The 72,089-nt window shown below is 37.2% G+C and overlaps 1 pseudogene; it reads right to left on the reverse strand.

Annotated features, from left to right (window-relative positions):
* Positions 1-22,080: 22,080 nt before the first annotated feature.
* LOC104657520 lies at positions 22,081-34,497 on the reverse strand (annotated as a pseudogene).
* Between the last annotated feature and the right edge of the window lie 37,592 nt (positions 34,498-72,089).

Below are 72,089 nucleotides of genomic sequence, written 5' to 3' on the forward strand. Positions count from 1 at the left end.
AGCACCTCACCACCAGTTTACCATTGCCATGGCTGCATCTGAAAATTACCACCCCTTTCCATGGCAATGACCCAGAAATACCACACTTTTTCTAAAAAAAAAAAACAAAAAAACAAAAATTAAATAACCTGTCTCTTAATTTGCATATTGAACATATTCTTTAAAAAAAAAAAAAAGGAAAATGGGAAAAGGTCCCTTATGTACAGGCCTTTATGAACCTTTACTGACTCACATTACTTCCAGGCACTGGGAAGCCACACCTAAGGGATCTGCTCCTAGCTGTTCCCCCTTCAAGTCCTATCCCTCTCTAGAGTCTCCTCAGTCCCCCAATTCTGAGGGGGATCCCGCCAGTTATCTAAAAAAGGATTCCACCCCAAGGTCATCAAGCACCTCTTTCTGTTTTCCAAGAAGCCCCCGCCTATATCTCCCACTGCCCAAGAAAGTAAGCCCAACCAATACCACCAAGAGTGGGGCCACATATTAGTTCCTGAAGTCAAATCTATGTCCATTGCAGGAGGTAGATGATGGAAATACAGAAACACTTAGAACGCATGTACCATTTTCTATGTGTGATTTGGCTTTAGATAGGGAAAAATTTGACTAGTTTCTAGAGGATCCAGAAAAATTTACAGAAGAGTTTGTTAAGTTGACCATGTTCTTTAACTTGCCATGACTTGCAAGTATTGTCATCTGCTTGCTGTGCTGTGGAAGAAAAGTGGGGGAAAAATTATATGGTTAAGCCAGTCACTTATGACAAGGTTAGAGAAAAACAAAAATCCCACTCTATTTTAGGGCTGCTTAGTTGCAGGAAATATACTAATGCAGACCCAGACTCCCCAGAAGGGCAAGCACTCCTGAGTGGTGTGTGTGTGTGTGTGTGTGTGTGTGTATACATATATACATATATTTGAGAGTTACCTGAGTGGTATATATTTTATTACTCAGTCTGCCCCTGACATTAGAAGGAGACTACAAAAAGCAGTGATGGGACTTCAAACCTCTATGAGCCAACATTTAAACTTGGCCTTTAAAGTTTATAACAATGGGAACTGGGCAAAAGAGATAAATTTAAAACAAAATAAATAACCCTAAAATGTAATTTTTAACAGTTTCTTTAAGCCTCCTACCTCCTCAGGGTTACTCATCCTGAGAAAGTGTTGTGAGACCAGCATCTGGGATGCCCAGAGAAGAGCCCCTGGGCCAGAATCAATGTGCATACTATAAGCAAAAAGGCCATTGGCAATGAGAATGTCCTACATCTCCCCAGTGAGAGAAGAAAAAGCTTTCCATCAGTACCAGAGCTAGCCTTCTTCCAGTAGCCCCAACAACCCACCTGGCTTAAGTAAATTGGGACCCTTGACCCAATGGACAGCTTCTCACAGTGGCAGACCAGCAGCTGCCTGAACATTTTTCTTCAGTGTCTCCACTGCTGGGTGAGCTCTCCAGTAGTTCAGGGACTCCCTTTGAACAATGCAGTTCACTCCCTCCCTTCCTTTTGTATTGCTATGGGATCTCCTTCCCTGCCACTTCCTCCATCCCCTCCCTGTGTCCATGTGTTCTCATTGTTCAGCTGCCACTTATGAGTCAGAACATGCAGTGTTTAGTTTCCTGTTCCTGTGATAGTTTGCTGAGAATGATGGCTTCCAGCTTCATCCATGTCCCTGCAAAAGACATGAACTCATTCTGTTTTTATGGCTACATAGTATTCCATGGTGTATATGTGCCACATTTTCTTTATCCAGTTTATTACTGATGCCCATTTGGGTTGGTCCTAAGTCTTTGTTATTGTGAATAGTGCTTCAGTAAACTACGTGTGCATATGTCTTTATAGTAGAATGATTTATGATTCTTTGGGTATATACCCAGTAATGGGATTGCTGGGTCAAATGGTATTTCTGGTTCTAGATCCTTGAGGAATCGCCACACTGTCTTCCACAATGGTTGAACTAATTTACACTCCCACCAACAGTGTAAAAGCGTTCCTATTTCTCCTCTGCCTTGCCATCATCTGTTGTTTCCTGACTTTCTAATGAATGCCATTCTAACTGGTGTGAGATGGTTTTGATTTGCATTTCTCTAATGACCAGTGATGATGAGCTTTTTTCCATGTGTTTATTGGCTGCATAAATGTCTTCTTTGAAAAGTATTTGTTTTTATCCTTCGCCCACTTTTGGATGGGTTTTTGTTAGTTTGTAACTTTGTTTAAGTTCCTTGTAGATTCTGAATATTAGACCTTTGTCAGTTGGGTAGCTTGCAAAAATTTTCTCGCATTCTGTAGGTTGCCTGTTCACTCTGATGATAGTTGCTTTTGGTGTGCAGAAGCTCTTTAGTTTGATTAGATCCCATTTGTCAATTTTGGCTTTTCTTGAAATTGCTTTTAGTGTTTTAGTCATGAAGTCTTTGCCCATGCCTATGTCCCAAATGGTATTGCCTAGGTTTTCTTCTAGGGTTTTTATTGTTCTGGGTTTTACATTTAAGTCTTTAATCCATCTTGAGTTAATTTTTATATAAGGTATAAGGAAGGGGTCCAGTTTCTGCTTTCTGCATTGGCTAACCAGTTTTCCCAACACCATTTATTAAATAGGGAAGCCTTTCCCCATTGCTTGTTTTTGTCAAGTTTGTTGAAGATTAGATGGATGTAGATGTGTGATGTTATTTCTGAGGCCTCTGTTCTGTTCCATTGGTCTATGTATCTGTTGTGGTACCACTACCATGTTGTTTTGATTACTGTAGCCTTGTAGTATAGTTTGAAATCAGGTAGTGTGATGTCTCCAGCTTTGTTCTATTGCTTAGGATTATCTTGGCTATATGGACTCTTTTTTGGTTCCATAAGAAATTTAAAGTAGTTTTTCTAATTCTGTAAACAAAGTTAATGGGAGCTTGATAGGAATAGCATTGAATCTATAAATTACTTTGGTTAGTATGGCCATTTTCACGATATTGATTCTTCCTATCCATGAGCATGGAATGTTTTTCCATTTGTTTGCATCCTCTCTTATTTCCTTGAGTAGTAGTTTGTAGTTCTCCTTGAAGAGTTCCTTCACGTCCCTTGTAACTTGTATTTCTAGGTATGTCATTCTCTTTGTAGCAATTGTGAATGGGAGTTCACTCATGATTTGGCTCTCTACTTGTCTATTGCTGGTGTATAGGAATGCTTGTGATTTTTGCACATTGATTTTGTATCCTGAGACTTTGCTGAAGTTCCTTATTAGCTTAAAAATATTTTGGGCTAAGACAATGGGGTTTTCTAAATATACATTCACATAATCTGTAAACAGAGATAATTTGGTTTCCTCTCTTCCTATTTCAATGCTCTTTATTTTTTCTCTTGCCTGGTTGCCCTGCCCAGAACTTCCAGTACTATGTCGAATAGGAGTGGTGAGAGAGGGCATCCTTGTCTTGTGCCAGTTTTCCAAGGGAACGCTTCCCGTTTTTGCCCATTCAGTATGATATTGGCTATGGGTTTGTCATAAATAGCTCTTGTTATTTTGAGATATATTCTATCAATACTTATTTTATAGAGAGTTTTTAGCATGAAGTGATGTTTAATTTTATTGAAGGCCTTTTCTGCATCCATTGAGATAATCATGTGGTTTTTGTCAGTGGTTCTGTTTACATGATAGATGATTACATTTGAACCAGTCTTGCACCCCAGGGATGAATCCAACTTGATTGCGGTGGATAAGCTTTTGGATCTGCTGCTGGATTTGGTTTCTGAGTATTTTATTGAAGATATTCACATTGAAGTTCATCAGGGATATTGGCCTGAAATTTTCTTTTTTTGTTGTGTCTCTGCAAGGTTTTGGTATCAGGATCATGCTGGCCTCTTAAAATTAGTTAGGGGGAGTCCCTCTTTTTCTGTTGTTTGGAGTAATTTTAGAAGGAATGGTACCTGCTCCTCTCTGTACCTCTGGTAGAATTTGGCTGTGAATCCGTCTAGTCCTGCACTTTTTGTGGTTGGCCGGCTATTAATTATTGCCTCAATTTCTGAAGTTGTTATCAGTCTATTCAGGGACTTGACTTCTTCCTGGTTTAGTCTTGGGAGAGTATATGTGTCCTGGAATTTATCTATTTCTTCTAGATTTTCTAGTTTATTTGTGTAGAGGTGTCTGTAGTATTCTCTGATGATAGTTTGTATTGCTATCAGTGAGATCAGTGGTGATATCCCCCTATTTTTTTTTATTGTGTGTATTTGATTTACCTCTCTTTTCTTTTTTATTCATCTAGCTAGTTTTTCATCTATTTTGTTAATCTTTTCAAAAACCCAGCTCCTGGATTCACTGATTTTTTGAAGGGTGTGTGTCTATATCTCCTTCATTTCTGTTCTCTTCTTCATTATTTCTTGTTGTCTGCTAGCTTTTGAATTTGTTTGCTCTTGCTTCTCTAGTTTTTTTTTAATTGTGATGTTAGGATGTCGATTTTAGATCTTTCCTGCATTCTGTTGTGGGCATGGAGTGCTATAAATTTCCCTCCACACACTGCTTTAAATGTGTCCCAGAGAGTCTGTTACGTTGTGTCTTTGTTCTCATTAGTTTCAAATAACTTTTTTATTTCTGCTTTAATTTCATTATTTACCCAGTAGTCATTCAGGAGCAGGTTGTTCAGTTTTCATGTGGTTGTGTGGTTTTGAGTGAGTTTCTTAATCCTGAGTTCTAATTAGATTGCACTGTGGACTGAGAGACTTGTTAATGATTTCTGTTCTTTTGCGTTTGCTGAAGAGTGTTTTACTTTCAATTATGTGGTCAGTTTTAAAATAAATGCGATGTGGTGCTGAGAAGAATGTATAGTCTGTTAATTTGGGGTAGAGAGTTCTGTAGATGTGTATTACGTTCTCTTGGTCCAGAACTGAGTTCAAGTCCTGAATATCCTCCTTAATTTTCTGTTTCATTGATCTAATATTGACAGTGGGGTGTTAAAGTCTTCCACTATTATTGTGTGGGAGTCTAAGTTTCATTGTAGGTCACTAAGAACTTATTTTACGAATCTGAGCTCCTGTGTTAGGTGCATTATATATTTAGGATAATTAGCTCTTATTGTATTCATCCCTTTACCATTTTGTGATGCCATTCTTTCTCTTTTTTGATCTTTGTTGGTTTAAAATCTGTTTTATCAGAGACTAACACTGCAATCCCTGCTTTTTTTGTTTTCTTTTCATTTGCTTGGTAAATATTCTCCATCCCTTTATTTTGAGCCTATGTGTGTCTTTGCATGTGAGATGGGTCTCCTGAATATAGCACACTTGACTCTTTATCCAATTTGCCAGTCTGTGTCCTTTAATTGGGGCATTTAGCCCATGTAACTTTAAGGTTAATATTGTTATGTGTGAATTTGTTCCTGTCATCATGATGCTAGCTGGTTATTTTGCACATTACTTGATGCAGTTTCTTCACAGTGTCATTGGTCTTTGTATTTTGGTGTGTTTTTGCAGTGGCTGGTATTGTTTTTTTCTTTCCATATTATAAGAGCTTCCTTCAGGAGCTCTTGTAAGGCAGGCCTGGTGGTGACAAAATCCCTCAGCATTTGATTATCTGTAAAGGATTTTATTTCTCCTTCACTTATGAAGCTTAGTATGGCTAGATATGAAATTCTAGGTTGAAATTTCCTTCCTTTAAGAATGTTGAATATTGGCCCCCACTCTTTTCTGGCTTGTAGGGTTTCTGCAGAGAGATCCACTGTTAGTCTGATGGACTTCCCTTTGTAGGTAACCTGCCGTTTCTCTCTGGCTGCCCTTAACATTTTTTCCTTTGTTTCTACCTTGGAGAATCTGACAATTATGTGTCTTGGGGTTCTTGTTCTCGAGAAGTATCTTAGTGATGCTCTCTGTATTTCCTGAATTTGAATGTTGGCCTGACTTGCTAGGTTGGAGAAGTTCTCCTGGATAATATCTTGAAATGTTTTTTCCAGCTTGGTTCCATTCCCCGCATCACATTCAGGCACACCAATCAATTGTAGATTGGGTCTCTTCACATAGTCCCACGTATCTTGGAGGCTTTGTCCATTCCTTTTCATTCTTTTTTCTCTAATCTTGTCTTCTTGCCTTATTTCATTAAGTTGATCTTCATACTCTGCTATCCTTTCTTCTGCTTGAGTGATTCAGCTATTGATACTGCTTCATGAAGTTCTTGTGTTGTGTTTTTCGGCTCCATCAGGTCATTTGTGTTCCTCTCTAAACTGGTTATTCTAGGTAGCAGTTCCTGTAACCGTTTTTTTTTTTGTTTGTTTGTTTGTTTTTTTTTGTTTTTTTTTGAGATGTAGTCTCACTCTGTTGCCAGGCTAGAGTGCAGTTGCATGATCTCAGCTCACTGCAACCTGTGCCTCCCAGGTTCAAGTAATTCTTCTGCCTTAGCTTCCTGAGTAGCTGGGACTACAGGTGTGCACTACCACACTCAGCTAATTTTTGTATTTTTAGTAGAGACGGGGTTTCATCATGTTGCCCATGATGGTCTCAATCTCTTGACCTCATGATCTGTCCACCTTGGCCTCCCAGAGTGCTGGGATTACAGGTGTCAGCCACCGGACCTGGCCCCCTCATAACCTTTTATCAAGGTTCTGAGCTTCCTTGCATTGGGTTAGAATATATTTCTTTAGCTCAGAGGAGTTTGTTATTACCCACCTTCTGAAGTCTACTTCTGTCAATTCGTTAATCTCATCCTCCATCCATTTTTGTGCCCTTGCTGGAGAGGAGTTGCAATCAATTGGAGGAGAGGAGGCATTCTGGGTTTTGGAATTTTTAGCTTTTTGTGCTGTTTTTTCCTCATCTTCATGAATTTATCTACCTTTGATCTTTGAGGCTGATGACCTTTGGATGGGGTTTTTGTGTGGGGGTCCTTTATGTTGATGTTGATATTGTTGCTTTCTGTTTGTTAGCTTTTCTTCTAACAGTCAGGCCCCTCTTCTGCACATCTGCTGCAGTTTGCTGGAGGTCCACTCCAGACCCTGTTCGCCTGGGTATCACAAGCAGAGGCTGCAGAACAGCAAGGATTGCTGCTTGCTCCTTCCTGATGCCAGCTGGAGCTCTCCAGTATGAGGTGTCTGTTGACCCCTCTTGGGAGGTCTCTTCCATTCAGGAGCCACAGGGGTCAGGGATCCACTTGAGGAGGCATTCTGTCCCTTAGCAGAGCTGGTGAGCTGTGCTGGTTGAATCCTTCTTGTCAGGATCAGCTGCTCTCTTCAGGGCTGGCAGACAGGAATGAAAATCCACTGAAGCTGCGTAAACAGCCACCCCTTCCTCCAGGTGCTCCATCCCAGGGAGATGAGGGTTTTTGTCTGTATACCCCTGACTGGGGCTGTTACCTTTCCTTCAGAGATGCCCTGTCTGGAGAGGAGAAATCTAGAGAAGCAGTCTGGCCACAGATGCTTTGCCATGCTCAGCCCAGACCTCCCAGTCTCCTTAGCACTGTTAGGGGAAACACCCCTATTAAAGCCTCAGTAATGGCAGACACCCCTCCCTCCACGAAGCTTAATCATCCCAGGTCAACTTCAAACTGCTGTGCTTGCAGCGAGAATTTCAAGGTAGTTCTTTGCTTGCTGAGCTCCATGGGAGCAGGACCCGCAGAGCGAGATTACTTGGCTTCCTGGCTTCAGCCCCCTTTCCAAGGGAGTGAACGGTTCTGTCTCACTTCATGGTATGTTTATTTCCCGTGAAGTAGTTGTTACTAATGTTTTTTTTTTTTTTTTCTTGAGAGAGAAAGAATAATCTTAGGTAATTTGGGCATTAAACAATATCTTTGCTGCTAGAATGTTTTTCTTCAAGCGCAGTGTCAGTTCTTTGTCATTATCTATAAAAAACTAACAAACACACAAAGACAAATTTCTTTGAATTAAATGCAAATTCCCTCTTGGCTAACATATTTACGAGACAGAACCAGTGCAAAATCTGCTCCAGCTAAAGGTTGATATTGATTAAAGAATTCCCACTCAACATACTCAGCCTATACTCAGTAATAATAGGAACATATATTTTTATGGTTCTTTGTGTATTTTCAGAATATCATCTTATATTTTATGTCTGCTGCTTTAATTATGGATATTGAATTTCTTCAAATATCTTTCCTACATCCATTAAAAGATTAGCTATTCTCTTTTATTATAGTAACATGGTACTTTACTTGATTTTCATTCATTAAACCAACCTTGCGCTCCTGGGACAAATCCTACTTGGTCATAATGTGTAATAAGTTTTATGCCTTATTGGGTTCAATGTATACTACTATTTTGTTACAAAATTTTTGTGCGCATGTTTATGAGGGATGCTTATCTTCATATTACTTTCTTAGTGAAGTCTGTCAGGTTTTGGCAATGAGGTTATGCCAAATGCTTCTCTATTTTAAAAAATAATTTGTGTCATATTGGTATCATTTCCACCTCGAATGTTTGGCAGAGTTCCCCAGTGAAACCATTTGTGCCTGGAAGTTTGTTTTTGGTTTGCATGTGTATGTGCATGGTAAAGATAAATTTTTTTAAGTAAAAAGTTCAGTGTCTTCAGTGAATATAAAATCTTTATTTTTTGGGTTCTCTTGTGATAATTTGTAATTTTCAAGAAATACGCCCATTTCATCAGAGCTGTCAAATTTATTTGTATAAAGTTACATGTAGTATTCACTTCTTTCCCTTTTTCTCCTTTTCTTTCCTTCTTCTTCTACTTTTTTATCTCCTTCTAGTCACTTATTTTGTTTTGTCCAGAAAATGAAATAAATATTGCAGAAAAAAGTCATAAGCAGACAACAGTGTCACAGAGTCATACCTGGCCTCATACCAGAGTTAAATGACCAAGGTAGAAAATTTGAATACTTTATGTCAAGAATAGTCACAGTTCATTGGTTAAATCTCCCCTGTCATGAGCAACACTTAAATTCTAATACTTGATTTTATGACTGTCTTTTTCTTATATGATCACATTCAAATATAAACCCACTCATTATAACTCATTTACTATATATTTTTTAAATTTAGCTATAATTTACATGCAATAATCCATTCTTTTTGGAGTATATTTCTATGAGTTTTCACAAAAATTTACAGCAACTGCCATAATCAAAATGAACAGTTCCACTGGCCACCTATCTCCCCAATCCCCTTAAATCTTTTTGTAATCAACTCCTGCCTTCACCCCAGACTTTGTCAACTACTGATCTATCTTCTACTCCTGCAATATTGACTCCTCAAGAATTTTATACAAATGGAACCATGCAATACGTTTTTTAAAAATTGGCTTTTATCAGTTGGAATAATGTATATGGTATTCATTCATATTGCTACATGTATAAGTGTTTTTTTTTTTTTTTGAGACGGAGTCTCCCTGTGTCGCTCAGGCTGGAGTGCAGTGGCGCGATCTCGGCTCACTGCAAGCTCCGCCTCCTGCGTTCCCACCATTCTCCTGCCTCAGCCTCCCAAGTAGCTGGGACTGCAGGCGCCCGCCACTAAGCCCGGCTAATTTTTTTGTATTTTTTAGTAGAGACGGGGTTTCACCGTGTTAACCAGGATGGTCTCGATCTCCTGAACTCGTGATCCGCCCGCCTTGGCCTCCCATAGTGCTGGGATTACAGGTGTGAGCCACCGTGCCTGGCCATAAGCAGTTTTTTAAAAATTATTGCTAACTGGTATTCTTTTGTATGAATGGATCATAATTAGCTTATTTATTCACAAGTTGTTGGACATTTGAGTTGTGTTCAGTTTTCATAGATTATTAATAAAGTTGCTACAAACTTCTATATTTTTTATGTGAACATAACTTTTTATATCTTTTGAGTACTAAGAAATAGAATTGCTGGGTTACACAAAAGTATATTTAACTTTATGAGAAACTGTGAAACTATTTTCCAAAATAGTAGTACCATCTTGTATTCTTTTCAGTAACATAAGCAAGTTCTGGTTAGTTTGCCTTCCCACCAGCACTGAATACTGTCAGGGTTTCTTTTTAAAGACTTAATTCATTCTTACTGGTTTTAAAATATTTTAAAAGCCTTGCATTCATGAGATAAATACCAGTTGATTTTTTTTCATATTACTGGATTTGATTTACAACATTTGTAGGTTTTTTTCTGTTATTTTATAATTACCTTGTCAAGATTTGGTATCAAGATGATCAGAGTATTACAAAAAAGAGTTGAGAATTGTTTGTTTCTACTTTTAGGAGGGATTTGTATAGAATTGGTACTTTTTTCCAACATATGGTAGAATTTACAGAAGGGACTAGAGTTGTCTTTGTAGAATGGTTTTAACTATGAATTTAATTTCTTTAAAATATTTAGGAATATTCTGATTATTCACTTCCAATTTTAAATTAATGGACATAAAGTATTTTGTAATATTTCATTATTATTTTACTGTCTGCAGGGTGAGTACTTTTTACTTTTTGTAGGGTCAGTAGTGATGTATCCTCTTAAATTCTTTTTTCTTGGTAAGTCTGTTTACAGGACTATTAAATTTTATTTATCCTTCCAAAGAAACAGATTTTGCTTTCATTGATTTATTCTATTGATTTTCTGTTTTCAATTTTATGCACTCTACTCTTATCTGTATGCTTTGTTTTTTCTGTTTGCTCTGGGTTTAATTTGCTCTCCTACTAGTTTGCTAAGGTGGAAATTTAAATTATTGGTTTGATAATTAATTTAAAATTAGATAAATTTTCATGTAAGCACTTTGCAAAGCTATACCCTACAAATTAATATGTAATATTTTTATTTTCTTTCAATTAGAAATAGTCTGATTTTCCATGTGAATTCCAGTTTATGCCATGTGTTATTTACAGTTATTTAATTTCCAAACATTTTGGATTTTCCTGATATATTTGTGTGGTTGATTTCTACTTTAATTCTGTTAGGATTAAAAGGCATACTTTGTCTAATTTTGATTCTTTTAAATTTGTTATAGTTTTTATTCTGGTCTAGAATTCTGTCTATCTTGATTATTGCTTCATATGCAGTGGAAAAGAATGTATATTCTGCATTTTTTGGGTAGAATGTTATATAAATACTAATTAAGTTGGTTGCTAATGTTGCCCAAGTCCTCTATTATCCTTACTGATTTTCTGTTTACAAGTTTTATTGATTGCTGAGAGAAGAATGTTGAAATCTGCAACTATTATTACAGACTGATCTATTTTATCTTTTACTTCTGTCAGTTTCTGATTCAATATTTTGAAGTTTTCTGAAGTGCTTGCAGATTTAGTCTTTTAATTATTCTTGTTTAATTATTTTTAATCCCTCATTATATTGCTTGTTTTGAAGTCTACTTTGAGGTCTGAAGTTTATTTTGTCTGATGTTTTTGTAGAGCTGGATTTTTATATTACTGGATTGTAGGGTTCTCTGTATTTTAGACACTTCCATTAACTGAAGCAAAGCAGCACAAAATGCACCATTAAAGAAGTATACTTTGATTTAACTTTTGAACATGTACATGTAAACCCATCCTGGTAAGCCCTATGTGCAAAGCTAAAAGATATTTTTCAATAGAATGTTCTCCACACTTGCTTACAGAGTTCTCCCTCTATTAAACAGTTCCATTCACTGACAAAAAAACCAAACAGCACATAATTCATCTTTAAAAAGCCACTCCAGTTTTCTTTTGATTAGTATGTGCATCCTATATCCTTTTTCATATTTTACCTTGAATCCATTTATATTTTCTTATTTAAAGTGGATTTCTTATAGACAGTGTATAGTTAGATATTCATTATTTATCCAATTTGATAACTTCTGCTTTTTAATTGGTCTTCTAACATAACTTACATTTCATCAAATGATTGTGGTTGGATTTAGAACTATTTTATTACTTTTTCCTTTTACTATTGATTCTTATTCTTCTATCTCTTTCTTTAGGTTATTTGAATAATTTTTAGTATTATATTTTATTTTTACATTTTTGGCTCCTCTATGTGTATTTTACAGGGATACTGTGTATATATCTAACACTTCAGGGTCTACTTACAGTTAGTATTGTATGACTTCAAGTAAAATGTAGATACATTACAATCATATAGGTTCTTGATCTTTGTTATAATTATTATATGCATTGAAACACCTATTAGACAATGTTATAATTTTTACTTTCAACAGTTATATATGTTTCATATGTTTTATATTTTTATGTTTACCCAGATATTTATAATTTGTATTGCTTTCCCTTTATTCCTGAAGACCGAAATTTCCCTTGGATAGTATTTCTTTTCAGCCTAAAGAACTTTCTTCAGCATTTTAATTTAAGCAGCTTTGGTGGTAACAAATTCCCTTAGTTTTTTTTTTTTTTTTTTTTTTTTTTTCATCTGAGACTATCTTTTACCTCACCACTGAAAGACGTTCTCACTGGATATAGGTTTCTAAATTGAAGTTTCTTTCTTTCAGCACTTCAAAGATATTCTGCTGTGATCTTGCTGCCATGTTTTCTGATAAGAAATCCATAGACACGTAAGTAATTGTTTTCCTGTATGTAATATATTATTTTTCTATAGCTGCCTTCAAAACATTTTTGCTATTTACTTTATGCTTTACAGCAGTTTGACTATGATTTGTCTATGTGTTGTTTTGTTTGGTTTATCCCAGTTAGGATCACAGAGTTTCAAATCTCTAAATTTGTATCTTTCACTAAATTTGGCAAATTTTTGGTCACTGTCTCTTCAAATATTTTTTTTCCACAATGTTTTTCCTCCTAAGAGTCTAAGAACACATATGTTAGATGTTTTGATATTGTCTCATTGGTCTTTGTGGCTCTGTTTATTTTATTTTTCTGCTTTTAAAACTGGATAATTTTATTGATCTGTCTTAAAGTTCACTGACTGTTTTTTCTATTCATTCTTAAGCTCATCAGTAATTTAAAGACAAATTTCAGAGATTACATTTTCCAGTCTAAAATCTTCCCTTGTTTTTTTTTTTTTTTCTATTTATTTTATGTGTTTTTGTTTATGTCATGGGACATAGGTATAATAGTAGCTTTAATAATTTTAACATTGGGTTTTTTTTTAGGGGCTGGCATCTGTTTATTGTTTTTTCTCTTTTAAATCAGTCACTTTTTGGTGCTTCATAGTATATTGTATAATTTTTCATTGTATCCTGGACATTTTGAATGCTATGATATTTAGACTCTGGGTCCTGTTATAATCTGGGGAATGGTGATGTTTTTCCTTTAGCAGACAATCAACCTGATGAGATTCAGACTGGAATTTCTGACTTGTCTTTTGTGGAAGGTGATTCAAATTCCAGTCCCAATATTTAAGCTTTGTAATGCTAGTTTGCATCTGATCTGTGCATGCACAGCTCAAGAGTGAGTCTGAAGATGTTAGCAGGTTTGTTTATACAATTAGGAGCCATACATCCCTTCTGACTTTCTTCACTCTGGAACCCTCCACTCATTCTCTACCCATCAAAGTCTCTTTTACATGGTTTCTCTGGCTGAACCAAGTTTGTTTGCTTGTTTGTTTGTTTGTTGTAATTAAAGTATTAGCTGCCTGTGCTGCTGCTACCATCTCACAGCTCTGTGCTGGGAACTCACAGAGTGAAGCTATATAAAAGAAAAAAGAAACAGTGAAACGTATCTCATCAGTCACTTCTCTAAATGTTGACAGCCACCCTTAATCCATCTAAATTTTCCTTATTTTTCAGCGTGCTCAGGTACTTTTTTATGTGTTTTGTTAAGAATTTTTAGTTGTAAGCAGCAGGAGAGATGGGCTGTAATGGGCTTCTGTGCCCATGTTGGAGCTGGAACTTCTCAAGATTCAGTTTTTATGTCTCTTAGAAAGTGCTACTGCGGCCGGGCGCGGTGGCTCAAGCCTGTAATCCCAGCACTTTGGGAGGCTGAGACGGGTGGATCATGAGGTCAGGAGATCGAGACCATCCTGGTCTACACGGTGAAACCCCGTCTCTACTAAAAAATACAAAAAACTAGCCGGGCGACGAGGCGGGCACCTGTAGTCCCAGCTACTCGGGAGGCTGAGGCAGGAGAATGGCGTAAACCCGGGAGGCAGAGCTTGCAGTGAGCCGAGATCGCGCCACTGCACTCCAGCCTGGGCGACAGAGCTAGACTCCGTCTCAAAAAAAAAAAAAAAAAAAAAAAAAAAAAGTGCTACTGCAAGTAAAAAATAAAATATACCTTGACATTTTTTTTACAGCTAGAAACTGAATTGCAGACAACCAAAGTAGATTGGAGAAGATGGCCTAGCCAGTTTGTGGAGTCATATAATATAACGGAAAAACTATACATATCAGAATGAGGTAGATCTGTGAAAAAACCATGGCTTCACCACTTATTAGAGTATAATTAGTTAACTTCTTCGAGTATTAGTTTCCCTTCCAAAAATGAATGAAATCAATAACAAGGCATTCCTCCCCTCACTGCACCCCTATACTTGGAAATGAGAGAAGTGTTATTGGCAGCTGAGAGCAGATATGGAATTAATTTTATACAGTCCAAAGAAGTGATTCGCAACTCACCTCAGAGAGATGAGAGTGCTTGCTTCCAGGGCAGCAAGGCTTAAAGATCATTACTAAGCTATCATGTTCTTATTTGACACTCAGGAATAACTTGTAGGTTATTTGTCGGCTTTAGAGATAGCTTAGTATACAGGGAAAGAGTGTTCTGGTCATACTGATGTGAGCTCCCAGGCAGGCTGGCAGTTGAAGTTTTCACTACATTTTCTCAAATTAGGACTCTGGTTTTCTAAAGTTGTTTTATAAGATTTGTCAGTTTGATTAAGCTTTGTAGGATTTGGACAATTGGAGGATACTGACAGAATCTGAATTTGTGAGTTTGTGAGCCAGGCAAAAGAATAGCCTTGGAATATAGTAAATTTTCTAGAAAATGTCATTTTTGAAAGCTCTTTTGCAACTGGGCCTCTTGGTACAAAGTTAATACAAAGTGTGGTATGAAATTATTTTAAACGTTCCATGTACAATTTTAAAACATTTAATAGGTTTATTTTAAATAAAATAAAAAAAACTAGCACAAAAAACCCCAATGATTCATATATTTCAGAGTTTAGAATGAGGTTATGTTTAATAAAATAGATCATTTCAAAGAAAAAATATCAAACAAAAGAACCAGTGGTGGCCGGGCGCGGTGGCTCAAGCCTGTAATCCCAGCACTTTGGGAGGCCGAGGCGGGCGGATCACAAGGTCAGGAGGTCGAGACCATCCTGGCTAACACAGTGAAACCCCGTCTCCACTTAAAAAAAAAAATACAAAAAATTAGCCGGGCGAGATGGCGGCGCCTGTAGTCCCAGCTACTCGGGAGGCTGAGGCAGGAGAATGGCGGAAACCCGGGAGGCGGAGCTTGCAGTGAGCTGAGATCCGGCCACTGCACTCCAGCCCGGGCGACAGAGCGAGACTCCGTCTCAAAAAAAAAAAAAAAAAAAAAAGAACCAGTGGTATATGCATGTGACAAAAATAATGAAAAATAAACATGTGACTGAAGCTTTGAGCACACTGAATTAGCCAACAGCTGACACTGAAATGCTAATAAGATTAATGAACTAAGAAACAAAATATTGAGGGAAAGAAGATGGATAAAAAAGTACTCTGATTCTATTGACATAAAGTCTAAAAACAGACAAAACTAACCTATTGCAATAGGAATCAGGATTGTGATTACTTTTCGGGAGAATGCCTAAAAGGGGCCATATGTGGTCTTCCAATACTGAAGAAAAATGTTCTGTTTTTGATCTAGTTATTCACTTTATGTAAATTCATTGATATTTACACTTATTTGTTCACTTACATGTATATGTGCTATACTTTAGTAAAATTTATATTAACAATCTAATAAAATCAGGACAAGCTAGAAATAAAATTTTCCCTATTCCACCAGCAATTTTGATCAATTTAAGCATGCTCCATGTTAGGGTTTTATATATTTAAAAAAAGTGCTGGGCGCGGTGTCTCATGCCTGTAATCCCAGCACTTTGGGAGGCCGAGGCAGGTAGATCACATGAAGTCAGCAGGTCAAGACCAGCCTGGCCACCATGGCGATACCCCATCTCTATTAAAAATACAAAAATTAGCTGGGCATGGTGGCATGTGCCTGTAATCCCAGCTACTCAGGAGGCTGAGGCAGGAGAATCGCTGGAACTCGGGAGGCAGAGGGTGCAGTGAACTGAGATTGGACCACTGCACTCCAGCCTGGATGACACAGCAAGACGCCATCTCAAAAAAAAAAAAAAGAGAAAAAAAAGTACCATTTAATTTGGTTGTGTGAATAAAGAAAGAAGAAGTGAAACTAATTACTAAAACCCCATTTCTCATGCAAGCTTTTGGTTTGTGGATTGGATAAATGTACACGCCATTATTTTTTTCTGTAAGATAATTGGGAATTACAGTAAATGCATTTATTGTCAATAGTGCTTTTTGAATCATGGCCCAATCTTTTATACCAGGGAAAAGGAAGAGTAGGATAGAGCCTCAGGGCATCAACTTTAAAGGAAGAATATAATGCTAATCGCAGTATCCCTCAGTCATGGTTGGAATGTGTGAGTAGCCTTGAAATAGTTAAAATAAATTGATTATATATTTCTCAAGTTAATCTGGAAATCTTGATTACAATAGTGATATTTGACAGCTGCAGCAGTTTTAATGATAAAGAACTCATATAAATCAATAACAAAATATGCATACCTCAGTAGGACATGGAAAAATGATATCAGTAGCTAAAGTTTTTAGATATTTAGTAAATATTTAAAACAATGTGAGATAACACTAGTAATGAAAGAGTGGTATATTATAATAACTAGATATTATTCAGCTATAAAATTATTAAAATTAAAAAGCATCAATAATAATCTGGTTTGGTACAGATGTGCAAAATCGTGCTCTTTAATATCAAGGTTTTTAAGCAAGTATAATAAATAGCATCTATCTTCCTCTCGCAAGTTCTGAACAAATTGAATAATAAAAGTGAGAGATACAAAGGCTGAAATGTCACATTTGCTTCTGACAAAGTTTAAGTTGGAGAATATAGCATACTATGGAAAACAAATGGTCTTCCTAATACCAAATCCCAGAACTAAGCAGACTTGTCCACCTAGACATATGCACCACTTGACAAGGGCTTGCCTCTACCTGGGAATTACATCATGGAGGATCAAGAGAAAAACGTGTGTTTTTTCATGAAAAGACTGACTTTCAGATGACAAAGAACAGACCAAATCTGAGCATACACAGTCAAGTCTTCTCAAATTTATCAGTCAGATAAATTGCTCAATCTCCCCTGGGATAGAATAGGACAAAAAAGAGAGAGGACAAAAGTGATGGCAAGCCAGTCCACTTGCTAGATGTTCTGAAAAAAAAAAAAAAAAAAAAAAAAAAATTCTCCTCTTTCTGTCCTCTGATGCAGTTAATTGTTACACCTGCAACTCATCTTGGTTGCTAGTTTTAAAGACATGACAGTAGGTGGAGAAAGACAGGGAATTGTCATCAATGAATGTGTTATTTGGATTGGATGCATAGACTGCAAAAATTGCTGTCACAATCATGCTTGGGTGTATATTATTACTAGGAAGAGAAGAAAACTTGCTAGTAGATTCCTGTTTTACCCTGGGAAACAGATACAGCCTTCCACAGATGTTATTTTAGACATTTTTTTTTTTGCTCCTTTAAGAACTTTAATTTAAAAAATATTTAATAATTTTGTACTTACTAAAAGCCTGGTCTTAATTTTATGAGAAAAAAAAGAGACCAGAATAAATTTACTTTTTTTAAAAAAGAGAAAGTTGGGAAGTTTTTTTCTTTTCTTTTCTTTTTTTTTTTTTTTTTTTTTTTAAATAGAAATGCTTACCTAGGTTGTCTTGGAACACTCAGGCTGAGAGCAACTAATATTTCTGAAAGTCAAAAGAGATAAACCCAGTATATGGCAGCCCTCCAGATGATTGTCCATGCTGAATAAGGGTGCTAAAAAGGTAAGGTAAACAGAGTTTTTGACGGTCTCTCAGAGATAAAGGTAGGAAAATTAGAGTTTCAGGGCTTATCAAGAACAGAGGACACCAGTAACACCCCTCCAAAATTACTTGTGATTCCAAACGCATCTATGCTAGAAATAAGCATAAGTCTGACACGGACTAGTCCACACAGGCCTGAAACCAATCAAATCAATCACTGATTAGATTAAGGCAGTCTTTGCCCTAGCTGCGAAAACAAAAAAGCAATCTTCTTTGGAGGAAGATACTATTCATAGTGTCTCATTTTCTCTTCACATTTTTAATGTATTCCAGAACTCAATAAAACGAGGTATACAGGGAGTGAAGAATTGCCCCCCAAATCAAAAAAATGTAAAGGAAACAGAAACTGAACTAGAAGGTGATTTACATGGTAAAGTTAACAGGTGTGGACTTTAAAATAACTATGAGCAACATATTTGCAGAATGAATATGATATTTATCAGTAGAAATTTGGAAACTATAAATATCAAATGGACATTCTAGAACTAAAAACATACAATAATGGGAATTACAAACTCGATTAATGGTTTTAATATAAGATTTACAGCTAACAAGAAAACTAGTTAACTGAGAGATAAGTCAGAAGAAAATATTTAAGTTAAAGAACAAAGAAACAAAAGGATGTAAAGTATTAAAAAGTATATATGAGACTTATGATATATACACTTGGAATATTAAAAGGAATGAAGAGAGACTAGTTCAGAAGCAATAACTAATGAGATAATGGTCAGAATTTTCACATGACAAAGAAAAACATCAGGCCACAATAACAGTAGACCCAAAGCAAAATAAAAAGTAAACAAAAGCTAGGTACATAATAGTAAAACTTCTGGAAATTCAAAACAAAGAGAAGATATTTAAAAGAGCCAGAGGAAAAGGACGGATTTTTTTTTCAAAATAGAAAAAATAAGACCAACTTTGATTTCTGCTGACTTCTCTACAGAAATAATAAAGCAATGGAATGACATCTTCAAATTGGTGAAAGACTATAGATACCTTAAATTTTGCACTAAATGAAAATTTTCTTCAAATTTCAGGCAAAATAAAGGAATGTTCAAACATAAAAACTAAGGGACTATGTTATCATCCACCTGACAGTGAAGAAAACATTAAAGGCTTTTTTTCAAGCAGAAGGAAAACTATCCCAGATGGAAGTTCATAATTTTAGAAAAGAAAGATGACCGAAAAGATTACATTTGTGGGCCAATAAAAATAAATATTGACCATATAGAATAGTAATATGTAGCTTAAACTATTTAAAGAATTAAAATTCATGACCATAATAATAATGCGTAAAACGAAAGGAAGTAAATGGAGTTGAAGAGTTCTGAAGTTTTTTGTTTTCCTGGGAACTTGAAAAGTACTAAATTTAATAAGATTGTAATAGATGAAAAATGTATCATTATCTGCAGTTACCATTAAAATGATAAAATAATGATTTTAGATAAGTAAAATCTAATAGAAGAATGAAATAACAAATTCTTTTACATTTTAATCATTGGTGCATATGGAATTAATTTTAGGGTAAGGAAGAGATGGGGAGGTAACTTTCTGTGCTTATTTTTAAAATGACTTGTGAGCTACCAAAAGTTTTTGAAGCCAGACAGACTCAAGGTGACCTCTGTATCTGCCACTTCTTATTTGTATAGTTGGGGCAGTTTACCAACATTCCTGAGTCTCAGTTTCTTCTTTGTGCATTATAAAAAACATTAACTTGAGGAGTTGTTGCTAAGATTAGAAATAACGTATATAAAGCACTTAGCATGGCATCTGGCACACTGTAGGTTCCCAATCAAGGCTGTAACTACTATTGACTATTGACCCCTGGTAAAACAGGTAAATTTATCAGATTTACTGCACCAAGAAAAAATACTGCCTTGACAGAGTCATGGGAAATTAGGGCAGGGTATTTATAGGGTTTTAAAGTCTGAAAGGGGTAACTTTAAGGTAGGTCTTGCAGGGTTGGAACTGGTTAGGGCTGAGTCGAGTTTATGACATAACAGCTTTAGTTTGATGGTAATAGTGAGAAGAGAGGCTGGAAGTAAGTCTTGATGAGGAACCTGTTTTGACGAGTTAGCTGATTGATTGGCAAACAGACTTAACCTCCAGGTGTTGTATTTTCTGGAGCAAGCCAGCAAGTCATTTATTCTTGGTCCTAGTATTATTTACTATAGAATTGGGGAATTATGTCCATTCAGTCCCAGTATTGTATATACAAAGGGAATTACGATAGTTTTAGTTTTCACTTCTCTTATTGTTAGGTAGGCATTACTTTTAATATATGAATTAAACATAGCTGTAGACGAAGTCCCTGCAGAAAGTGATAGGGTGCTTAATGAGAATAGTACTCTGTGATTACACTGGCTTTTCTAATGATAATTTGCCTTTCGTGGCTTCTTCTGCTCAGTGAACTCAACTGGAGCTCACACCAGTTCCTGACTCTCTGGGTACAAAAAGGAGTAATCTCGGCCGGACGCGGTGGCTCACGCCTGTGATCCCAGCACTTTGGGAGGCCGAGGAGGGTGGATCACCTGAGGTCAGGAGGTTGAGACCAGCCTGACCAATATGGCAAAACCCCGTCTCTACTAAAAAATACAAAAATTAGCCGGGTGTGTTGGAAGCTGAAGTAGGAGAATTGCTTGAACCCAAGAGACAGAGGTTGCAGTGAGCCGACATAGTAGAACTGCACTGCAGCCAGGGGGACAGAGTGGGACTCTATCTCAAAAAAAAAAAAAAAAAAAAAAAAAAAAAAAGTAGTAATCTCTCAATTAGGTGAAATTGAACTTAACACATTCACATATTTGAACCATTCTTTGCTCCTCTCCTGATGCAGTCACTGAAATTTGCCCAGGGATATTATTTTATCATTTGGCTATCATTCCTTGGAATAAATGTTTTGGTCTACTAAAACCCAGGAATTATTATTTTATTTTATGAGTTTCTTACCTTCCTCTGCGATTTAAAAACCATTTAGAGACCTAATCCTTCAGTAAATGTATTAATCATAAAGAATGTAAGGAGGGTTAAATCCTCATGGGCTTGTGAAAAGAGCTATTGATACATTCTGCAAGATTTCAAGTCTAAGCTCTGGAAAAGTGTAAAAGTTTTCGTTTGTTCATTTTTTGCATCGAATTTATTTGAAAGCAAGGTTCTAATGAGAGGGTTTGAGTAACCATCTACCAACCTAATTCCTGAAAGAGTGTATCTTATCTGTGATATGCCCCAAAGAAGATGATATTAGAAATAATCTCTTAACATTTACCGATGACATGTTCTCAAGGTTGATGAGAGATCAATGTGATGTGAATGTTTCATAGTTGGATCTACCTGGCACTGAAAGAAGTGACTTGAGGGTAGGTAACTTGTGTTTGCTAGCAAGAAAATGGGTGCGTAAAATAAATAGAAAATCTTACTATTCTCCCTACTGTCAGTCTCCGGGAAGATGAATGGCAGTGGTTGAATTTGTTTCTGTTTTGCTAGTAGACTATAGCTAACTGTCAAGAACAGTACCCTCAGGGCGAATATGAATGATTAAACTGTTTAGCTTTTAATAATGTTGTGTTTGGGCATATTCTGTCAATTTTAAAACTTGAAATAAACAAATTTAATGAACTGATTGAATTTGGTGTTGTGTGGGCCTAATTAGATCCAAAGAACACCAACGGGCATTTTCTTTTTTTTTTTTTTCATGAAAGATAATTATAGTATCTAATATTTATTGAGCACTTAGGATGTGCCAGGAATTCTGATTTAGATAATTTTCTTATTTAATCCTTACAGCAGCCTTATGAAACAGGTTCTGTTTGTAACCCATCTTTTTTTTTTAGTGGAAAATACTTATTTATTTATTTATTTATTTTTGAAAGAATCACTGTTATAATAACTTTAATTTATCGTGCATTTTACAGAAGTCTATGAACGATTTTTAAAAAGCACCTCCTTACCCCATATCACGTTTCTCTGACAGGTGTTAAGGTAGGCAATGAGTATGTCAACAGCTTGAACATCAGCGTCTTGCAAGGACTTCAGACCAACCAGCCACTCGCCAAAAATCTTGGCAGCTTTTTTATCTTGTTTTTAATACAATGGTATATCCACTCTGATGGCAAACCTGTCCAGTCACATCTCCACAACATGCTTGGCAAAATCAGTGATTATCAAATTAGTTAGCTTTGGCACAGAGCTGTGCTCGCTTGCCCGTGGCAGCCTGGAAGCCGGTTTTGATACTGGCAACAGAACATCTAGAATGACAAGTTTCACACTGTAGGAAATAGAGTCGCGTGTCCTATTGTAGGATTGTGTCCAGTGATCGGCATGTGTGACAAGTGACATATTCCTTGATATATCTTCTCAAGACATTTTCTGTTTCTGTTGGAATCTTCCTTTGATTACAAGTTGGTTATTACCATCTACAGAACCACTTGTACCCAATTCAGCCAACAAAAATGCAAGGAGATGTTTGGGCTGACGATGTAATAGTTTAGAGATATCTGTACGTTGACAAAAGAAGTTTTCTTGGTTCCTACTTGGACAACCTGTGGAGGTTTCATGACAAATTTCCTTTTCTTCCCAGCAACCATATCTGGATTCTTTTCTCTCATGATGTTGAACACTCGATTCAGCAGCTCCTCCTATGTGTAGTCTCTTTCTGAGCCTGCCCAAGTAGGGCCTGTCTGATTACTGAATGAGATACCATCATCTTTTTTGCTGTCTTCATCTTCTAGAGCTTCATCTTTCTCTAATATTTTATCCTTATCTGGGAACTTAACATTCTTCTTTTTCTTCTTTTTATTGCCAGGCATAATGTCAAGGTCATCCTCTGGTTCAGTTGGTTCTTGAACATCACTTTCAATCTTAAGATCCTTTACACCTTCAGCTTCATCAATATTAAATACCTTTTTAGTTTTTTTCTTCATGTTCTTTTGATTAAAGAAGTTCAAGTCATCTAGAGCATCAGAAGCATCTTTTTTCCTAGTGTCCCCTTCATCAGCTTCCAAATCTTTGTCCTCAGTTGGCTCTGGCTCCACTTCTTTTGTTTCTGAAGGCTGGGTTTCCTCTGTTTGGGTATCCCCTTCCTCATCTAACATAAAAGGTTTCTTCTTCTTTTTCTTCTTGCTCATAGTAAGATAAAAAATCATAGGGCAGACACCTGATAGAGTAGAAATTGCAGGAGGCTGGGCGCGGTAACTCACGCCTGTAATCCCAGTACTTTGGGAGGCTGAGGAGGGCGGATCACGAGGTCAGGAAATCAAGACCATACTGGCTAACATGGTAAAACTCCGTCTCTTGTCCCCAGACATGGCTGCGGCTCAAGTGGGCTCAGCATGGATGGGAAGTCAGACGGGTCAGCCCCAGGCCCCGGCAGCAGCGCTGCTCCTGCCGCTACCTCTCCCACCACCGCACTAGGCTCTTGCATCAGCTAAAGGGAACGACACCCCGCCCTCTCCTCCAAGCGTTGGAAATGCCTATTTTTATTTTTTTTAATTATACTTTATCTTCTAGGGTACATGCGCCCAACGTGCAGGTTTGTTACATATGTAGACATGTGCCATGTTGGTGTGCTGCACCCATTAACTCATCATTTACATTAGGTGTATCTCCTAATGCTATCCCTCCCTCCTCTCCTGACCCCATAACAGGCCCCGGTGTGTGATGTTCCCCTTCCTGTGTCCAATTGTTCTCATTGTTCAGTTCCCACCTATGAGTGAGAACATGCGGTGTTTGGTTTTCTGTCCTTGCAATAGTTTGCTGAGAATAGTGGTTTCCAGCTGCATGTATGTCCCTACAAAGGACATGAACTCATCCTTTTTTATGGCTGCATAGTATTTCATGGTGTATATATGCCACATTTGTTTAATCCAGTCTGTCACTGATGGACATTTGGGTTGGTTCCAAGTCTGCTATTGTGAATAGTGCTGCAACGAACGTACGTGTGCATGTGTCTTTATAGCAGCATGATTTATAATCCTTTGGGTATATACCCAGTAATGGGATGGCTGGGTCAAATGGTATTTCGAGTTCTAGATCCTTGAGGAATTGCCACACTGTCTTCCACAATGGTTGAACTAGTTTACAGTCCCACCAACAGTGTAAAAGTGGTCCTATTTCTCCACATCCTCTCCAGCACCTGTTGTTTCCTGACTTTTTAATGATTGCCATTCTAACTGGTGTGAGATGGTATCTCATTGTGGTTTTGATTTGCATTTCTCTGATGGCCAGTGAGGATGAGCATTTTTTCATGTGTCTGTTGGCTGCATAAATGTCTTCTTTTGTCTGTTCATATCCTTTGCCCACTTTTTGATGGGGCTGTTTGTTTTTTTCTTGTAAATTTGTTTGAGTTCTTTGTAGATTCTGGATATTAGCCCTTTGTCAGATGAGTAGATAGCAAAAATTTTCTCTCATTCTGTAGGTTGCCTGTTGCCTGTTCACTCTGATGGTAGTTTCTTTTGCTGTGCAAAAGCTCTTTAGAAGCTAATTAGATCCTAGGTTTTCTTCTAGGGTTTTTATGGTTTTAGGTTTAACATTTAAGTCTCTAATTCATCTTGAATTAATTTTTGTATAAGGTGTAAGGAAAGGATCCAGTTTCAGCTTTCTACTTATGGCTAGCCAGTTTTCCCAGCACCATTTATTAAATAGGGAATCCTTTCCCCATTTCTTGTTTCTCTCAGGTTTGTCAAAGATCAGATGGTGGTAGATGTGTGGTAATATTTCTGACGGCTCTGTTCTGTTCCATTGGTCTGTATCTCTGTTTTGGTACTAGTACCATGCTGTTTTGGTTACTGTAGCCTTGTAGTATAGTTTGAAATCAGGTAGCATGATGCCTCCAGCTTTGTTCTTTTTGCTTAGGATTGTCTTGGCAATGCGGGCTCTTTTTTCATTCCATATGAACTTTAAAGCAGTTTTTTCCAATTCTGTGAAGAAACTCATTGGTAGCTTAATGGGGATGGCATTGAACCTATAAATTGCCTTGGGCAGTATGGCCATTTTCACGATATTGATTCTTCCTGTCCATGAGCATGGAATGTTCTTCCATTTGTTTGTGTCCTCTTTTATTTCATTGAGCAATGGTTTGTAGTCCTCCTTGAAGAGGTCCTTCACATCCCTTGTAAGTTGGATTCCTAGGTATTTTGTTCTCTTTGAAGCAATTGTGAATGGGAGTTGACTCATTATTTGGCTCTCTGTTTGTCTGTTATTGGTGTATAAGAATGCTTGTGATTTTTGCGTATTGATTTTGTATCCTGAGACTTTGCTGAAGTTGCTTATCAGCTTAAGGAGATTTTGGGCTGAGACGATGGGGTTTTCTAAATATGCAATCATGTCATCTGCAAACAGGGACAATTTGACTTCCTCTTTTCCTAATTGAATACCCTTTATTTCTTTCTCTTGCCTGATTGTCCTGGCCAGAACTTCCAACACTATGTTGAATAGGAGTGGTGAGAGAGGGCATCCCTGTCTTGTACCAGTTTTCAAAGGGAATTTTTCCAGTTTTTGCCCATTCAGTATGATATTAGCTGTGGGTTTGTCATAAATAGCTCTCATTATTTTGAGGTACGTTCCATCAATACCGAATTTATTGAGCGTTTTTAGCATGAAGGGCTGTTGAATTTTGTCAAAAGCCTTTTCTGCATCTATTGAGATAATCATGTGGTTCTTGACATTGGTTCTGTTTATATGCTGGATTATGTTTATTGATTTGCGAATGTTGAACCAGCCTTGCATCCCAGGGATGAAGCCCACTTGATCATGGTGGATAAGCTTTTGGATGTGCTGCTGAATCCGGTTTGCCAGTATTTTATTGAGGATTTTTGCATCGATGTTCATCAGGGATATGGGTCTAAAATTCTCTTTTTTTGTTGTGTCTCTGCCAGGCTTTGGTATCAGGATGATGTTGGCCTCATAAAATGAGTTAGGGAGGATTCCCTCTTTTTCTATTGATTGGAATAGTTTCAGAAGGAATGGTACCAGCTCCTCCTTGTACCTCTGGTAGAATTCAGGTGTGAATCCATCTGGTCCTGGACTTTTTTTGGTGGGTAGGCTATTAATTGTTGCCTCAATTTCAGAGCCTGCTATTGGTGTATTCAGGGATTCAACTTCTTCCTGGTTTAGTCTTGGGAGAGTATAAGTGTCCAGGAAATTATCCATTTCTTCTAGATTTTCTAGTTGATTTGCGTAGAGGTGTTTATAGTATTCTCTGATGGTAGTTTGTATTTCTGTGGGGTCGGTGGTGATATCCCCTTTATCATTTTTTATTGCATCTATTTGATTCCTCTCTCTTTTCTTCTTTATTAGTCTTGCTAGCGGTCTGTCAATTTTGTTGATCTTTTCAAAAAACCAACTCCTGGATTCATTGATTTTTTGGAGGGTTTGTTGTGTCTCTATCTCCTTCAGTTCTGCTCTGATCTTAGTTATTTCTTGCCTCCTGCTAGCTTTTGAATGTGTTTGCTCTTGCCTCTCTAGTTCTTTTAATTGTGATGTTAGAGTGTCAATTTTAGATCTTTCCTGCTTTCTCTTGTGGGCATTTAGTGCTATAAATTTCCCTCTACACACTGCTTTAAATGTGTCCCAGAGATTCTGGTATGTTGTGTCTTTGTTCTCATTGGTTTCAAAGAACATCTTTATTTCTGCCTTCATTTCGTTATGTACACAGTAGTCATTCAGGAGCAGGCTGTTCAGTTTCCATGTAGTTGAGCGGTTTTGATTGTGTTTCTTAGTCGTGAGTTCTAGTTTGATTGCACTGTGGTCTGAGAGACAGTTTGTTATAATTTCTGTTCTTGTACATTTGCTGAGGAGTGCTTTACTTCCAATTATGTGGTCAATTTTGGAATAAGTGTGATGTGGTGCTGAGAAGAATGTCTATTCTGTCGATTTGGGGTGGAGAGTTCTATAGATGTCTATTAGGTCTGCTTGGTGCAGAGATGAGTTCAATTCCTGGATATCCTTGTTAACTTTCTGTCTCGTTGATCTGTCTAATGTTGACAGTGGAGTGTTGAAGTCTCCCATTATTATTGTATGGGAGTCTAAGTCTCTTTGTAAGTCTCTAAGGACTTGCTTTGTGAATCTGGGTGCTCCTGTATCGGGTGCATATATATTTAGGATAGTTAGCTTTTCCTGTTGAATTGATCCCTTTACCATTATGTAATGGCCTTCTTTGTCTCTTTTGATCTTTGATGGTTTAAAGTCTGTTTTATCAGAGACTAGGATTGCAACCCCTGCTTTTTTTTGTTCTCCATTTGCTTGGTAGATCTTCCTCCGTCCTTGTATTTTGAGGCTATGTATGTCTCTGCATGTCAGATGGGTCTCCTGAATACAGCAGACTGATGGGTCTTGACTCTTTATCCAGTTTGCCAGTCTGTGTCTTTTAATTGGAGCATTTAGTCCATTTACATTTAGGGTTAATATTTTTATGTGTGAACTTGATCCTGCCATTATGATATTAACTGGTTATTTTGCTCGTTAGTTGATGCAGTTTCTTCCTAGCCTCGATGGTCTTTACATTTTGGCATGTTTTTGCAATGGCTGGTACCGGTTGTTCCTTTCCATGTTTAGGGCTTCCTTCAGGGTCTCTTGTAAGGCAGGTCTGGTGGTGACAAAATCTCTAAGCATTTGCTTATCTGTAAACGATTTTATTTCTCCTTCACTTATGAAACTTAGTTTGGCTGGATATGAAATTCTGGGTTTAAAATTCTTTTCTTTAAGAACGTTGAATATTGGCCCCCACTCTCTTCTGGCTTGTAGAGTTTCTGCCGAGAGATCTGCTGTTAGTCTGATGGGCTTCCCTTTGTGGGTAACCCGACCTTTCTCTCTGGCTGCCCTTAAGATTTTTTCCTTCATTTCAACTTTGGTGAATCTGGCAATTATGTGTCTTGGAGTTGCTCTTGTGGAGGAGTATCTTTGTGGCGTTCTCTGTATGTCCTGAATTTGAATGTTGGCCTGCCCTACTAGGTTGGGGAAGTTCTCCTGGATGATATCCTGAAGAGTGTTTTCCAAGTTGGTTCCATTTCCCCCCTCACTTTCAGGCACCCAATCAGTCGTAGATTTGGTCTTTTTACAGAATCCCATACTTCTTGTAGGCTTTGTTCATTTCTTTTTCTTCTTTTTTCTTTTGGTTTCTCTTCTCGCTTCATTTCATTCATTTGATCCTCAATCGCTGATACTCTTTCTTCCAGTTGATCGAGTTGGTTACTGAACTTGTACATTTGTCATGTATTTCTCGTATCATGGTTTTCATCTCTGTCATTTCATTTATGACCTTCTCTGCATTAATTAGTCTAGCTGTCAATTCTTCCACTCTTTTTTCAAGATTTTTAGTTTCTTTGCGCTGGGTACGTAATTCCTCCTTTAGCTCTGAGAAGTTTGATGGACTGAAGCCTTCTTCTGTCATCTCATCAAAGTCATTCTCTGACCAGCTTTGATCCGTTGCTAGCGATGGGCTGCGCTCCTTTGCAGGGGGAGATGCGCTCTTATTTTTTGAATTTCCAGCTTTTCTGCCCTGCTTCTTCCCCATCTTTGTGGTTTTATCTGTCTCTGGTCTTTGATGATGGTGACGTACTGATGGGGTTTTGGTATAGGTGTCCTTCCTGTTTGATAGTTTTCCTTCTGACAGTCAGGACCCTCAGCTATAGGTCTGTTGGAGATTGCTTGAGGTCCACTCCAGACCTGTTTGCCTGGGTATCAGCAGCAGAGCTTGCAGAAGATAGAATATTGCTGAACAGCAAGTGTACCTGTCTGATTCTTACTTTGGAAGCTTCCTCTCAGGGGTGTACTCCACCCTGTGAGGTGTGGGGTGTCAGACTGCCCCTAGTGAGGGATGTCTCCCAGTTAGGCTACTCAGGGGTCAGTGACCCACTTGAGCAGGCAGTCTGTCCGTTTTCAGATCTCAACCTCCGTGTTGGGAGATCCACTGCTCTCTTCAAAGCTGTCAGACAGTGTCGTTCGCGTCTGCTCTGGCCTCTCCTGCTTACCCTGTTGTTTTTTTAGCTGAGCCCTGCCCCCATAGGTGGAGTCTATAGAGACAGGCAGGTTTCCTTGAGCTGCTGTGAGCTCCACCCAGTTCGAGCTTCCCAGCGGCTTTGTTTACCTACTTAAGCCTCAGCAATGGCGGGCGCCCCTCCCCCAGCCTGGCTGCTGCCTGGCAGACTGCTGTGTTAACAATGAGGGAGGCTCCGTGGGCGTGGGACCCTCCTGGCCAGGTGAGGGATATATTCTTCTGGTGTGCCCGTTAGCTTAAAGCGCGGTATCGGGGTGGGAGTTACCCGATTTTCCAGGTGTTGTGTGTCTCAGTTCCCCTGGCTAGGAAAAGGGATTCCCTTCCCCCTTGTGCTTTGCAGGTGAGGCGATGCCTCACCCTGCTTCAGCTCTCGCTGGTCAGGCTGCAGCAGCTGACCAGCACCGATTGTCTGGCACTCCCTAGTGAGATGACCCCAGTACCTCAGTTGAAAATGCAGAAATCACGGGTCTTCTGTGTCGCTCGCGCTGGGTGTTGGAGACTGGAGCTGTTCCTATTCGGCCATCTTGCTCCGCCCTCCTCAAGCACTTTTCTTTCTTTGCGGAAAGAAAAAGCTAGCTGGGCGAGGTGGCGGGCGCCTGTAGTCCCAGCTACTGGGGAGGCTGAGGCAGGAGAATGGCGTGAACCCGGGAGGCAGAGCTTGCAGTCAGCTGAGATCCAGCCACTGCACTCCAGCCCGGGCCACAGAGCGAGACTCCGTCTCAAAAAAAAAAAAAAAAAAAAAAAAAGATGGCACTCTGAACACATATATCTATCCTTGCTCTTTCAAATGCATTAAAATAACAGAAAAGTACTTTAGAAAAATAATCTCATGCAGTAGAAGCTGTTGGTGACCCTTCCAGATCAATTTAACCAAAGCTATGTCTTTCCACCAGCTGCTGTGAATGTGTTAAAGTCTCACAACTACCCCAGGCCATTCCTGTTCCTCTGCTCCCTAGGGTGTCAGGTTGAAGCCAGGCTCCAGCTGAGACCACAACGTATTTAGCGCCTTCTCCTGTCCTAATTCTGCCATCTTCACTTTCTTTCTCCAAAGACCACTTTCCTAATAAGTCACTTGCATTAAAATCTCCATCTTAGGCTTTTCTAGAAAGCATATTGATAAATACAGCCAAAGCTATTCATGTGGAAAAAGATTCTGGGGCTCAAAATGGGCAGAAGCAGAGTGAGAAGTAGGGGATAGAGTGGAGTTAACAGAAAGTGCAAATTTGAAAACGCTGTGAGTTAGTGCCTCTCTCAACCTCAATACATATCCTCTATATGTAGCATACAGAGTTAGGTAGTCTACCATTTTGTGCCAGTTAAAAATCATAGGACCCATTCCTGAACAAACCGAAATCCCTTTGGGGAAGTAAGGTTGCCGATGGCCATGATTTCCCCCTTGTTACTTAGCCTAACAGCCAGCTCCCTGCCCATTTGTATGTGCTGAGTAGAAAAGACCTACATCTCCTGACTGGATTAACCAACTGAATCCCTTACTTTTAGGTATAAACATACAAAGATCAGCAGGAGTATGAAGGTCAAAGTAAACAAATATAAAAACTGATGCCAGAAGAGAAATAACTGGAACAGAAGAAACCTAATGCAGAGCAAAACAATAAAATCAGCAATGAGTGTGCACAGATGTGAGAAGATACTGAATTTATTAATCAAGAACTAAATGGCCTGCATTGTATTTTTCAACTAAAAGTAATAAGAGAACAAAAAAGTTCAGAGAAATTCCAAGTGATTACAGAAATAAAACATTTAGTATGAGAATTAAAGATAAACTTTGGGTACTGTGCCATAACGTAGAGAAAAAAGACAAAGAAATATGGAAGAAGACATACATGCTATATATCTGCACTGTCAAATATGGGAGCCATTAGCCACATACGGCCATTGAAAAATTGAAATGTTGTTAGTCTGCAGTAAAATGTGCTGTAATTATTAAATATACCCCAGATTTCAAAGGCAATACAAATTAAGAATGTAAAATATCTCAATATTTTTGTTGATTAAATATGGAAATAATATTTTGAATATATTAATATATTTAAAAAGCTATATGAAATTGATTGCAATTATTCTTACCCCTTTCTTTTTATATTTTTTGATGTGGCCACAAGAAAATTTAGTTACATATGGAGCTCTCATTTATAGCTTATATTTCTATTGGACATTGCTGCTATGGAGTGTCAGTCTAAGAGGTTCAACTTTTGATTAATAGAATTTCCTGAAAGAGGAATTGAAAAGGAGGGAATTATCGAAGCAATAATAGGTATAACATTCTTGGAGCTAAGGAAAATCATGACACTAAAATGAAAACTCTCACTGAGATAGGGAGGTGATATGGTTTGTCTGTGTCCCCACCCAAATCTCATCTTGAGTTCCCACATGTTGTGGGAGGGACCCAGTGGAAAGTCATTTAATCATGGGGCAAGCCTTTCCCATGTTCTCATGATAGTAACTCTCCTAAGATCTGATGGTTTTATACAGAGGAATTCCCCTGCACAAGCTCTCTCTTTGCCTGCTGCAATCCATGTAAGATATGACTTGCTCTTCCTTGCCTTCAGTCATGATTGTGAGGCTTCTCCAGCCACGTGGAACTGTAAGCCCAATTAAACCTCTTTCTTTTGTAAATTGCCCAGTCTTGGGTATGTCTTTATCAGCAGCATGAAAATGGACTAATACATGAGGTTAATAAAATTATGTAGATCTTAAAAGTAAAACAAGAGGAAGCTGATACTTACAAAGCTATACTCAGAAAAAAGATCATACAAGTTTTAGATTTTTTTTCTTAGTAATTCCAGATGTCATAAGATAATGAAACTATGCATTAGAAGTTACAGGAAAAATAATTCTGGACCTTAAATTCCCTTTCCAGCTGTTCTGGCAATTAAGTGTGAGACATTTTTAAATGCAGCAAAGTCTCAGAGTTTACATCCCAGAACCATTTGTAAGGAAGTTACTTAAAGATGTACTTCAATAAACCTAGGCTGAAACACCCCAAACATAGAATGACATAGGAAGCAAGAAACTATGGAATTAAGCCAGAAATCCAATGAACAAAAATCCCAAGATACAGCTATACAATACTCCTCTAAATTAGAATAGGAAACATTATTTAGGTGATGGCTACACTAAAAGTTCAAACTTTACCACTGTGCAGTATATCCATGTAACAAAACTGCACTTGTACCGCTTACACTTACACAAATTTAAAAAAAGAAGAAAAAAACCCACAAACTTGACTAGCTTGTCTTCTAAGATTGGAATGGATCCCAACTAAAAAAAGCAATTGGCAAATATGAGGAAGATGTTCCTGCTGTTATATGAAAGATGTGTTTTTTTTTTTTTTTTCCAAAGAATGAAATTCAAAGACAGAGGCACCAGGAGTCACACAGAAAAGTAACAGGTCACAGTCATACTATGAAGAAAATGAAGCTGTGGCATGGTTTTCTGTCTATTGATGGGTAGGAGAAAGAGGAATACACTAAGACTGTTCTCCCTCTGATTGTATAAGGATTATAATATCAGAGTGATGGAACAATAGCTTTAGCTTCTTACTTAGCTCAACCATGACATAGTAATGCAAACACTGTTTATTAGTTTTAATTCTAAGACTCAACCTCTGGGCAGTGCTCAAAAGTCTTAATTATGGTTATAACACAGTTTCTGTTACCGTATTTGACAATGTTAAAGCTGATATATAAGGCGATAGAAGTTGGTAGGTAAAAGTTGGGAAGTTTAAGGGAAGATGAGGTCGCTGTCAAAAACAAAATCAGATCAAGTTGGTAAACTGTAGAAGTTTATTGTGCATACAAAAGAACAATTCAAGAACGGGGAGGCCTCAAACCAAGTGTAGAAAGCTTTGCTTGCAGCAGTTACAGCACAGTTTATAAAGCATAAAGGAGAAAGTATTTTAACCTTTTTCATGATTGTTTAACATTAACATTCTTTTTAGGGCAAGTAGAGCTGTTTAGGAGGATCTATTTATAGCTGAATGGCTTAACTTTCCTGAATCCTGCTGACCAGAACTTAAAGCTTACATTTTGAGTTTCATTTATGATTAGAGCAAGCATTTTGGGGAAATCAGGATGACTTCAGTTTTTATTGCATGGTTATATGTTATATGTAAACTGTGGCATCCATTTTGTTTTACTTTAATAGTATAAATCACAACAGCTCACATAGAAGGGAATCAAGAAATAGTGTCTACAGCAGATGTAGTAGGGTATAGATTAAAATATTTTATTTAACATTAGAAAGAGAGACAAACATATTTACAAAAATAAACCCATGGAATAGTTATAATAAAACTTAAAAAATGGAAAGCGGAGATTTGGAGAATAGTGTGAATACATCAAAACCCTATCTTTTTTTTTTTTTTTTTGGCAGAGTCAGTAATGTCTAAACCTGATACATCAGGAGTAAGAAGTAGAAAATGTATTCTTTAGCACTATGGTGGAAATTGCCCCAAAAAACTAGGAAAGCAAAGAAAGGCCTGGGAATGAGATTGCTCCTTTTTATTCTAAGCCATTCTGTTCAATTTCATTTTTAAAGTATGTGCACTTACTGCACCATGTGCTGCTTCTGAAATTAATTCTTATCAAACTATTATGAGGAGTAAGGTCAGGGTTTTGACCAGATTGCCTAGCACTAACTTTGGGCCTGGGGGGTGGGGTGATGGTGCTGCATAGGGGGAAAAGGGAGCTCTTCCGAGGGCCTCTGCATCATTCATTTCCTCAGCAGCAAAGCTAAGCTGCTCTCATGATTGCTTCCATCCTTTATCCCATGGTTCTCAGCCCAGAAATGAAGGACTTTGAGTTAATTGCATCAGTCTGCACTTCCTGTTCATTGTAAAAAAGAAAAATTGATTTGAGAGCTGAAACCTCATAACCTCTAGATACCAGAAAAGCACAGAACTTCTGCTTAACTAGACACCTTGTGTGCCCTCCAGGAGAGATGTCTGCAGCACACCTTCCAACTTCTCCAAACTCTGTTTTACAATGAAAGAAACTGAGCCCCCCAAAACAGAAAGAACAGCAGTCACTTGGGTAATAATATGTAGGGCTTCATGCAAAAAAAAAAAAAAAAAAAAAAAAAAATTGGGGATCTAGAACAAGGCCACCTGATTCCAGATTGATTTATATTCAAACAGTTTGCATTTGATTCCAAATGTTTTTATGTTTCTTTTAGTGTTTTTAGAATAAACAGCTTATTTTGAAGAAAATACTTTCTGGAAATCTATATGGGAAGCATGATATTGGGCTGTGGGATCCAAAGTGCATCTGTTCTGGCTACTTCTGGACATCCTCACTGACGAGGTATCTTGAGAACCCAGCCTGAAATCCATACGTTTGAATATAATTCAAAGCTTCTTTCTACTGCCATAACACTGAGTTTCTATTTCTGATTTAAATTGCTCAGATGGGTCCCTGTTTCCTGTTCCTACAGCACAGATTTTAGATTCCCATTCGGTCTCACACCCTCTTCAGACAACAATGATTTACCGGCTGTGTCTACACCTTGTTGTTTTTCTTCCCTATTAACTGATTCTACCAAGCAGTCCAACCCTCGTTTACCAGAAATCATTCCTAGGCTCCCAGTTCGTTTGTATGACTGCGGTTTATTGCTTTCCTTGTTAAACAGAAAATCGAGTTGGGTTTCCAAGTGTTGTTTTCTTCATTAGACACTGTTGGTAAATCTACTTTTTCACATTTGTTTCCTTCTTTATTCTTTTCTCCAACCGTCATACATTTTTCAGTGGCTGGACACCTAATGAGACAGAGTCAGAAGATGTCTCTAAGTAATCTGACTTCCCGGGCTGTGACAAGCCTGGCTTGGATTTTCAATTAAAAAGGAGGTTGAAAAGAGAGAGAAGAAGAAAGCAAGCAAGTAAAGTAATTAAGCAGCAACAGGGTCTTGGCAGAAGTCGTTAAATGAATTATTTAATGAAGCAGTTTGGTGCAAGGAGAACTGGCTCTCTCTCATGCTTGCTTCCTATAAAATCCCAAGTGGCTGCTTCCTGCCCTCTTTGTCATGCTCTGACTAAAAGGGCCAGGTGGATCTATGGGACTTGGGGAAAATGGAGAATTGTAATAAATGTTTTGCAATGATTTGTCAGCCAGATGAAGGCTCTGCCAATAAAAGAGTTGCTAGAAAAGGGCTTTGTTTTTTAGTCCCAGTGCTCCTAAAGAGGGTGCATAAATAGGAGTCTGTGTCTTTAAGACACAGACTAATACAGCACCAGGGTTTCAAGGTAAGATGCATCCTGGGGCTAGGTAGGTTGAATGACTGAAGAGGGAATCTAGAATTTCAGATTTTCATGTTTAATCTCTTTCTAGCAAGTAATTCAAAACACATTATTATATCCTTCTGGCCATCTGCTGGCTAGAACTCACATGTGAGCCACCAGTTTAATTTGCAATCTCTGGTTCAATCATGTAAATAGCAGGAGAAGAAAGACAGAAAGGATAGGAGTAAAATGAGGCACACATTGCTGAACCTGAGCTTCCACACCGTCAGGCATCAATGATTTAGTGTCTCAACCTTCCCATCAGGAGCACCTTATGTGTGGCTACTCTTGCTCTTGAGTCAAGTATTTATTTCACAGAAAAGCTTTCTACTGTGCACATCTGGGCTTATTCCTACTGATTAGAGGCCCCTGGGATGGAAGTAAGTGGAGTGCTGATGTGTGTCTCCATTGGCAGGACTGCTCACTGATTATCCTGATTTGTGAATACTGCTTTGTGGAATATGCATATATCAGTCTGTGTGCACGTGTACCACAAAATCTTTCAGAGGAAGCAAAACAGTGTTTACATAATGCAGGAAATAATGGAAGGGACTAGAGGACAGTATGTGAGTGGCTAAGAGTGGCCTTAACTTTTCAAAAGGCAGCCTTGGTGTCTTTTGACAAAGGGATGTTCTGAGCACATAGTGGATGCCTGAAAAATGTTTATTGTCCTTGAGGGGCTACTACTAAGGTCAGCACTGGCATTGTGGTCAATGTTAAATATTTCCATATGGGACTGGAAGCAGGGGATCATATCTAGAAAAAGGGAGACACATTAAAAAGGAGATGTTTGAGGAAGAAGAACAGTGTCTACATAGGAGCGGAATCAGGCAGCCATGTCCTCGGGAAAAGGAATATTGAGAGAGAGTAGAGGTGAACTCTTATGGACTGTTCACCTCCAAGTAGTAAGCTATCATGAAGATAGTTGTCAGTTCTTTCCAGATTCCACATGCTAGTAAAGAGAAAGCTACTGGTAACCTTCCAGTCTTATCTCTAGTTGGTTTCAATACTGGCCAGACATATGCCTGTGTCCGGAGGACATTATAGCTATATATGGTAGGGCTGCAGCAGGCAGAGACTGACATGCATAAAATGAGCAATATGCTCCCACGAATAACAGTAGATATCATTTCTCCAGTGTTCCCTACAAGGTAACAAGGAATTTATTGGTATTATTTCACTTAATTTAATATTTGCAATATATTTAAGGAAGGTATTATTTTCCTCACTTTGAAGATGAAATCTTCAATCTGAGCTGAATCTCATAAAAACTAATTTACTAGTCCAAAGTCTCACAACCTGTCAGTGGCAAAGCCAGGCTTTAAGCTCTATTTTATTTGGCAAAAGGCAATGGATAATGAATTTTTGTTGTTGTTTTTGATATGCTATCCTCACGAAAGGGCTATAAGGGTGTGGCTAAGCTGGACAAAGCTAGGGATTTGTTATTGTTGTTGTTGTTGAAAAGAGAGAGCAGAGAGAGAAAGAAAAAGATCGACTGGGCTTTGTAATTCCAGGAGAGCTCCTCCAAGGCGGCGCACTGCCTGACCAGTACAGACAAGTGACAGGTGAGAAGAGAGGTTATTCAAAGAAAGGTTGACTTGATCTTATTTACATTAATCATTAAGGATGAAGTTGGTCGCTGAGAGAACAAGGAAGAATTACGAGGAATAAAGATGTAAAGGGACTGAAACAAACGTGTCAGAGGGTCCCTCAGTTTTTCCTTTGGTTTTAAACTGTGCCCCCTTTCCTTTTTTAAAAAAAAATCTGGTTCTCCTGCTCCAGAAAATTGACTAGCTTGTAAACCACAAGGCTTGCAAGAACACTTTTGAAAAAACACTGTTCTCGTGTTTTCTGGGAGCTTGAGCGAGCAGCACAAAAACAGGAAATAGTTCTCTTAAACTCAAGTAAGTTTTGGTCAAAGTAAAAAACTGCCGATTATGTCCATATGGCAAGGGACAGCTACTCAACTGTCCCCTCCCTATCTATAAACCACTAACCCAATTCCAGTCAGGGTGTGTCCTGTTAGCAGGTGCAGCAGGTGCAGTCTGATGGGTGTCAGCTGAATTGAGCCTTAACCTCTATAGTCTGTTAAATAGCTTTCTTTTAACAAACGTTGTCAATACTCCTGCTTTTCTCTGAATTTCCAAGTTATGGGTCACCTGTCTCATCTGACCTTTCTTGCTCAGAAGACACATTCCTAATCCTCACTTCCCAGGTTCTACTTGTTCCCTTGAGTCTTGGCCTTTTTACTTCTTCCAAACACTGTTCCCTCAGTTAGCTTCCTTTTACTTGCTTCATCACTCCCGCCCTACTCCCCAGCCTTCCCTCAGTCCTGCCACCTTCCCCATCGCATTTTCCATAACCTTTCAACAATATTGACCCCAACCCCTGGTTATCATTTCTCACGTTCAATCTTGAAAACTGCTCCAACTTAGTTTCAGCCCTTGCCACGCTGAGAAAACAGCTCCTTCAAAGCTTGCCAATGGCCTTCTAACGATCCCTGCCAGAGGCCTCATAATCCCCAGAAAGTGTGGCTGATGCTGGTTACTGATCCGGTTCCCCTCCCATTCTACCTTTCGGACTCCCTGTTGATGAGTCCTTGCCTTCTTGCCTCTCCCGTTGGCATTCTGTCCTCAGCATTTTTCTTTCTCCTGTGGTCTTTCCCTTAGAAATGTTAGATCCTGAATACTGAAACTTCTGCAGTTGACCATGGGTATTTTCATCCTGATCTCTTCTCTTAATGCCGTATTTCAAATCAGTGTGACTTTGACCATGTCTAAAATGGAGGCTGACTTGTCTTCCTTTCAGATTAGTTTTCAAAACAATTTGATAGCCTTCCTGGTACACCACATGGGGTGTACTTGTAACCCTTGTTTTTCTTAAGACCTGATCTTCATTAAAATTCTAACCCTTGTCTCTAGCTCAGCTAAGCAACAGCAGTAGATGTTTTCTATGGCTCCATTGCTAAATAAAAATGGCAGTTTACGTATTCCTGAAGCTTTGTATTTATTAACTGTTGCCATATTCTCTCTGCCAGCTGCCGAATGGAGCCCCCTTCGATTACTTCCATGCTGTTAAAATAGTTCTCTAACTGGGTTCTGGTTTCCAGGGGTAACATTTCCAACAGATTTTGCACACCACTGAACTATATGCCTCCGTCATACTCTACTACCTAGATAACTCACTTGTTAAAAAGCTAAAGGATACGTTTAGATTCCCTCCAGAAATTCTATTCATTCTAGCCTTAAACTCTTACATACGTGCCCAGTTTTCTTTGTGATCGTTCCATTGCTTTCCAAACACACTTTAAGCGACTTTTCTTTGTTAAAATATATTTTGTCACTCGATCTCCACCTCTCAAAACCCTACTTATCCTGTAAGACCCCTTCAGAATTCCAGCTTCTTCATTAGGCCCTACTTTTACCCTGGGATAGAGCTATTCTTCCTAACCTTTGAATTTTTAAGATTTTTAAAAACAATGTTTTTAAAAATATTAGTGAAAGATCAGTATCCCCCCCAACCCATAGCAAACTGATATATCTGTAAGTTACAATAAAGTACTAGAAAATAAAAGGCATATAAAATATCCCTAATTTTTACTATTATATTCATCACTTAAGACCACTGATTATATGGAATGTTGCAGCAATGCCAAATGCTGTCAAAGTTTCTATATATTACTTCTCAAATTCTGTACCTTGCTCATCATAACCAAGTAATACTTTTCCAGACTGGTCTTGGTTTGCAGACCACACTGTGAGTAGCAGTTCTTCAGGCTAAAGCACTCGACTAATCATACACTATTATACTGAATTATTTGTATATTTGCTTCATGTTTCCTACTGGCTAAAGCAAATAGAGCATCTAAGATGGCTGGGACTGGGTCTTAAACATATTTTATATTCCATCCAACCCTGTAAAATGTCTTATAACAAATGTCGTGGAGTAACTGATTAACTGAATAAATGAATAACTGATATTTACACATATAATAGTTCCTATCATTTGATACAGATGAACAAACAACCTCATGTTCAGTCCCCATGAGGCATTTTATATTTAGACACTAACTGTGAACTATATTACAAATGTATATTTTCTTCTGGCTTTTGCTTTTCTTTTATTCTTTGTCTGAGTTGGGTTTTTGACCTTTCTTTATTGCCACCACTATCAGCCACTGCTAATAATCATACTTTTGTTGAACAAGCAAATTCTAATAAATGAAGCCTGCTTTGTATTAAGACTGGAATGTGGTAGATATTGATATCAAACAAGAGATGATCTTTGCTTGGCCTTGAACCTCTTATATTCAACTTAAAAAAATTCTGCTGCACAATCCTTAATACAGTTCTATTGTACATTTTTAGACTGATATTCTCATGTATTCTAAGAAAAAATTAAGTTTTTTTGATAAAGCACTTCTTGTAGTGTAAAGAAAGTGATTGAAAAGTTGGGCATCCTGATTTTTTTCAGTGTCATCGCAGTTATTAATAAATTAGGCACAAATATAACTTAGCAACTTTTAGAAAGAAAGATAGTATTAAAGCTAGTTTAAATATATAAGACAGGGCAGGAAATATTGTTGATTCTCAACTCTCATCACAAGAAGATCTCAGAAAGATAGGAATTTAACCCAACCATTATCCTTCTCCAGGTATCCAAAGATCAAACATTCAAGGCTAACAGAGCATTTTGAGACTCTGGTTGGCCCCTGGAGTAGAGAAAAAAAGAAACCAGAAGTCCTTAAAAGCACAACGATGGAAACCCTTTGACTCCAAGGGCAGCTAAGTATCTGCTAATGGAAAAAAATAATCTTCTCTCCACATTGGCTTATATTGGAATATGTCTGAGGAAAGAAAAAAATGTCCTTGAACAATATTCCTACCTTTTAGATTTTCTGATAAAAAGCCTCTCAGACTCATTTGCCACTTGCAGGAATACTGCAAAGAAAATGACCTCAGAGTAAAAAACTGGGATTTTTCTATTTTTTTCCTTTTAAATAGACTTCATTTTTAAGAGCAGTTTTAGGTTCATAGCAAAATTGAACAGAAAGTACAGAGAGTTCCTATATACCTTCTGCCTCCACACCAGTACAGCCTCCCCCATTATCAGCATCCTGCACCACAGTAGTACGTTTCTTAACAGCTGATGAACCTCCCTTGTCACACTCATTATCACCCAAAATCTAGCGTTTACATTAGGATTCACTCTTGGTATTTTGCATTCTGTGGATTTGGATAAATGTACAGTAGCATGTGTCCACCATTATAGTATCATACAGAATAGTTTAGAAACTAGTCCTAAAAATCATCTGTGCACCATGTATTTGTCCCTCCTTTCCTGCTAACCTGTAGCGACCACTGAACTTTTTACTGTTTCCATGGTTTTGCCTTTTCCAGAATGTCATATTGTTGGAATAATACGATATGTAGGCTTTTTGGACTGTCTTATTTCGCTTATTAGTGTGCATTTAAGTGTTCTCCATGTCTTTTCATGGCTTAATAGCTCTTTTCTTTTTAGCGCTAAATAATACTCTATTGTCTGAGTGTTGTTTTCATGTTTTGGTAATTATGAATAAGGCTGCACACATCTGTGTATGGGTTTTGTATAAATATAATTTTTCATCTCATTTGGATAAGTACCCATGAGTGCAATTGCTGGATTGTATGGTAAGATTATGTTTCGTTTTGCAAGAAACTGTCATATTGTCTTCCAAAGGAGTTATACCATTTTGTATTCCTGCCAATAATGAATGAGAGTTCTTATTGCTCCGCATTGTCCCAAGCATTTGATGGTGTCGGTGTGCTGGATTTTGGCCATTCTAATAGTATGTAGTGGTAGCTCATTTCTGTTTCGTTGTCATTTCCCCGTTGACATATGATGTGGAGCATCTTTTTGTATAGGACATTTTGACGATGGAAAATAGAGTTTTCATATGAGAGACTGGAAAGAAGGGCTCATATCTGCGATTATGGCTCACATTGGCCCTCAGCCACTGGGGACCCCTCCTTCTGAGTCCTCACCTTGTGAGACTCAAGAGAAGTCCAAATTGATTTCAACTTTATACTTCGAAGCCTTTATGTTATTATTTCTGAATTTGACTCCATCAGTAAAAGTATTTTCCATATGCCCGAATAAGCTTGTGAACCCTAACAGTGCAGAATGGTAAGAAGGAGAACTTGTTTGCTTTGTTTTTTCCCAAACTCCACCAAGTACACTGCAGCCCTGAGTTCCAGATGGCAATTGGTTGCTCTGAAAGGAGGGTCAAATGGAAAGAAGGGAGGGCAAGAGGGACCCTCAACTTTAGATAGTGTCCCAGAAAAAGCATTTACTGAGAGCTATCAGCAGATAGCAAGGAGGAGTGAAGAAAAAATCTTGAATAGAAGACAAAAAAATGTAATACAAGACTGTAAAATTCTATGGAATATACAATATTGTGAAGTGTGAAGTTTTTTTTCAGTAGAAATATTTTAAACTGAAAATCCTTGATATAAAGAAAGCACTTAAATAAAAAAAAAAACTAAGAGTTTAAGGAAGCATGCTAAAATGAAAATAAAATAATGATGATATTTCAAATATATAGTAGAAAATGAAAAATAGCAGATTATTGGTTTTGGTCTGAGATATAGCAGAAAGTGTATGTCTTTTATATGCAGATGATATGGACTCAATCCTGATTATGGGAACTTGAATTCTCTTCATTTTAGTTTCCTCATCTGAAAAATGAAAATAATAAAGGCAATTTCCCACAGGAATGAGATATTCCGTGTAAGTCAATACACCTAGCTGCCTGGTATGTAATAAGTATTGATATTAGGCTTACAATCAGTATTGCTATTGAAATTGGCACTAGAGTTCTGTTCACAATACAGGCATCCATTCTTTTCAGTTCCTTTTCTAAACATTTTCAGGTAGGTGGAGATATATATGTATCTGTATTGCTTCAAAGGAATTACAGCCTAGAGTGAATCCTGATATATGGATTCATACCAGATGGTGAGTAAACAACACTGGCTTAGATTATAATTCTGCATGGGTGAGGACAAAGTGGTATAAGATTTTGGTAGACATATATCCCCAAGATAGAGATCTGAAAATACAATGAAAAAGGGTATTCGGTTTTCATCGTGTTTGCATGAATATTAGTTGCATTAGCAAAAGAGAGTGGGTAAGTTTACTGTTTAGAATTAAGTAAAACACTCAATTGAGATGGAAACATGTGTTTAATTTATTGACTATATCTTTCTTGATTAAGCTGGCAAATAAAAATAATTTCTAACACGTTGACTTTGAGTTGGTCTATCAGTAGATATTTTCTAGATAAATATTTGCTAATTGCTAAGCATTATGCATAATAATACTGTTGTTGCTAAAGTTCAACAGTTTAAACGATCAACATGGTTTTTAAAAATGCTCTTCTCTTGATGTTTTGCATAGACTAATTTGAAAAAGTCAACAAATACAATTATAAAAGTCTTCATATGCAAATATAAAACAAAAGTGCTCCTGTGTCAGACTATATGTGTGTGTTTTGAGCTATATTTATTATTCTAAAGGTTAAATGCATGTTCACTGGGCCATGAAGCTCCTGTATAAAAATTAAATCTTGCACAAATTATTTCATAGAGTTTATTATTTTTAGAGGCAGATAATACTGCATTATGTAGAGAAAATTAAATTTGTCAGGTGCACGAATCAAGGGCTTAAAGTGAGATTGAAAGTGAAGAGTAGATAGCAGAAAAAGACATCTTATTCCCAATCATTGCTGATTATTGAACTCCAGGACTGTGGAGATGGTACCTGGCTGCAAGTTAGAGTCAAGAGCAGTTAAATTGAGGGTAGCATCCAAATTCCATGGTTTATCTCATGTTGCTAAACAATCCATCTCTCCTTGTTAGAAGACAGAGTGATGATCAGGCCCAAGGCTCCTCTTGAAATTCTCTGAGCTTCCCAAGATCTCTGGAGGGTTCATTCCCATTCACTTTCTCTTAATTTCCTCTCTGTACCCCAGAATCATTAGGTGCCTTGAATACATAAATTACATATTTTTTTGACCTTGCAAAATTTGTGTTACAAATAACCTTCTGAAATTGAATAATTTTATAATTTGGGAAATATTTATGTACTTCTAAGTCACATCTGAAATTGAATAATTTGATAATTTGGGAAATACTTATACACTTCTAAGTCAAGTAGCAAACACTAGCTGTAATGAACATAATTTTTACTGTAAAATGTAAAATAAAATGTTTTTTTTCTACATTATCTTATCTTATTACATTTTACATAAAAATGTAGGGAAGATAAATTTAGAGAACACTGACAAGTTGCCCAGAACATCCTATATAGGAACAATTGCATAAAATGTGAATTATCTATTCAGCTCTTGGGCAAAAGTTGAACATTAGCAATGATACACATACTTTTTACTGCAGTAAAAGTTTTATGAGAAGATAAAATTACTGTACATTGACAGAAAGAGTTCTTTCTTTGGGAAATTAAATAGATTCTGACCAATATCCTCATCACATTTCTGGAAGTTATTTTTGACACTGGCCTGTAATAAGGGTGTACCACAATAAATTATTTAGCGGATTCAGAATTAGACCATCATTCAACTCTTATCGGAGCCTGCTCCACTCATCTTCACTCTTGCTATTTCATTTCTAGTAATGACAATGGCAATGGACATATCTTTTTTCTTCAAAAGATGCTAATTTAAAAGAACACATTCAAATTAATTGCAATCTTATGGTGACCTTGGGCCTCTACAATATTGTCTCAAGAAAATAAAGTAGAAATTTGAAAATTTGTTGCATTTTCATTTCCTTTGTATCTAAGAAAGATATAAGAGATTTTTTTGAATGAGTGGCATAACAACCTGCTGTAAATAAGGATTACTATTATGTCACTGTCTGTACTATTTGGTAGCTCATGCCTCCTCCACATATGAAAAATAAGTGTTATCGCTACATGAACTAGATGTGGAAGTTTTTGAGATTAATTATCTTAATCTTTTCTGACATACTTCCTAGACATTTATCATTAAGTACAGAATATAGACCCTTAAACATGGGAAATAGAGAAGAAGATTCTTCTATGTACTAAAATTATTTTTTAAAAAGTCGTTCTCAATCCTTGTCCTAATATTTGACAAAACTGTGTGCCTGGCATGACATTCCATATTAGACCTCAGTGTTCATTTCTCCATTTTTCATAGAAGAAAATAGGCCACTTAATACATCTGTGCCTCATTTTCCTTGATGCTAACACAGCAATGATCATATTTGCTATCATAGGAAGGAAAATATACTGATTTAAAGAGATGATTGAGGAATAAATGATGATTTTTGAAGCACATAGCACTTAACTAAGGATAGCATAAGAACAGCCAAATTAAAAAATATTTTCAACGCCATTGCACTTTCTCATTTGCTCCAATAAGTTGAAGGTCAGTAGAAGAAAAATTCTAGGAGGATAGTGCCAAATTGAAAATTAAAAAAAAAATTCAATACACAACTCAAGAAACCAATAATCTGTAGAAAAATCTACCTCAATGAACTATAAGATTTTGAACTACTTGCTGGCAAATGACAGAGAATGAAAGAAGAAGCTTACTAAAATTCAAAAATGACAGCAAACCAAATCCAGGTTTTAACTCAGCTGTGTAATTAAGATGACTTTCTGCTTAAATTAACTACTACAACTCAATGACGGTCTGTTGATATTCAGGGTTACTCAACGTGTTTCACATTTCCATTATGATAATTTTTAAATAAGCCAAAATTTGTACTGAACACTTTTTATTGTTTTAAAATATTTAAGATGGATAGTGAGGTATTATGCATGCATTTTAGTTACATTGTCAGTATTGTCAGTTTTCTAAAGAGGAATCCTACTCTAGAAGGGGCAATAGCATTTTTATCAGAAAAATCCACACTTAGGAATTTAGCTGTTTTTAATTCTGATTAATGTCAGAGGCATTGTTAACTACATATGACTACTAGAAATGAGTTTCCACTGGTTAAATTCCTTCCTAATTAGCCTAAGGTATGCTGTAATGTATGAGCTTGCATTGTGAAATTGATGGCCTCCCTCACTTCTTTCTTCCCTTCCTTCCTTTTGCCTGCCCTTCCTTCTTCCCTTCCCTTCCCTTCCCTTCCCTTCCCTTCCCTTCCCTTCCCTTCCCTTCCCTTCCCTTCCCTTCCCTTCCCTTCCCTTCCCTTCCCTTCCCTTCCCCCCTCATTCCTCTTTTTCTCCCCTTTCTTTTTTTATTATTTCACTAAATTTTCAGTCAGCTTAGGAATATTTTCAGATGTGACAAGTCTATAACAAATGTAAAACAGGTTTCTAGAGTAAGTTTTTCCAAGTCTTTAATTTGGATTATGTGTATGGTCCCAATAATTTGCCCTGGTACTATTGTTAGCAGAGAGAATGAATCTGGTTCCAGATGCAATATTAATATTCACCCTGTGTGCTGTCATTTCGAATAAGAAGACTTTGAAGAAAGATAAATTTGTGTTCAAATCTAACCACTCTCTTACCAACCAAATAACATTTGGAGCTGGTATTAGAGCCTCAATTTCTATGCTAATGTATCATTTTCAGGATTGCTCTGCTGACTAATTAAGACAATTTGAGTAAAGCCCCTAACACAATGCCTTGCCCTCAGTAGGTTTAAACAAACTTTAGCTCATTTCTGCCACCTCAACGTTGCTACCTGTTGTGGTTCATTTTATGTGTCCAGTTGACTGGGCTAAGGAACGCCCAGATAACTGGTACACTATTATCTGTGGGTATGATTGTTAGAGGGTTTCGGGAAGAAATTAGCGTTTTAACTGGGGAACTGAGTAAAGCAGACTGCCCTCCCCAATGTCAGTGGGTATCATCCAATACTTTGAGGATCAGAATAGAGGAAAAAGGTAGAAAAAGGGTGAATTTGCTCTCTCTGCTTGAGCTAAGACATCCATCTTCTCTTGCCCTTGGACCTTGGTGCTCTTGGTTTCTCGGGCTCAGACCGAGACTTACCCTCTTGGCCTCCTAATTCTCAGGCCTTTGGACTTTGATTGAATTATACCATCTGTTATTATTTATTTATTTATTTATTTTGGTCATCTGGCTTGCAGATGGCAGATTGTGAGACATCTTGGCCTCCATAATCTCATGAGCGAATTTCTGTAATAAATCTCCTTTAATAGAAACCTATATGTGTCTTATTAGTCTACCTGCTTCCTGTTCATATTTACTGAAATATAAATGAGGTACAATAAACTGCACATATTTAAAGTGTACAACTTGATGAGTTTTAACATATATATGCATTTGTGAAAACTAACTGCTTCTACAAGTCACAAGTTTTCAATCTAAAATGTTTCTACAGGTTATGATAAGCTACATCTATCTACCCTAACTTTCATTACAATCTGCTTAAATGACACCCTGAGTCTAGAGGATCAGATTTAAACTTTTGAGCTGGGCGTTTATTTTGTTTCAACATAAAGTCCTTAACATTCCTCTCCAGTTTTATTTCCTTTAGGCTCTTGGTTATAGAATTGGGCCTGTTCTTCTTCTTCAGGCATGCCTTGTAGCAGGGTCATATTCTTCTCTTTAGAATAGTGCACTGCTCCATGTTCACCTCATCTATTAAAATCTTACCTTTCCTTCAAACATCAGATGAAATCTCACATTATTTATGAAGCAGTCTCATCAGTGTCAGCTTTCTTTCCTTTGATTCTCTTGACTACTTTGTACCATTGCTGTTGTGTTTGCTGCATGAATGAGGGTGTGCATGACAAGCTCCTAGCTCAGTAACTGAAACAGAGTAGGAATTCAATAAATGTTGTTTTAATGTAATTAGTAGTGAATAGAATAGCTTGACTGCCTACATTTATTCATTCATTCATTCAATAAACATTAACACTTTAACAAGATATATACTACATAAACTTTGGTGGTAGGGGTACAGGTTTAAAAGAAATAGTCTCTCTCTACATTCTACAGGGGAAAATAGTGAGCAAGAGATAATCACACCTCAGTGTGATGTGTATGATAAAGATGACATGAGTCTCATAGGAGAACTCCTATGGATTCAGCTGCAGTTACTCATTGCCATGTGGGAACTCCTTGGATTAGCTCCAGCTACTCATTGCCATGTGGGAAGGTATTCCAAGTGCTGTCAGACCAGATTTTTCAAGCAAAACTCGAAATCCATATTTTCAAACATACTTTCATTCTGCAGTGTGGGCTTAAGTTTCTTAAACATGATTTTGGCTAAACCAAATGATTTTTAGGGGTCGGGTCAGCCTGCAGGGCATCAGTTCATGAATCCTGCATGCAATGGAATTCCACACTTACTTATGAGATGGAAGGGGCCTACTGTGCACAAGAAAGCACACCAGCACCGGAAAGGTGGGTATACTGGGTGTGAATATAGTCTGGGACATGACTTTCTGGTCAACTTGCCATTTTCCTCTTCTGCTGTCTTTATCCTCTAGTGTTGAAGTATCTTAGAGTCCCATTATGAGTTTCCACAGTGCATGCCATGCCCCACACATGTCCCAAACTGAGGCCAGTTGTCAGATGCCATTTAGTACCAGGCTTGCATAGTATTTCTTATCTCCATAGTGGAGAAATAGTTCTAAAATATGTCTATTAAAAAGGAGAAACAAAAGACAGGTCAAGAATACACTCAATTTCAAAAAAGTTGTAGAGACCGTATTATTTTATAAAAGTGAAAAAATATTCTTAAGTATTTAATATGTAGCCACGAGGTGCTAGTCACTTATTTACAGCTCCTGCCCTGGCCCCTTATATTAATCTCCTGTTGAAGATAGCAGAAACTACGTTAGCGTTTTACAGAGGAAGTGATTTAATACAGGAAATTTGATGTTTACAAAATCATTGTTGATCAGAAGGCTAGGTCTTCAGGACTTGATTCCCAGCAAACAGTACAGAGGTGGACAGCCATAGCGGGCTGACTGTATTCTGCTATACCCAAGAGGTGCATGGTGTGGCCACCATCATGTAGTCCTCATTGTAATCTGAGCATCGGGGAGCTGTTGCCAGACTGCTGTAGTTATATACTGTCTTAGCTGAAATCCAGGGGGAAGGTGGCTGCTACCAGGTTGGAGCCAAGCCATGCCTATTAGATCTATACCAGTAAAATAAAATACCTTGCACTCCCTTGTCCCTTTCTACTAAAGACATTCATGAATTCAGATAAAATGGGTGCATCTTATCAGTGAAACTTTAATAATATTTGGAAAGCTCAACCATAAGAGATTCTGGAAAAGGTAGCTTTTAATTTATTTTCTAATTTTTAAAAATTGCCATTTTTATTTTAGACTCAGTGGGCACATATGCAGGTTTGTTACATAGGTATATTGCATGATGCTGAGGTTTGGGCTTCTATTGATCCTGTCACTCAGATAGTGAACACAGTACCTGATAGGAAGTTTTTAAGCCCTTGCCCTCTCCCTCCATCCCTCCTTTTGGAGTCCCTAGCACCTATTATTACTGTCTTTATGTTAAGATTTAACTCCCACTTATAAGTGAGAACATGCAATATTTGGTCTTCTGTTTCTGTGTTAATTTGCTTAGGATAATGCCCTCCATTTGCATTCATGTTACTGCAAAGGACATGATTTCATTCTTTTTTATGGCTGTGTAGTATTCCGTGGTGCACACATACCACATTTTCTTTATCCAATCCATTGTTAATGGGCACCTAGGTTGACTCCAAGTCTTTGCTGCTCTAAATCGTCCTGTGATGAACATACAAGTGCATATGTCTTTTTGGTAGAATGATTTATTTTCCTTTGGTTACATACCCAGTAATGAGATGACTGGATCAGATGATAGTTCTATTTTCAGTTGTTTGAGAACTTTCCAAACTTCTTTCTACAGGGTCTGAGCTAATTTGCATTCCCACCAACAGTAAATAAGCATTCCCTTTCCTCTATGATGTCGCCAACATCTGTTATTTTTTGGCTTTCTAATAGTTGCCATTTCAACTGGTGTGAGATGGTATCTCACTGTGGTTTTATTTGCATTTCTCTGATGATTAGTGATGTCGAGCATTTTCTCATGTTTGTTAACAACTTGTGTGTCTTCTTTTGAGAAGTGTCGATTTATGTCCTTTGCCCACTTTTTAATGAGGTTATTTTTTTTGAGAATATTTTCTCCCATTCTGTAGGTTGTCTGTCTATTCGGTTGATAGTTTCTTTTGCTGTGCAGGAGCTCTTTTGTTTAATTAGGTCCTACTTGTTAATTTTCACTTTTTGTTGTGATTGCTTTTGAGCACTTGCTCATGAATTCTTTGCAAAGGCCGATACCCAGAAAGGTATTTCCTAGGTGTTCTTCTAGACATTTTTTAATAGCTGGAGGTCTTACATATAAGTCTAATCCATCTTGAGTTCATTTTTTTGTATATGGTAATAAGTGAGGTCCAGTTTCATTCTTCTGCATACGGTTAGCCAGTTTTCCTGCATCATTTATTGAATAGGGAGTCCATTCCCTATTTCTTATTTTTGTTAACTTTGTTGAAGATCAGTTGGTTGCAGGTATGTGTGCTGCTTTATTTCTGGTTTCTGTATTATGTTTCACTGGTCTATGTGTCTATTTTTATACTAGTATCATGCTGTTTTGGTTACTGTAGCATTGTAGTATAGTTTGAATTCTGGTAATGTGATAATTCTGACTTTATTCTTTTTGTTTAGGGTTACTTTGGCTATTCAGGTTCTGTTTTGTTTCCATATTAATTTTAGAATAGGTTTTTTCTATTCCTTGAAAAGTGATGTTGCTAATAAGATAGAAGAGTATTGAATTTGTAGATTGCTTTGGGTAGTATAGACATTTTAATGATGTTCTTTCTTCCCACCCGTGAGCACAGAATATTTTTGCATTTGTTTGTGTCCTCTGTGATTTCTTTAGGCAGTGTTTTGTAGTTCTCCTGGTAGAGATCTTTCACCTCCTTGATTAGATGTATTCCTAGGTATTTTATTTTATTTTCTGTGACTATTGTAGTGTGATTACATTCTTGATTTGGCTCTCAACTTGAAAGTTATTGTTGTATAGAAATGCTACTGATTTATGTTTGTTGATTTTATATCCTGAAACTTTCCCAAAGTCATTTATCAGGTTTTGGAGCTGTTTGGCAAAGTCTTTAGGGTCTTTTAGGTATAGCATCATATTATTGGGGAAAAGAGATAAATTGGGACTTACTTTTTTTTTCTATTTGTATGCCTTTCTCTTGTCTGACTGCTCTGCTAGGACTTCTAGTGCTATGCTTAATAGGAATGGCGGGAGTGGGCATCCTTGTCTTGTTCTAGTACTTAAAGGGAATGCTTTCAGCTTTTGCTTATTCAGTATGATGTTGGCTATGGAGTTGTCATAGATAGCTCTTATTATTTTGAGGTATGTTTCTTCACTGCCTAGTTTGTTGAGGGTTTTTGTCATGAAGGGGAGTTCAATTTTATCAAAAGGTTTTTCTTCATCTATTCAGATAACAATATGGTTTTTGTTTAGATTCTGTTATGTGGTGAATCACATTCATTGATTTCTGTATATTGAACCAAACTTGTACCCCAGGAATAAAGCCCACTTGATCATGGTGAATTAACTTTTTGATGTGCTGGTGGATTCAATTTGCTAGTATTTTGTTAAAGTTTTTGTATCTACGTTAATCAGGGATATTGACCCATAGTTTTCTTTTCTTCATTGTATCTCTCTCTGATTTTGGTATCAGGATAATACTTGTTTTGTAGAATGAGTTAGGAAGGAATCCCTTCTCCTCAATGTTTTGAAATAGTCTTAGAAGGATTGGTACCAACTCTTGTTTGTATGTCTGGTAGAATTCAGCTGTGAATTCATCTAATCAGGGGCTTTTTTGGTTGATAGTTTTTTAAATGACCGATTCAATGTTGAAACTCATTTTTGTTCAATTTCTTCCTGATTCAATCTTGGAAGGTTATGTGATTCCAGAAATTATCAATTTGTGTGAATAGAAGTGTTTATAGTAGTCTGTGAGGATCTTTTATATTTCTGTGGATCAGTTACAGTGTCACCTTTGCCATTTTTGATTGTGTTTATTTGGATATTATTTCTCTCTCTTTTTCTTTGTTAATCTAGCTAACAATCTATCATTCTTTTTTAACCTTTAATAAAACCAATGTTTTGTTTCCTTGATCCTTAGGATGTTTTTTTGGGGTCTCAATTCCTTTTAGTTCTGCTATGAAACAAATCCACACCCCTACAGTGAACTCATTTTTCAAAAAGGTGCCAAGAACATATGCTGGGGAAAGACAGTCTCTTCAATAAGCGGTGGTGGGAAAACTGGATATCCATATGCAGAAGAATGAAACTAGACCCCTATCTATCACCATATACAAAAGTCAAATCAAAATGATTAAAACTTAAATCTAAGACCTCAGTCGATGAAACTGTACAAGAAAACACTGAGGAGAATCTCCAGCACATAGATCTGGGCAAACATTTCTTGAACAATACCTCACAAGCACAGGCAACCAAAGCAAAAATGGACAGATAGGATCACATCAAGTTAAAAAGCTGTACAGCAAAGGGTACAATCAATAAAGTGAAGAGACAATCCACAGAATTAGATAAAATATTTTTAAACTACCCATCTGACAAGGGATTAAAAACCAGAATATATTAAAAGCTCAAACAACTATCAGAAAAAAAATCTAATAATCTGATCAAAAAATGGACAAAATATTTGAATAAGTATATTTTTACAAGACATACAAATGGCAAATGGCAAATGAAAAGGTGCTCAACATCATGGATCATCAGAGAAATGCAAGTAAAAACTACAGTGAGATATTATCTCACCCCAGTTAAAATGGCTTATATCCAAAAGGCAGGTAATAATAAATGCTGGTGAGGATGTAAAGAAAAGGAGACCCTTGTACACTGTTGGTGGGGATGTAAAGTAGTACTGTCACTATGGAGAACAGTCAGATGTTCCTCAATAAACTAAAAGTTGAACTACCATATAATTCAGCCATCCCACTTCTGGGTTTATGCCCAAAAAAAAAAAGAAATTAGTATATCAAAGAGGTATCTGCACTCTATGTTTGTTGCAGCACTGTTTACAATAGCTAAGATTTGAAAGCAATCTAAGTGTCCATCAAGAGATGAATGGGTAGAGAAAATGTGGTACATATACACAATGGAGTACTATTCAGCCATAGAAACAGTGAAACTCAGTCATTTGCAACTGCGTGGATTGAACTGAAGATGATTATGTTCAGTAAAATAAGCTAGGAACTGTAAGACAAACATCACATGTTCTCACTTATTTATGGGATCTAAAAACCAAAACAAACTCACAGACACAGAGAGTAAAAGGATGGTTACCAGAGGCTGGGAAGGGTAGTAGGGAGCTTGTGGTTGGGGGGGTGAAATAATCCCATGGAATTAACACATTTTCCATGATGTGCTTATTTCAAAATACATACCTGTATCAAAACATCTCATGTACCCCACAAATATATACACCTACTATGTACCCTCAAATATTAAAAATAAAATTTATAAAAGGTACACAGGTACAGTTATGTGGAATGAATAAGTCTATAGATCTAATGCAATGCATGGAAACTATAATTAATAATACTGTATACTGAGAATTTGCTAAGAGAATAGAGTTTTAATGGTCATACTACACATACACACAAGGTAACTGTATGAGGTAATAGATATGTTAACTTGTTTCACTGCAGTAATCATTTCACTACGGATATAGATAGCAAAACATGTTGTTTACCTTAAATATGTACAGTACAATACAATCCTAAAACTATTAAATTCATAGAAAGAAACATAGGCATAAATCTCTACATCCTTGCATGAGGCAAAAAGTCGTTAGATATGATACCAGAAACACAAAGGACAAAAAGAAGTAGAGAAATTGGAATTCACAATTAAAAATGTTTGTACTTCAAAGAACATCATTAAGAAAGTGAAAAGATAATTTACAAAATGGGGGAAAATATTTGCAAACAATATATTTGAAAAGACAATTGTATCCAGAAAGTTTAAAGAATTCTTACAAGTCAATAATAAAAAGACAAATAACCAAACTAAAAACTGGACAAAACATTTAAATAGACATTCCTCTAAAGATCATGTCCAATAATCACATGAAGAGATGCTCAATATCATTAGCCATCAGGGAAATGCAAATCGAAGCTACATTGAAGTACCACGTCATATCCACTAGGATGGCTTAAATGAAAAAGACAGTAACAAGCGTTGGTGAGGATGTAGGGAAATCAGAGCCTTCATAAACTGCTGATGGGAATGTAAAATTATGCAACTCCTTTGGAAAACATCCTCACAGTTTTTCAAAAGGTTAAACATGAGTAGTCATTATTGAAACTCAATAATTTCGCTCGTAGGTATATATCCAAGAAAATAAAAACATATGTCCATACAAAAACATGAACATACAAATGTTTACAGCTGCATTATTTAAATAGCCAAAAGTAGAAATATTGTAAATGTCCATCAACTGATGAATGGATAACTAAAATGTGATATAATCATACAATGGAATATTATTTGGTCATAAAAAGTACTGATACTAAAACATAATGAATACAGTTGAAAACATTGTATTAAGTGGAAGAAGTCCCAAAAAACAATATACTATATAATTCCATTTGTATGAAATGTCCAGAGTAGGCAAATCTATAGAGACAGAAAGTATGTTACATTGCCAGAGGCTGAGTATAGAAAGAATTGAAGGAAATGGGTATGGTGCTGCTTTTTGGCATGATGAAAATGTACTAAAATTGATTGTAGTGATGACTGTGCAACTTTGTGAATATACTAAAACCATTGGATTGTGCACTTTAAATGAGTGATTTGTATGGCATATGAATTAAATCTTAATAAAGTTGTTTATAAAAACAGACCTGGGTTGGATTTGTGGACCTCTTACTGTATAACCTTAGATTTTGCCTTTCTGAGCCTCAGTTTTCTTATCAATAAAGTGAGGAGAATCAAAGTAAAGAGTGATGAGGATTAAATTAGAGGTCTTCTATAAAGCACACAGTCAAGTCAGTACCTAGTACATAATATGTATTTGATAAATGTTAGCTGTTGTCATTATTAATGTTAATAAATATTTATCTATATTAGCTTTGTAAATGGTATAGTATTCATTACAGGTATATTTCTCATTTAGCCAATAGGATAGAGGTTTCTTTCTCCTACAGATAAAAATTTGTTGAAAATCACCTAGAATACTGCATGGAAACCAGTAGTTACATAATGCATATTATGTATAAATGAATAAATGTATACATTATTAATAAATTATGAAAATTAATGTATAATGAATAAATATTTGTGGGCTCCTTTCAATAGTTATAATGAATATCCAGAAGTAGAACATGTGATTATTTACAGGTTTATTTATATTAATTGAATGGCTGCCACAGAAAGATATTTCCAATTTCCATTCCCTCTAGCTGACTAGGAGCCTGTCTGCTTCCCTGCATAGAAGGTAAATTTTCCTTATTCTAACGGAAACATACATGTTAATTGAAATAACCATGACACATTATTAGAGCTAATAATTTAAATACCTTCTCTTTACCTTTCATTACATTATTTTACTATCGTCTGAAACAACCAGCAGGATTTTCAATCCACTGCAGTTTGCTAGAGCTTTACAGGACTCAGGGGAAATTACTTATGCTTTCAGATATCTACCTTCTCCAGAGCCACAAGGTCTCCACTGAGTGAAATTCGGACTTTGGTGGCTTTCAATAACACAAAACCAAACTTGTAAAAACGGCTAACAAGTGCTGGCCTCTGGAGGAGGTCTGTTCATGTAGTTGCAAGTAAAATCATTCGTCAACTTTGTCTTTTTAGGTTATAGTGAGAACCTATTATTATCTAAGTTCACAAAAACCTGTACGCTTCTCCTGTTTTTACCAGCTGGGAATATGAATAGAGGTATTTCACTGACGTTCTAAATGTTGGCGTTACTGTAATTATGGTGGTGATGTGAGAGTAGGGGTGCTAGTTAATCTAGGCTGCTGAGACTGTTTATTTGATGAAATTATCTTGATTTACTATAAGGGTGAATCATGCAGCAGTTAGCAAGGGACAAATCTTAAGAGAATTCCTGTAACAACAACAAATATAAAATGAGTGCCTCTGATCTACAAAGAGTCATATAAATGCACAAATTATCTTCAGAGGTACTTTTGGTTTCTAGAGGAGTGTTCCCTCTTTTAGGGATTATGCAAAGATAGACAGACATTTGTAGGAACAATGAAAGAGAAGTTAGATCAAATGGGAGAGGTAGATGACGCCATTTCAAATAAGAAACACAGCAAAATTAAAACTTTTTTTTCTGTTGTTGTCTATGAGCTATAAGAGTAACTATAAGGTGTAGGCAAAGAAACAAAAAGGTGAGAGAAAGGAATAAGGAGGTAAGGAAGCTTGACAAGAACAGTTGTGCCTTCCTAAGACGAGCACTGTGCATAAAATCTCTCTCAAAATACTGACAGAAATGATTTTATTTGACTAACAGAAAAATACCATCGAAGGCTACTGGCAAACCAGTAACAGGATAATTGTGCCCTTGAAGAAGAGGCAGCATGGTTGGGTAGACAGAATAAGCATGGGGAAACTAGTATTCAATAAGGGACAAAAAGAGGGCTTACCTACAGAGATATCCTTGGCCATATATTTGCTTTCCTTTTTTTTGTGGAAGATTATGTTTGTTTTTTAAATGAGTGTGGCATTTAATAATGGAAGTACTTAGAGTACAGAAGAGAATGGTAGGAAATCTAATTGCCTTTATGTATACTTTGGCATGCATTTTAAAATTAAACATTAGGGGGTCATATCAGGGCATTATGAGGTAGAAAGCATATGGTGAAGGTCTCAGATTCTTGAGGGCTTCCAGGATAAGGAAATTGGAAGAAGCAAACTTTCCTTGGGATCTTGGAGCATCTTTAGGAGCCTTTATTAGAAGGAACTAGAGAAGAGTCTTCCATATGAAGGGATTGTTGTGTAGGCTGTTACTCCCATTTCTAGGATACCATGGGTTATGGGATACACTATGAATTTAAGAACTTCCTTTGAAGGGTAGGTGGGGAGGGGCCCCTAAAAGAAATATTTATATCAATCAATGTAATACCTGTCCAAATTTAGGAAACATTAAATAAATTTTGAGGAAAAAGGAACGTACATCTTAGAATTTAACTGTATTACCTAAGATAGGTTAGGTTATGTGGTCATAGCAGACAACACCCCCAAAATAGGATTGGCTTAAGACAAGCAAATGACAAAGGGGTTTCATTTTCACACAGATCACATTCACTTTGCAAGTTAGTGGCACTTTGCTTTCCATCACTTTACCCAGAGATACAGGCTAATGGAGACTTCATTATCCAGTACTTCCTGGTCATGTCAGCAGTGACAATTAAAGACAGAATGGTCACATGCTACTTCCATTCTTATTTCTTTGGCCAAGGTAAGTTAAATTGCCATGTTGCCTAACTTTAAGAGACAAAGAAGTTTCTTTTACGATTTTGTGCTTTTTGTGTCCTCTGTAAAAAATCTTTGCCTTCCTCAGATTACATAAATTTTCACTATTTTCTTCTAGAAATTTTATATTTTTACTTTTATGTTCAAAATTGTGATCTATTTCAAGTTAATTTTTGTATATCATGTGAAATAGAGTTTGAAGTTTATTTTTCACAGTTGTTCCAGTTTCATACGTGTTGAAAAGGCACACCTTAATTGAATCATCTTGAAAACAAATTGACTATACGCGCACACACACACGGGTTTATTTCCAGATTTTATCTGGAATTTTAAAATTCCATTCTTTTTCACTGATTTATATATGTATTATTATGCCAATACATATATACCTAATACCTAATACACGGTTAATTGCTGAAACTTTAAGTTTTGAAATCAGCTACTGTAAGCCTTCAGTTTTGTTCTTTTACAAAATTGTTTTACAGGAAATACTGAGCTTAATGACTTCTGGGATTATTTCCATTGCTAATGTCAAAACAATTAATTGCCATAAACACAAAATTTGAGTTGAACATACTATCTAAATTTGTTAAAATAACCTCTTTTAGAATTGGAATTGTTAAGAGAAAAATGTCATGTTTTATAGGAAAGATGTAAAACAAGGCTACACAAGGCGATATATATATATGTATATATATGTCTGAAGTAAGAACAAACTTATGTTTTGATAACAAGTTTAAATGATATAAATTTAACTAAAAGGAAAATACTTGGATTGCATAAAAGCAGATATTTATATGGCATTTATAAGGGACCTATAAGGGTAAATGGTAATACCAATAGGTTAAAAATGAAAGTGTGAAAAATTAGAGTAAGAAATATCAATTAAAGCAAAGCTTGCAATTTTGTTAGAAAATGATGTATATAAGTTGAGGTTGTATTAAATGAAACTGATTAAATGATACATAGTGCTGAAATGAATAAAGCAAACAAAATAGGAGCTGAACCACTTGAAATTAAAAACTCCTTCCTAAACAATTTTTGCACCAAAGAGACCGTTACAATATGTAGAAAATGTCAATAAGGAAAACTATATATCAAAACTATTGCACTCAATCAAATGTGTACTAAGAAGAAAATTCAGGACTATAATCACATATATTACCTAATAAGAGAATATAAAGTAAATAATGTCAATTTTCAAAGTTGAATAAATATAAGCCTAAAGAATAAAAAGATAAATAGAGACAAATAATAATAGTAATAACAGTAATTATAAGCCAACCAGCAACCCACATCCATGCTCAGTATTTGGGTCACTGTGGGCTTCTAGTTTTCATCACACATCTTTCTTCAAAGAGTCTACAGACGTGCAGTTTAGGTGCCATTGTTGAGTTGTATGAAACAGATCATTCCATGGACTCTAGCAACTCAAATTTGATAAATAATATCACCATTAAGACAGTTACATTATAGGCAATGTTCCATAAACAGGTATAATATACAATATTGAATATATATATACACAAAAATTTCTTATTAAAATAGACTAAAGTAATAAAAATAATACTTAATTTGAAATTAAAAGACTGGATTTGAGTTTGTCAACAAATAGCTAGTAAGCCTTTGTAGGTCATTTAGTCTAAGATTATGTTTCCTTATATTCCAAATAAAGATAAAATGTGAATATTTACCCATTAATTATGATAATTAAAAAATGTGTGTATGAAAGCACTAGTTAAATCATAAAGACCTATACGACTGTAAGGTATTAATAAACATGGCACTGTGTACCCACTTCATTTAAGGCACTCAGGTAGAGTCTTAGTCTTGTAATATTTGGGGATATTGATTTCCTTTTGAAAAGGAGACAGAATAATTTCATGTGCTGTATCCATGCTTTGGAGAGTAGTAGCTAGTGCATAAGTGGTTTGCAGAGGCAAACTTGCTTGATGCATCTTTTGCATCCTTTTTTTTGTCTTTTAAATGTCAACAGGCATTTGCTTCTTTTTCGTCTCTCTTTTACTTTGTTACTCAGTGATGTGATTGAATGATATCCTGAGGATGAGTGTTAAATTTCAGTGGGCTGAAATTATCATATCCCTTTTGGGACATACACAAATATGTGTTCATTCAATCATTTTATTTCTTTGTCAATATGGAGAACACAATCACAGGATACACAGTAACAGATGTGAGCATAATGAATGAGATGCACACATTCTCTCAGCCCAATATTGACACATTAGATGTTTAATGTAAATCATTCATTTGATTGCATACCCTGAAGTATTCTGTCACTCTTCTGAGAATTAATAGGTTGTAGTGTAACAGCAACATTTTCATTGCCCTTCCCTTGTTCATGCCTCTCCCAGCTTCCTTCCCTCTCCTTCCTCAAAACACAAGAAACTTCTAGGTCATCTCTTGCTTAAACAAGTCTGTTTGGCTCATCCAAGGACATTTCTGTATCTCTGACCCCTAAGTGTGCTGTTATTTTGTGGTGGTCTTGGATAATAAAGTTTACACAGTTAAGATAGCTACAGTGGCTTAAGCTCTAAAGTCAAATTTATATTAGGCTAGGCAATGAAAAGCAGGACCATAAAGGGCCTAAGATAGATAAAGGACTCATTTTGAATTGGTATCCTTTCTACCTTGGTCCTTTAGAAGACTGTTATGCTCTCCCAGATAAACAACATAGATCATCAACCCTTCAATGCTCAAGGGAATGCCCTTAGAATCCCAGCCATCCTTCTTTAATATCAATTTGCTCCTATTTAAACACCATCCTCCTCACTTCTTTCTGGATCTCTGATTCTCCCCTTGATTCTTGCCTCAGATGCATGGCTTCTGCAATTAGACCACATCTTTTGATGTCTAAGTCTTGGATTCATCTAATTGTTTGACCATCCCTCTGGATTCCTGTTTCCAACTACCTCTAGTAGGAAATTTCTAAATTCCAACTACTTCCCCAGTATCTTAGACAGAACTTCCCTTAAAAATAACAAATGTAGAAAATATTTCTTGGGTATTTGATGCTTAGGTATCCTGGGAAGTTGAAACAGAATAAAAAAGAGAGAGAGAGAGATTTCAGAGAGTCCCAATACTCTTAGGAGAAATTCTGCAGCTGGCTCCAGAGAGTAAGACTGGTTACAAATTAACTGGTATGGATTTCTGCAGCACTTATCACAGAAAGCCACCCTGTAGCAGTGTTAATTCTTGATTTGCATGTATGAATCAAACATGGCCAGTGATTAGAGTACAAAGTTAGGACCAAATAATGTATGCAAATCATGTAAGTTGGTCATGGTAGGTAGGTGGTAGCCCTATAGTCCCAACATTGATAGAGATCCACATTCTGTGGCTCTATGAGCTAGTAAGGTGTTCACCTTTGTCATGTATGCTTCTATTGGTAAACAATGCCCAAGTGTTTATAAGGAAAACTTCCCCCCATCCCCCAAACAATAGAGATTTGAAGGAAGCTCCAGGCACAGCAAAATTTAAAAGAGGAAATACAAGGGCAAATGCATACTTGCATTGTTCTGTAAGAGAACCTGGAGGAGGAAGAGACAGTTGCTCAGTTGGCTTGCAGAAGCTTCCTTCTTTCTCACTCCCTGCCAAAAACCTGAAAGTAGATTGATGTGCTATGCTGTACTCCAAGCCTGGTAAGGGTAGGAGCCTTGTGGCCGTGTATGTCCCCTTGGTACCCTTGCCTTCATCAAAATGCCTGGCACATGGTACGTATTTAGTAACCAATATTGAATGAGCAAATCAATCAATGCTTATTGAATGAAACGCTCTGGGAAATGAATTCATGTTGAAGTGTTAATGAATAACAGGACAATAAAATGTGACCATTTTCCCAAGTGACCAAAGTGTTGAAGTTCCAAATAGTGAAATTTTAGACATCAGTGATGTGGTGAAGAAAGGGTTTTCCTAGTCTAGGAACTCTTTTTGTGTCTCAGAAATCATATAATATGGGAAACTCCAACTGTGATTCAGGATTGGACATATAATTTCCTGCCCTTCTTGACTTTTGCACAGTTTTTTCTCTGAACACCTCTACCTCCTACCTCCTCTACCAATAGTGCTCTGTTTTAAGGCTCTGTAAAATTCTCTGCTTCAAATTCTAGGCAGAGTTATGAGTTTTAGGAGATTCTCACCCATACCCGCAACCCCAACAATCTTTTCTTCTCATGCAATATTTTTCCAGCTCTGGACAATACAGTTGGGCTGTGTGGCACCAAGAAAAGTAATTTATAGGACAGTCATTACTTTTATACTTATCATGTGAGAATTTCTAAAAGGCCAATAATTATAAAGCCTTGTGATTTGATTTATTTCTGCCTAAGTGCTACCAATATGCTAAACATACAATTAAGAGAGGTGAAAACCAATTAAGATTTGCTTTGGAAAAGTGCCAGAACCCATTTGCAAACAACAACAACAACAACAACAACAACAACAACAACAAAACACGTTGAAGCTGATTTGTACGATACCTCACCTGTGCATTTTGCTTTTAATGCATATTTTTTGGCTTGCTCCTTTGATTTTTTAATTGCAAGAATATAAACTTTATCCCTTAGGAAATACCAGTATCTTATTATTATAAGAACTCATTCATCTGCTTGAGTAAGAATCAAGGCAGAACTAGTTCTGCAGGCTGCAAGGGATAAGATAAACACTGCGAGATTGATTGTAGTTTTCCATGCATGTGCTGTTTGCTTGCATAACTAACCTGAATATGTGTTATTTCCTTAAATTTTCTGCACATGCCATTCCTTCTCCTTGGAGTGCCCTTCCCACAACCATCTCTGTGTATTGGGCTCCTATTCATCCTTGATGAGCCAAATCAACTGTCATATTCTCCTTGAAGCCACAGCCATGAGCCATTATCATTCCAACCAGATGTCCACTCTCTCCTCTCTGATCTGCAGAATTTTCTTATTTTTCTTAATAGCCTTATAAAACCAGTTTTGGGGTATTACTTACAAATATGCTATCTGTCTCTCACCAAGTATTAAGTTCTTTGAGAGTAGTATTATGTCTTATCTACATAGCTCCTTTTGAGCCTATACAAATGTTATTAGCATTCATAGCCTTGTATTCGGCGTGAATTTCTTTGTTTCTTCATAATACATACTGTCACACTGATACAATCTTCAGAAGACATGCTTGATATCTGAAATATGGAGCATAAAAGAGAAAGGATGGTGTTTGTAGTTTATAATATTGTTACAAACTGATCAAGAAAAATATTGGGCTGATTTGAAAAGAGTAGCAATAGCACACACTTATGTAGCTCTGGCCATGTGCCAGGCTCTGTTCTAAGCACTTAGTGGATATATTTTAGCCATCACAATTTAAGAAGAAACTGAAACACAGAAAGAATACATAACTTGTTGGAGAGTGCAAAGCTGATAGGTTGCAGAGATATGCTCCTGATAGCCCAGGCAGCTCCGGAGTCCCTGCTCTTAAACTCTACACAAGGCTACCAGGACAAAGAGAGCCCTCTCTTCTGTGTCTCATTCTGGAGCTTCTCCCCTTTGGAAACTCCATGCAAAGAAGGCTTAATTTAAAAACCAACACTCCTTTCCAAGTTCTCATTCTGATCCCCTTCTTGGAAGAAAATTTACTTGAAAGAGGAAATCTGTCACTAAGTTAGACAGGTATCATTAATATATAGGGTTATTGAGTAAAGTTTTCTTTTTCTGATGAGATAAACAAATACAAAGAAGTTTCCACACTCTAGTACACAGATTCTGGAAGTCTGATTTCTGAACTAGTAGCATTCATAACACATGTGATCTTGTTAGAAATACAGATTACTGATTTTGTATGTGGTGAGAGATAGGAGTCCAGTTTTATCCTTTGGCATATGGCAACCCAATTTTCCCAGCACCAATTATTTTGAAAAGTGCCCTTTACCCAGTGTGTGTTTTTGTCAGTTTTCTCAAAGGTCAATTGGCTGTAGATATGAGGCTTTATTCCTGGGTTCTCAATGTATTTTTATGCCAGTAACATCCTGTTTTAGTTGCTATAGGCTTGTGGTATAATTTGAAATAGGTAATGTCATGCCTCCAGCTTTGTTCTTTTGCTTAGGATTGCTTTGACTATGTGGGCTCACTTAAATGTAAGACCTGAAACTATTAAAATATGAGAAGAAAACCTAGGAAGTCTTCTGGACATTGGTGTAGGCAAAGAATTCATGACTAAGACCTCAGAAGCACGAGCAACAAAAACAAGAATAGACAAATGGGATTTAATTAAACTAAGAAGCTTCTGTAAAGCAAAAGAAATAATCAACAGAGTGAACAGACAAGTTGAAGAATGGGAGAAATATCTGCAAATTATGCATTTGACAAAAGACTGATATCCAGAATTTACAGGGAACTCAAACAACTCACTAACAACAACAACAACAACAACAACAACAACAACAACAACAGCAAACCCCACAAATAACCCCATTAAAAAGTGGGCAAAAAACATGATTAGACATTTTTCAAAAGGAAACATACAAATGACCAACAAGCATATTTAAAAAATACTCTCTATGACTAATCATCAGAGAATGAGATATCGCCTTATACCAGCCCGAAAGGCTATTATTTAAAAAGTCAAAAAATAGTAGATGTTAGCAGAGATGAGAAGAAAAAGAAATGCTTATACACTGTTAGTGGGAATATAAAATAGTAGAACCTCAATGGAAAACTGTATTGAAATTCACAGAGTAGTAAAAATAGAGCTACTACTCTATCCAGCAATCTTACTACTGGGTATATACCCAAAGGGACAGAAAATATATAAAAGAGACACCTGGACTTGGATGTCTATTGCAGTAATATTCACAATAGCAAAGATATGAAATCAACCTAAGTGCCATCAATGAATGACTGAAGAAAAAAATGTGGTACACACACACACACACACACACACACACACACAAATATTATTCAGCCATAAGAAGAATGAAATAATGTCTATTGCGGCAATATGGATGGAACTGGACGGCATTATCTTAAGTGAAACAACTCAGAAACAGAAAGTCAAACCCTGCAAGTTCTCACTTATAAGAGCTAAATAATATGTATATATGGACATAGAGTGTGGAATAATAGACATTGGAGATTTAGGAGGATGGGAAAGGTGTAAGGGATGAGAAATCACTTAGTAGGTACAACGTACATCACTCTGGTGATAGTTACACTGAAAACCCAGGCTTCACCATTATGCAGTGTATCCATGTATCAAAACTACAGTGGTACTTTTAAAATTAATACAAAGAAAAAAAGAAATACAGGGTTCTTGGGTCTTACCCCGGACCTACTGAATTAGAAACTGTCGGGGCAGAGCCTGTCAATCTGTGCTCTAACAAGCCCTCCAGATGATTTTGATGCAGTTAAACTCTGAAAACCACTTTTCCAGTACACTGCTTCTTAAATGTGACTGCACACTGAAGTCACCAGGTCTGTGGAAAATACGTTTGTGTTCCTCCCCAAGATTTTCATATTTAATTAATAGGGTGTGGTCTTGACATCAACATTTTTAAAGGTTCCCCAGGTGATTCCAGTGTTGCACCCTGAATGAGAACCACTGTTCTGTCCTAATAATTAGGGCTTCTGGCTTATTGCAGTCACTCAGTATACACCTTGTTAGCGAGTGGGGCAGCTCTGTCTTACTGGTGACTGTAACCGCAGAGACTAGAACAGGACCTAGCATTTAGTAGAAGCTCAGTAAATATCTGTTGAATACGTGGATGTTACATAGTATGATCAGGCTTCAAAAAGTCTATAAAATAATACATAATTTATACCAATTTTACATTTTTCCAAGAATATGCAAAAACCTTGTCTCAAACCGACTCTGCCTCAGATACACCATTCTTTCCTTGAGTCTTTGTGGAACAGTTGCCTCTACCTATGCGTTCTTTTCCCCCTTCCAAACATTTTGTGGCTAACTAACTTCTACTCAGTGTTCCAGTCTCAATATCTCAGCCTCCTCTGGAAAGCGGGCTGTCACCAAGAAAAGCTGCTTAGGAGATGTTCATGACTCAGATCTCAAAAACACAAGCAACAAAAACAAGAATAGACAAATGCGATTTAATTAAACTAAGAAGCTTCCGTAAAGCAAAAGAAATAATCAACAGAGTATACGGATAAGTTGAAGAATGGGAGAAATACCTGCAAATTATGCATTTGAAAAGAGACTGATATCAAGAATATTTCTCATTGAACCCGTTGCTTATTTCCACTGCCTTTTTAATCACATGTATAGAAGTTTCCCACTTACTTGGCTATTTGTCCTCATTGGTCCACGTCCTCTTTAATGGCAAATACTGCCTCTCCTCACTTGGAATCTCCAGCCACAGAGTCAGTTCTTGGCATGTGAGAGATGCTTAATGTACATTGTTCAAAAGAGTGAATTATTTCTTCCCACAGGATTGTCCTACATTAGACAGTCTCCTCCTCACCAGATCATGCCCCCTTTGAACAAGTAATCGAACAATCTGCTCTGTATTGGTATCCAGGTGGATACTGGCATTGATGAAAGGTGCTACTTTTAGAAGCTGACCTTTCTTGGGACCAGCATTCAAGCCCCAGAAAATGGGTTGGCTGAAGTTTTTTTTGGTTCTATCTGATTCTGCTTTTGTGCAGATGAGCTATTTGGAAGCTCCAGTCTCCATACCAAGTTGTTAAACCTGACCATCTGTTGGGGAGGATTTTATTTTAGATGAGAGCATCTGGGTCCCCATTTACATTTGCTGAGGTTAATAGACCTGACAACCTTCCTCTGTTCTCAGCAGGAAGCACATCCTGAAACCATCAGGAAGGAGGCAGCTGAACTTTTCACTGGTTGTTCTCACATGCATTCTCCCCACCTGAAAGCTTTTTTATATTCCCTCTTAATACTCTTATTTCTTAAAGTCATAGCTTTCTAGTCCATTAATGGCACTCGACTGAGAAACTGTCTCAACCAATATGAGGTTGTGGTAGGTTACAAGACAGCGGGATAAAAGTGAATCACACTACCCTTAGGTCCAATACCAGGCACTGACACTTTGTAACAAGCTCAGTGACCTTGGAAAACAGAAAAAAAAAAAAAAAAAAAAAAAAAAAAAGACCTCTCTGAGGTTTAGTCTTCTTATCTCAAAATAATGAAGAGTAAAATTATCGTGCAATTTTTGGTTAAAATTAAACATTTACTAAGGTGCCTAACAAAGTACTCAATGAGTAGTCATTATTATTTTTACCTTTCCATTGATTAGCACATCAGAAATTCTGTAAGACTTTCACATCTATTTAATTTGATTGTTATAATAACTCTGTGGCAGGCTGTATTTCCTGGGAGGCAGACACTGAGATGCTTTAGTGGGCAGAATATTCCAAAGTATTCTTGGGATCAACACTTGAAAAAGAGAGGGGAGGAAGCAAGATGGGCAGAGGGAGAAGTCAAACTATGGTGTAACCCAATAACAGCCTTGGTCTACTCTGTGGGAGCTCTGCAGCTGGAAGGGCCTGATGAAAAATTGTTCAGAGTTGGGTCAAGCCCCAGGTTTTCTTACCACTGCACCTAACAGTCATTGAGTGAGGCCACTCTGTGTCTGATAGACAAGTGGTGTGGGGTAAAAACACTACAGGGAGACACTTGTTGAAGAGGCTGACAACTAAAGGTTGTCCACGGATAGCCCTCCCAGGCAGCTGGGTGATGAGTCCTTCACTGAAGGGGGACCTGGTTGTTGGAGCCTATGCTAGGCCTGGAGTGTCTTTTCTAAATCGACGAGAAGGGTACCTACTTATTGTAAGTGACATAGGTAGAGAGGTGTATGCATGGTTGTGTGTGGGAGTCAGGGAGTGTTGTGTAGGGAAAAGGTAGAAAGAGAAGAGAATTGAGAGGAGAGAGGAGAAAGAAGAGAATGGAACCCAACACTTTTTTTCTTTTTTTTTCTTTTCTTTTTTTTTTTTTTGAGACGGAATCTCGCTCTGCCGCCCAGGCTGAAGTGCAGTGGCGCGATCTCGGCTCACTGCAAGCTCCGCCTCCCGGGTTCCCGCCATTCTCCTGCCTCAGCCTCCCGAGTAGCTGGGACTACAGGCGCCCGCCATCTTGCCCGGCTAGTTTTTTGCATTTTTTAGTAGAGACGGGGTTTCACCGTGTAGGCCAGGATGGTGGCAGTTTAGTAGTAAAGGCAACTTGTTTTCAGAGTGCAACTTGCAAGACCCTTTTGAGCTTGCTTCTCATTGATCTGCCTTGGTGCTCCAGAGAGGTGAGGGAGCCAACTGAAAATCCTACTTCCCCTTGCTAAAAAATCATTGCTGATTCATAAATATAGGATAATCTCAGCAGGGAACTGGGAGATGTCAAAGTAAGAATTGCATTGGAAAATGTTAAACAGGAAGACTGTTCAAGACTCTCACAGTAGGGGTGAGAGAACCTGGAAGGGAGATGTTGCAGGTATCACACATGAGTTCGCAATCATTTCTCACTGGAGGGTTTTCAGGAGCTGGAGTGGGAGAAATCATAGGACACATGTGATTTCTAATTGGCTTCTACCCAGAGGAAAAGTAAACTTTCTGAGTCTTCATGACAGGAAGCACTTTTACAACTTGGAGCAAGGAGCCCACTGAAGTTCGGCTCCTACCCTTCCACAGAAACTGGAAGATGGGAGAGCTATCTCCTCTGATGTTTACATTTCAAAGAGATGGCTCCCAGGTCCTTGAGAAAGACATTTATTGGGTCTTAAAACTCTAAGGAGATTTCTAAGGAGATTTATTTCAAAGGAGTCAGAGGAAGAATTTACAATTACAAGTTTTGTAAAGTAAATGCTCTAAGAAAAAGGAGGTCGGGGCCTATAGTCAGGAAAAAAACTGTCTAAAGTGTAGTCAAGCTGTGGGGAACATTAAGGCTGCCTTGGTCAGAGGTTTTCCTTTGGTTAAATGCTTTCAGAGAAGCTCAAGAGTCAAAGCTGAATGCCTAGTTTTGACAAGGGAGTCCAACTAAATATGCTCACGGCAAGCAGTGCTCTGGGAGATGGGTCTTTGCTGACCTGCCTTGAGATGGATAATCAGATGCTAGCTACTGAGAAATGTCCATGTGAATCAAAGTCCAACCAGGAAAACAGAAAGCACCAAGTATTTTAAACAAAATCTATTATGGTACCTTATTTTTAAAAACCTTATAAAGTAATAAAAGTAATAGAAACTAATTGTAGAGATTTTAGAAAATATAGACATAATCACTGTTGATGTATATCTGTTTAGTTATTGAACATGTATGAGTAATCAGAATTATTCCACGTATCATTAGTCTAGAAGTAATGCCAGGTCCTATTTATGGTAATAATTGAAGTTTCATAGACTTAGTCTCCTTGAATACTGGGGGCCATTAGCACCTCCTCTTCTCTGCTTCTTCATAGTCTCAAAGATTTTGGGGATCTTTGCTGGGAGGGGGATGCTGCAAGTGTCAAACATGAATTCACAAACAATTCTGACATATGTTGCCACTGCAGGCCTATAGCTTCTCCTCTTCCTGGAAAGAGGTTAGATTGGGCTTGTAAGATGGTTGTACCTCATTGGACCAACACTTAAATCTGCATCTCTTGCAGCTCAGTTCTTGTAAGTACAGCTTGAAGTACATTATAGTGAAATAATTCTGCTTCTAAGCCTTTTTGCCAATCCTGTCCTGTTTGCCCTGCGATCTATTCCTTGCCCTTCTGCTGCTGAGCCCCCAGGTGATGTTTCCCAGAAACTAGAGAATGGGAAGAAGGGAGAAGCCAGGGCAATTCTGTGCCTTACTCTCTGCTGCAGGCTTCACCCCTTACATGAGGCAAGCCCACCATGGCTCCAGTTTCCCTTGGATGTCACAACACTGGGAACTGATGTTATCACTGCTCCCTTCTATCCTAAGGGTGGAAGTGGATTCCTGATTATCTTAATCCCTAATGGCCTCACAGTCTCTTGTTTTCATTGGCTGTTTTATCACCTGTGCCACCAATTCAATGAATTAGATTCTCTGTTTAAAATATTGAGTCATATTTTTTTCTGATTGGATTCTGACTGGCACAGACCTTCTCTGGATAGCCAAAATATAATCCAATATCACCTTTATTCTTCAGGCTAGGTCTTATTTTGTCTGTCTGGGAGCTCCCTCAGAGGAAATTTCTCTACTGTCTCAGCCTCTAAGAATAAAGGAGGTGACATGGTGTTAGCTGAATTCATATTTCCTTCACAGCTAGGTTTGCAGCAGAGATTTGAAGAAGGAAAAGATGAGGTCATCTGTAATCCCTCAGAGGTTTCCTTCTCTTTGTCAGATAAAGAAGGGAAAACCAAAATTTGTTGAGTTACAGCAAGGCTTTAAGAAGCATTGAACTGCTAGCATTCTATTGCTTAAAGAACTACAAAGAAACAAATCTTATTACTTATAACATAAAAGCATTTGTTGTTTGATACGTCACAAATACCTAAGGCAACTGAGATATGCTTAAGTGAGCAAATAGTTTGAATTTTGTGTTTATGGATATACTATTATTACTTTTTTTCTAAGCAATTCTTCATTGCAATCCTATACTTACCTTTCTCCCTGTAACATTATGAATATAGAGCTTAATTACTGGAAAGTGCCAGTAATTATTACTGTGAAACAGTTCTTACTATTTGTGAAGAACTGAGGAAAAATGATATTCACAGAGGTTTATTTAAAGTGGTTACCATTTGGCTCTTTGTAAAGGGCTTGGATGGGCATAACCAATGATTACCTCTCTGACTCTCATTTTTCCAAATTTTCCTAGAGCATTCTGGCCTGCTTCTCAGGAACATTCCCTTTATATTCATTGTTTTGCCATAGGTCTTCCTCCCTTTAATCATTAGAAAAATCCCCTTTTACCCCTTTAATATAAAAAAGATTAATGCAGATTAATTACAATGCAATAGCTTAAGTTTAGCCATAAATGCTACTTTTCAAATATAAGTGTGTCAATATTTTTTAGCAATGCATTTTAGGACTAATGGGTTTTGTAAACATGGATAGCTGAGTCCTGGAATGGCTGACCACTCACTGTAGCAGTCAAGAGCCTTAAAATAAATTGCTATAACTATCTCTTGGGGCCTTACTGAGGTAACTGGAAACATGAAGAGACTGGTGAGTAGAATTGCTCTTCTTTATTAGTGAGGTTTTTTTAAGGGCACATGTCGTATTTTGCTATTTACTTTGTGTCTAGTTCCTTAGCGTAGTTCTTAAGCTGTGTTGAGTAGAATTTTAATAAAAGATAACAAATGATCATGGAGAAAAATTTTTAAAAATCATAAATAAAGGAAAAAGTAATATATTGTGAAGAATATTAAAGAATCTCATCATCTTGTTATGTAACAGCTTTTAATTCTTGCACATATATTATTTTTCCCTCCCCTACCCCGCAAGGTATAACTGACAAGGTTTGAGCTACCACAAGACTCATATACTTGAGAAAATAGTTTAAGTTTTCATGTTAAGGAATGCATATACAACATTGGAATTAAAAGACTAATGCATATGTGACAACTCTTTATGTCTTATAACACCACAATAGCAGATCCTCAACACCATCGCCAATTCACTGGACCAATGGTTGAGGAAATAAGGGGAAGACTGAATTTTGACTAAATTTTTCTCATAACACAAACACAACTGGCCAAGTTCATGAAGACATTAAAATATAACTTCATACAAGTCACTTACCCTTTCTGATTTTTCATTTTATCTGATAAATGAGAGTAATAATAACTAACTTAAAGACTGATACATTTTAGTTCATCAGGTACTAAAGCATCCATGAGACATTATTATAATCAGAGCATTAAATGAGTTTCTATTCAAATCTGTTTGCACTCTGGTACCACGCAGTAGCTGTATGATACACGTTAACTCTGTTTTCGCCATGAAACTCACCCAGTTGGTTAATCCTTCTCCTCAAAATAACCCCTAATAATCATTGGACATTAATTAAATGTTACCATTTTGTTTTGGTAATAAATGGGTCAAACTTCTGACAATATAGATGTTATGTTATGCACAAATACACAGCTCACATCCTGACTTTGAAGGCTAGACCAACACTACCCTCCCAAGATCACTACTGTTCCAGCTAGGGAATACATGCAAAAAGAATACCCATAGAAAACTTTCAACTCTTTATTGATTCAGCTCTAAATCTTCATCTAAGTCTTACATTGCTGATCAGAGCTTAATTATGGACAAAACTCAAAGGCCTCTACTTGGCACAAGGCCAGTACTGGAAGCTGCGTCCCCTATATTCTGGGGTATTTCTTTTGTTTTGTTTTTTGGCCTAAGGCAAACAGAAGGAAGCTATGTGCATCTGCCACTGGTAGTTTTTCTCCAACTACATTACCTTACAGCTTCATGGGAAAGGGGAGAAACCAAAGTGTAGAAACCAAATAGTTCCAAGGTAAGAGGATTGTGATCACATCCTATTTTATTTGGAATCACATTCATCCAAAAAAAGAGCCACGGCAACAAAGAGTGACCCATTTTTAAAAATGATGGCTCCATTTTGTGAACTTGAGACTACATTTTCTCCTTGTCTTATAAGAGAGTTCTCCCTTCCTGGGGGCAAAGTATGTGCATGTTGGAGGAGAGAGGAAGAACAGAGGGTTTTAAATGCCTGATAGAGAATAAGGACTTTTTATTTGGAAAATGGAAGCATGAATAGGCAAGAGATGATTGAAATGAGCAAAAGTGAATCAGCATTTTTAGTTTTGACACAGTCTATGCAGATTTTCTGGTTACCAGTGTCCTAGAGAATGAGTGGAATAGTACATAAATAATTATGCCTGCAAAACTGGGAGCTTTTCTGGGGTCCGAGCTGTGGGCATGTGGGTAAATAAAATTCTCTGTGCCTGGAAGCATGTGTACACATTGTGTATGGCAGGAGGGAAGGGGGCTCGTGGGAGGGAGTTCATTTGCAGGCCAAGCAGCGTGGGCAGAACCATTTGAGGAGACTCCCATAACATTCGCCAGCTGCAGAACTGTGTGTATTCATGAAGGGCCAAATTTGCACTCTCTTAAAATAAACATAATGGAATCAACCAGAGATAGTTTTCAAATGAAGTCCCTTCCCACATCAACAATCTATATATCCAACCAATCTAAGAGCAAAATAGAAAGAAAACTGTTTCAGCAGGTAATACCTGGATAAATCAGGCAAGAAAACCATGGAAGCCAGTGCATTGACCAGGAAAGATTCATGCTAAGCAATCAGAAAATGCATTTATTTTGTTTCCCACTCTCCCTTTAAAATGTATTTAGTGGAAATGGTCCTTTCCTTGCTTCTTGACGGAAACTTAGGAAAAACTCCAGAAGCTTT

This window comes from Rhinopithecus roxellana, chromosome 1 (genome assembly GCF_007565055.1).
Source record: "Rhinopithecus roxellana isolate Shanxi Qingling chromosome 1, ASM756505v1, whole genome shotgun sequence".
NCBI classification, from domain to species: Eukaryota; Metazoa; Chordata; class Mammalia; order Primates; family Cercopithecidae; genus Rhinopithecus; species Rhinopithecus roxellana.